The sequence below is a fragment of the Phyllobates terribilis genome, unplaced genomic scaffold (genome assembly GCF_046119375.1).
Source record: "Phyllobates terribilis strain yellow unplaced genomic scaffold, ASM4611937v1 Scaffold_110__1_contigs__length_5578470, whole genome shotgun sequence".
NCBI lineage: Eukaryota > Metazoa > Chordata > Amphibia > Anura > Dendrobatidae > Phyllobates > Phyllobates terribilis.
In genome coordinates, this window is record NW_027362870.1 from 1,923,766 (window position 1) to 1,995,854 (window position 72,089).

General features: G+C 47.4%; 2 protein-coding genes across 2 annotated transcripts; both read left to right on the top strand.

Moving 5' to 3' along the window:
• The first annotated feature begins 690 nt into the window (after positions 1-690).
• LOC141201387 (microtubule-associated serine/threonine-protein kinase 3-like) lies at positions 691-3,369 on the top strand. Its single transcript, XM_073663382.1, has 5 exons — positions 691-784; positions 1,913-1,980; positions 2,173-2,258; positions 3,087-3,295; positions 3,365-3,369. The coding sequence occupies exons 1-5, from the start codon at positions 691-693 to the stop codon at positions 3,367-3,369; spliced, it is 462 nt and encodes a 153-aa protein (XP_073519483.1).
• A 2,734-nt stretch (positions 3,370-6,103) lies between these two features.
• LOC141201388 (uncharacterized) lies at positions 6,104-49,822 on the top strand. The gene is made up of 9 exons (XM_073663383.1): positions 6,104-6,164; positions 7,167-7,265; positions 7,508-7,630; positions 7,775-7,884; positions 7,986-8,077; positions 8,474-8,610; positions 9,099-9,191; positions 49,315-49,508; positions 49,775-49,822. The coding sequence occupies exons 1-9, from the start codon at positions 6,104-6,106 to the stop codon at positions 49,820-49,822; spliced, it is 957 nt and encodes a 318-aa protein (XP_073519484.1).
• The last annotated feature ends 22,267 nt before the right edge of the window (positions 49,823-72,089 follow it).

Here is a 72,089-nt window from a genome sequence, read left to right on the forward strand (position 1 = left end):
CCTCATATAGTCCTCCACGCAGTGTATGGGCCCCCATATAGTCCTCCCTACAGAATACTGGCCCCCATATAGTTATCCATACAGTATACTGCCCCTCATATAGTCCTCCACACAGTGTATGGGCCCCCATATAGTCCTCCATACAGAATACTGGCCCCCATATAGTGCTCCATACAGTGTACGAGCCCTTATATAGTGTATGGGCCCCAGGCCTCCATACATTAAAAAAAAAAAAAATGACATACTCACCTCACCTGCTGCCGCTGCTCTGCTCCGGACTCCTCAGCGTCGCTGTCTTCCCGCTCTGCACTGTGACTGCTCAGCAGAGGGTGTGGTGGAAAGACGTCATCCCACCCTCTAACCTGAGACGTCACAGCACAGGACGCGGAAGACACCGGAGCTGCGGAGGCACGGGGAGAGGTAAGTATTGTGCCGGGGCCCTGAGCGGAGTGGGGCCCCCTGCCTGCTCAGGGACCTGGCACTTGCCCGGGTGCTAACGCCGGGCCTGGGAGCGGAGCCTGTTGCAAGGGCCCCGATGCGGGGCATACATGGTGCAGGCGACTGCTATGGGCCCCCCCCCGGCTCACGGGCCCCATAGCAGTGGCATGGGCTGCTGCCATTGGCGGTACGCCATTGCCTCCATAGCCTCCCCACTTTTAGCAGGAAACCCCCCATAGCCATGATGAAATGATGCATACCTCTATTTCTGGCACCACACTCCCCCTCCATCCCCGTCCTCCTCCCGGTCTGGATGTGTTCTTCTGTCTGCGGCCACATTGTGCAGGTACAGTGCGCTTGCGCAGTCTATAGAGGCTTCGGAAAGAAGGACCCATCCCTGGTTATATTATAGATAATGGTGGGATAGAAGTTTCTTTCCTCCAATATAAAACACGATGAGTCCCCAGAGTTATTGTATCTGCAGAGAGGAGCAAATGTCACATACAATGGCGGCCTCCTCCATTGTGACCTTTCTCATCTCAAAATTTTCCTTTTTGTTTCTTTTCCTCTTTTTAGGCTGAAGAAAGATCTCAATATGGAGATTTGGCTTTTATTAAAGACCTGGCCGAAAAAGTCCTGTGTGTACTGGAGCGTCCGGCTCGCTCATTGGAACGCCTGGTAAGGAGCCGTCATCTCCTCTAGCACACGTCTGATTTGTACAGTTACAATTGGCTGCATCTGTAAATGCAGGTTTAGTCCTTCCTGATTTATCTATGTGATGATTTAGTGTAAGGTTCCACATGTTAATTATATATATTATATCTACCAGGAAACAGCAGAAGGCGACACCAAAGACGAGCAAAATCTAATCCCGGGACTGAACAGCGATCTGACTACAGGTAAGCCGATCACCCGACCTCCTACAAGAAATATCCAGATGTTATACAGAACAGGGAATAATCTTACATTTACTCTGTATATTCTGTATAATGGGAACCTATCAGCACATTTTTGCATATTGTGGTATGACTGTACTGGCCATTTCTCTGTAATAATTTTTTGCAGAAATCCAATGTCTCAGTCAAGGGAAATCTAATGTAGAAGCCGTATACAAATCAGCATGGAAGTGCACTGGGGGCGTGGAAGAAGAAATCCATACTGTGACACGCCCCCAGTGCACTTCCAGGATAATCTGCATATGGCTCCTACGCTTCAGCTCTCTTACCATCACTCACATGTACAGCGAGGGTGGGGGGGTTCCTCATTCATGTGATGATTGGGGGAGTCCTTCATCATTTCCATTACGTTTATTCATGGATGCGCCATACGTTCTCATATTTAGAATCCCTATATAATAAGTATTATTCCCATTTACAGACATCTTGTCATGTCTGAGTTATATTGTTGTAATATATATGTAGGATTAATATCGTCTAATACATTTTATTTCTTCATCATTTTTTCACTCTTTTAGAAACAACTGTGTTGGCAGATGCTGACAGTAGAATCTGTGAGATCCCGGAGATCCAAGAATCTGACGGTGTAAGTATCATGGAGAGAGATGTCGGTGTATCACCAGATTATGGGGTGTGAATGACACCTCCAGTATTGTCCCCCATATAACCATGGGATGTCTCTATTCTAAGAGGAGATGACAGAAGGGAGACGTTTTTGCATCTGGAGCTTTTTTCCAGCAGCTTCTATATCTTTATATAATTTCTTATTCTTTTATAGAGCGTGATCAAATCATTGACCCCGTCAAGACAGCCGCATAAGAGCGACTATGGGACATCCAAACTGATCAGCAGTGGAAGTTTTGGGTGAGTTTTCTGTTGGCATAATCCACATTTCTCAAGGTTCCCAATGACAATGCTCCAGACTCTGTGCTCTGCCCTTCAGTGTTATCATAGGGAAATTATATGATCTGTAGGAAAACAAACTATTAAGGAAAGGGATTAAAATAGAATAATATATTACACCTGCCTGTCCTAGACCCTCATCTGTTCTTACACTGCCACCCCCATCAGAGCTTCCCGATCCTCCGCACCGGTCTGTTCTTTTCGGAATCCATTAGCGAACTGATAAGAGTAATTGGCAACACATGGTCAAGTGAGGGGGTGACACGAAATTTCATCAATGACATCTGCACCCCCCAACCTCCACCATGACCATGTGAGTCTACTCCCTGGTCTCAGCAATAAAGACTGGCACAGAGGACAAGTGGCTATAATGGGTTTCATTTTTTGTAACTCCTTCGCTCCCCTCCATTTATTATGTTGTTATGTCTTGGGGTATGCGGGAGCATAATTAACGTCATGTTATGGCAATTGGAGCACTTTTAATTTGGACCAACTTTTATTTGCACTGAATCGTATCTACTGGTCTAATGTAGTGAATCTGCCCAAGAATAATTTCAGTAGATTCTCTCATCTGTAATGTGACCTGGGTGAGGGCTCCGGCAGACGTGGCATTGTGGACACCTCCCATAGGTGATCTATGTAGTGATCTTTTATCAAATTCTAGACATGGATTTCCAGTGACGGACAGACTTCTAGCATTAAACATTAGTACAAAACATTATATAATGACTTCTATAGATGTTCTTGTAGTAAAGATTCATTCTAACCATTGATTCTCTTTCTCTCCAGTGCCGTCTACTTAGCGCACCATAAAGACTCACACCAGATCTTTGCTTTGAAGAAAATGTTCAAGCGAAACCTGAACACTCCAAAAAGAGTGGCATTGGCCTTTCTGGAGAGGGACATCCTAACATTCGCAGATTGTCCCTTCGTGGTCTCCATGCTCTGCTCCTTTCCAACAAAATCTCACCTGTGTATGGTCATGGAGTATGTAGGAGGTAGGACATGTATATTGTAGTATATTCAGCCCATGTCTGCTTACATCTTATCACTGCTCTTATAATTAGGATAATTAGGACAGTTACATCCTCACAGTGCATTTACTGTAGGTTTTCTATTACCAAGATGCCTGGAAATTCATTGATCTGTGTGCACCGGTGCTATGGTGCCAGTGAGTCAGATCGGGCCTGGCACCGCTCGGCACTGGGCCCCATTCCACCACCTGTCATCACAATTTCAGTGGTATTCACATTGTCAGAATATGAATACCGATGAAAACAATGGTGGATCAGGGAGCCAAAGGTTCCTAAATCCACCATTCAGCCTCCGCAGATGGGTCCGAGACTCCGTGTATTGCAGGTTCTTCGATGTCGCCACAATATTGCATCTGTAGTGTGGAGTCTCAGTACTTACACTGCACAGGTGGTGCTGGTGGGGGCCATAACACTGAGTGATGGGGCAGGTGGAGACCATATGCTGAGTAGTAGGGCTGGTTGGGGCCATAATACTGAGTGGTGAGGCTGGTGAGGGCGATAATTCTAAATGGTGAGGCTGGTGGGGGCCATAACACTAAGTAGTGGTGGGGGCCATAATACTGAGAGGTAGGGCTGGTGGGGGCTATAGTACTGAATGGTGGGGCTGGTGGGTGCCTTACTACTAAGTGGTGGGGCTGGTGGGGGCCATAACACTGAGTGGTGGGGCTAATAAGGGCCATAATTCTGAGTAGTGGGGTTGGTGAGAGCGATAATACTGAGTGTTGATACTGCTGGGGGCCATAATACTGAGAGGTGGGGCTGGTGGAGGTGGTAGTACTGAGTGGTGGGTGCCTTACTACTAAGTGGTGGGGCTGGTAGGGGCCGTAACAATGAGTGGTGGGGCTGGTGAGGGCCATAATACTGAGTGTTGAGGCTGGTGGGGGCCATAATACTGAGTAGTGGGGCTATTGTGTGCCTTACTACTAAGTGGAGGGACTGTTGGGGGCAATAACACTGAGTGGTGGGGCTGCTGAGGGCCATAATACTGAGTGGTGGGGCTGGTGAGAGCAATTATACTTAGTTGTTGGGCTGGTGGGGGCATAATACTGAGTTGTGAGATTGGTGGAAGCCATAATACTGAGAATTGAGGGTTGTGGGTACCATAATACTGAATGGTGTGCCGTGTGAGGGGCTATAGGGGACTGTGAATGCCGCTATATTGAGTTGGTGACTGTACATGCCCCTACACCCCCTGTGGGTCCTCATATTGAATGGTGTGCAGTGGGGGTCCTTATTCTGTGTGGGGATCCTAATTCTGTTTGATTGGCTTTGGGGGCCATCATACTGAGTGGGCAGTGGTGGAGACCATTATATTGTCTGAGGGGCTATGGGGGCCATTATATTAAGTAGGGGGGGCTGTGGGCGTCATTATACTGAGTAGGGGGCTGTGACTGGCCTCATACTGAGTGGGGACATTATAGACAGGTGCTACATTATATCTGTAAGGTGAAACTGGATTAAGATTTCACTGTGGGGATATCTAACTCAGTCTGTGGGTGGGGGCATTTTTGGGAGCATCATATGCTAAAATGGCTATAAAAGGTGTATTGCTGTTGAGAACATCGATTGACTTCAGTAAGGGTTTTTTTTGAAGGGGCGTGCAGTTAGAACTTTTGCTATGGTGCCCTGAGATTTCTCTGTCCGCCACTGTCTGTGTGATCTCCCTGTAAGTCCGCACTGAGCATGTCAGTATCTCCAGCTGTAGACGAGATGTGACATCACTTTATGTTATTAGTTACATGGAGGACATTTCTCCATCGATTCAGACTAATATTATGTGCACTATACATTATATCTGTTTATATTCTCTCCTATCCCAATGTCTCCGCTCACTTCCCATTATACATCATGGTGATCTGCTGTATAAACCACACACTGGTCATATTTCCTTTCTTCTATAGGTGGCGACTGTGAGACCCTCCTAAGCACCAGGGGTCCTCTATCTGTCCCCTTGGCCCGCTTATACTTTGGAGAAGCGGTTCTTGCTGTGGAATACCTCCATAGCTACGGTGTGGTGCACAGAGACCTGAAGCCGGATAAGTAAGTGCCCCTCGTAGTATAATAAAGGGGGGAAGTTATCATTTATTATCATACGGTCTGTGAGGCTAAAACCATCTTCTCTTCCACAGCCTCCTGATTACATCTGCTGGACACATAAAAGTTACCGATTTTGGGATTTCAAAAGTTGGTGTCATGATACCAAAAACCAACACCTACAAGGAATTAGCGGAGGACATCACCAGGGAGTTCCTGGACCGTGAGGTGGGTAACACTTACAGGAATTTAGCTTGTTCTTTACAAATCTCCAAGGACCAAAGCAAAGAAAGACCTTAAATATAACTTTTAATAGATACATTTAAAAGCACCCATATCAATATATAAAGACAAAATCCATAAAATGTGGCGGCACCAGTATTCTCCGATCGGGGTGTATTTATCTCCCGCGTCTGTCCACTGACTCATTGTGGCTATCTCCTAATATGATCCCCTGATGAACCCCAAATTAGGAGGGGGAGAAACGTGTTGGGACAATTTACAGATAAGTCCTCTGGTTACTGCTGACTAAAATGCTTTTTTGGCAACTTTTTTTTGTAATTCGCACACTGGATAATGCTCTGTCCCAACATTTGGACGTGTCCTGTGTAGATCAGTCCTGACTATAGATTAGCCAGGGGGATTTTGAGGTTGTCTATATGTACCGTCTGTCCTAGACTATTATCTTCATGCTCAATGTCATTATATAGGTGACTTGTTACTACTTTGGACATATTTATGTTCCTATATTTACCGTTAATTGAGCACACGTGCTTTTATAATACTGTTCTTGTTGCCCGTAATTGCCAGCACTAATGTACTTTATGTATCTATAATAGGCTTCTGAATGATGGTTTATATATCATACTGAATTGTGTATAGATTGGTGCATTTGATATCCTATCTGTACTAGTGGAACTACGTTATATCAGCTTCCCTGTTTCCATATAATTGATACATTGAATATTGCCTTTTTTTCATTCAGCATGTTAGCAGCGACATGACTGTCTGCCTTTCATCATTATCTGTATATGTGTATGTCTGTCTAGGGGTGGATAGGGTCACGGAGGGAGTGCCGATGTGGAGGGGGGCGCCAAACCGATTAGCTAGGGTGTCAACCTCCACTGGCATGCGGGATCTCAGCCCATTTGGGATCTCTAGGGCAAGCCTGCATGTCAATTATCCTACGTTTATCCCACTACCCATATATTGTACATTTTATGCATTTTGTCTTCATATATTGATATGGGTGCTTTTAAATGTAGCTATTAAAGATTATATTTTAAGGGGTTTTCTTGGTTTTGCTTTGGTATTTGGTTAACTAATATACCCCATCTGTTCACCTTGCCTTTGGCATATGTTTTTTTTTTCTTTACAAATCTCATCACACCATTATGTCTTCTCTACATTCTTCATTTCTAGAGAACGTTTCCATTGATATTTTATCTTTTGTCATTGTGTTTTTATGGCGAGAACGTGTTATAATAACCATTTTATCATTTTCATCTTTATCTTCTGTTGTTTTCCAGTTATGTGGCACCCCATATTACATCGCCCCAGAGGTCATCCTCAAAGAAGGCTATGGAAGACCTGTTGACTGGTCGTCAATGGGGATAATCCTACATAAATTTCTCACGGGATCTGTACCATTTGATGGAGATTCTGTAGCTGAGCTTTATGACAGGATTGTCATTGGTAAGTGGAATGATCCGACCATTGCTTTGATCAGTTACATTGGTTTAGGTGTTTACTTTGCTTTAGCTTACAGTCCAGTAAAGAGATTTTATTTTCTGTATAACAGGCGACATAATTTGGGATTGTAATTCCGCTCCTACTCCCAATGCACAGAACCTGATTACTGAGCTGCTCAGAACAAATCCTGCAGATAGACTTGGGACAGGTAAGAGATATAATACTATTCATATTAGTATTAATATTCACCTATCACACTTATCACTCATGTCCTTGAGGATCAACACTTCTCTATCAGATTGTCCATTTCTAGTTCTCCACACTATGACTTTCAGTCTTCTTCCTTCATGTTGACTCAGTTATGTCATTAATTCAGATTAAGTTAAACTGTTCAGATGTGAAGCAATCTCTGACAATGTCCACATCACTTTTGTTTTGTTCTTTTTCCAGGAGGATCACTTGAGATCAAGAGTCATCCATTCCTGAGTGACTTAGATTTTAACAACCTTCTAAGTCAGAAGCCAGAGTACATTCCTCAGCTTGCCTCAGATGTGGACAACAGCTTATTTATCGGTAAGTAGAAGAAGACATCATCTAGACTAAGCGGCTGTTTGTCTTGTCTTCCATAAAATGTAATAATCAGTACCCACTAATATTGTGATAAATGACGCCTGTTTTATACTAACAACCTCTAATAATACTTCATTACTTTTGTAGATCACTCTGAAATAGACCATTCGGTCTCAGAGGATGAGGAGGGTACAAGTGAGAACAATGAGAACCTTGACTTCCAAAATTTTACATCATCTTCTGAAAGGCTTTCTAAAGTAAGTACCGTATGTGATCAATAAATCCAAAATATGTGAAACAAAAAAGACCTCTAAAAGTAAAAAAAAGTATTTCATATCTTGTTTTTGTCCATGTTTAGCTCTGTACCATCACTACCAGAACGATGAATGATGAGGACCAGAAGTCTCCTCCAGAGTGTACGCCAGCAACCAATACAAATATCTCAGAAATGTGAGTAGATTATGGGGTCATTAATGGGAGTTCCAGGCTGATATATATGCACAACACATAATATAGGACATAAATACCATAATATCAAATTCAGCCTCAATGATTAGCGGTGATTGTGCTTTTGGCTTCAGAAACCGTTGGTGATAATAGCCCATAATTGCAGCCATTCACGCGTATTCGAGCTGCCCATACTGTAGGAGAGATGTAGTATTACATGCCAGCCATTATTGCTAGTTGTTTTTCGCTCTGATCCATAGAAGGTAGATTGGAGCATAAAACCTTCCTCACTATGACAGTCATATGTCCTATTAGGCCCTCTAGTCAGTGTTCTGCTAGTGAGACCACCCCTTTTATTCTGCATTGACTTGTGATTTACATGTTTTTCTTAAATCATAGAATGGGAGAGTTGGAAGTTACCTCCTGGGTCTTCTGGTCCGACCCCCTGATTCTTCCTGACAGGCAGAAAGAATCGCTTTCTGAATCTGATAGCGACAATGCTATAAACAGCTTGCCCTCCTCGTCCCCATCATCAGGTATGTATGTACAGCATCAAAAGGTGAATGTTGACTTCAAGGCTCAAATATTTGGTTTTTCTGTATTAGGTCTCCTATGTTGTCCAGGTTTCATGGATCCCAATTATTTTTTCCATGGGCCCATACTGTATTTCTATTTCCTTAATTTTATCCAGGAATTGTTTTCATGGATTCTGTAAAATACGTTTTAGCATCCAGGAACTCACTTCAATATAAGAAGACATCGTCTCCTATAGTAGAATATCGCTCATTAGTGATGCACCACGTGGCGGCACACAGGGCGCTTACTGCTCCATATCAGTGATACATCTAATGCCCCTCAGATTAGGTCATGAACGGTATATAGGACTTATTCTGCCCTATAATAATGCAATGCCAGATTATCAGGACTATAGGGGACAGGACTAGAACAATTCTTCTATATACAGTACACAAAGCAGATCCTATAAGAATATTTCTTTACTGAGTTTTTTTTACTTTCTGATCAGAATTTACAACTGAAGAGGAAAGAAAATCTGAAATGAATCTGAGTATAGACCAACAAAACTCAGAAAATGGGAAAAAGGGGAAAAAGAGACGAGGTAAGTGTGAGAATCATCTCCATGTTGTGTGATGTTAGTGATGAGAATAAGTCATGGGGAGCAGATGTCATCTGTCAGTGATGGGATTGTCACATGTATGATGGCTGACAATGACCCCGGACATCTGTGTGATTAAGATTCCTCTGCTGTCCGGCCGGCCACACTGACCGCACAGTAGCATCATGTAATATGGAGTCCCATCACTTACATTGTATGTATTTCTCTTCTCTTAGGTTCCATCTTCCGCCGGATCTTATCATCCTGCCGGCGTGGACTATCCAGGGCAGCTCGTGCATTTGCATGCTGTCGCTGTTGCCCAAGTGTCATCTAAAAGACGGAAAAGCTCCGCATCTAGCGGAGTACAGCCGATCCACCATCACTGCTGGACCTGTAAAGAAGGACCTTCACCATCTACCTGTGGCCTTCTAACTGTAACACCTCTACCCGGACTTGTTTCGGTAACGCCTCTGTCACCAGGCTCCGCTCTATCCATACTGCTCGCCTGACTTGGCTTTTTTACTGATCACCTGGTATCTGATCCGGATTTCTTACTGACTATGATTTTGTCTACTGATTCTGTCCCTGATTTTGTTCATCCCTTATCCTTCTACCCTATCCCTAATAAAAAAAAAAAACAACTTCTATATTTATTGAGATTTTCTTATATCTATCAAACTTCACTCTGCATTCTGCTAAGCGATAAAAAATACATATTAACACTTCTGCTTTTAAAAGAATTTTAATTATATATATATATAGAGATCAGGGCTGGAATGGGATGAAAAATGAAAAAGCACGCCTGTCACACAAACCCCACCAGCCCACATACCAAATCACCGCCCCCCTCATCCCATTGAGGCACAATGAAAAGTTCAGCACATTTTGCTTTCTTGTTCATGCCCCTCACCACTCCATTATAGGGGATGTTTATTAAGCCACGTGTGAATGGAGCTGCAATGCGAATGATCGACTACCGCTCCATTCACCCAGAGCTCTTCAGATCCCTGGTTCTCGGAAACAGTGGGGGTCCCGGCTGTTGGACTCCCAGCAATCAGAAAATTATTCCATATCCCAATGATAGAGGACAATTTCCAACCTTCAGATAACCCCTTTAAACAAGATGTTCAGGATTAATTTTTATTTAACCATAGGATTGTAGACATAGAAAATAATAAACCCATCAGTACTGACCCTCCCCAAAGCCAATGCCACCTCTTCTTCAGCAGAACAGGAGAAGTGGTACTGTGCAGAGTATATATACAGAATAATACAGATACTGAGAATGACACCCAGTATACAGGACAGGAGAAGTGGTACTGTGCAGTGTATATATACAGAATAATACAGATACTGAGAATTACACCCAGTATACAGGACAAGAGAAGTGGTACTGTGCAGTGTATATATACAGAATAATACAGATACTGAGAATGACACCCAGTATACAGGACAGGAGAAGTGGTACTGTGCAGAGTATATATACAGAATAATACAGATACTGAGAATGACACCCAGTATACAGGACAAGAGAAGTGGTACTGTGCAGTGTATATATACAGAATAATACAGATACTGAGAATTACACCCAGTATACAGGACAAGAGAAGTGGCACTGTGCAGTGTATATATACAGAATAATACAGATACTGAGAATTACACCCAGTATACAGGACAAGAGAAGTGGTACTGTGCAGTGTATATATACAGAATAATACAGATACTGAGAATTACACCCAGTGTAATATACAGAATAATACAGATACTGAGAACTACACCCAGTATACAGGACAAGAGAACTGGTACTGTGCAGTGTATATATACAGAATAATACAGATACTGAGAATGACACCCAGTATACAGGACAAGAGAAGTGGCACTGTGCAGTGTATATATACAGAATAATACAGATAGTGAGAATTACACCCAGTATACAGGACAAGAGAAGTGGCACTGTGCAGTGTATATATACAGAATAATACAGATACTGAGAATTACACCCAGTATACAGGACAAGAGAAGTGGCACTGTGCAGTGTAAATGTAGCACCCTGAGGATTCGGCTGCTACAGGGGTATTACACCTCAACCCAGAGGTGTGATATTCCACTCCCGGGTAAGGATGGAGTGTGGAACTGAGCTAGTAGGCTGCATGCACTACACACATCCCATTTCTGGGGAACAGACCGATGGTACTCCCACTAGAGAAATGTGCAGGTACGACAGTGTCTGTTCCTGGCTGGAGTGGGAGGGGGGTGGAACATCCCAGTAGTGTAGGGGCAGATAGGGGGAGCAGCCTGGGTAAAGTTAGGAGCTCATTGGGTGCTGGTCACCTGAGCTCACACATAGAGGGAGTATATAAGGTGGGCACCATCTTAGATCAGGGTCAGTCAGTCAGTTGTCAGTCTGTGAGACGTCAGTCTGTCAGAGTGTAACCTGAGAAGCAGAGCAGAGGAGAAGAGAGAGAGACCCAGAGGCGCAGAGGGGACCCCAAGAGCCCATAAGAGAGCTAATAGGGTGAAGGGTCGGCAACAGGGTACCGGATCCCAAGCTGGCAGAGGCTACAGCACACCTTAGCCAGGAACCGGAGGTCGTGGGCAGGATCTGCCACGATCACCCACTAAATCCACCCGGAAGGCAGACCAAGAATAGGGTCAGGGAGCCCAGAGGAGGCTTGACCAACAAGAGGCCCGAGGGAGCCGGACTTAGGTGGATCCCTGGTGGGAACGGCCAGAAGAAGGGAGAGACAGAAAGGAGCTCAGGACCACACTCCGGAGTTGCCTGGGAGTTGACCGAGTCCAGGACCTGGTGGACGCAGCACGGCTTGGGTGGTCACTGCTGTACACAGTGACCCGAGCAACACCAGTAAGTAAAACCCTGGAACTGCATTTTATGTCTCTGAGTCTCCTTGCTGCACCTTCACAACCACCATCCTCCACGGCTGACCCCCTGAGGCTATACCCCTCCCGTTGGGGGTTATACTACCTAAGCTGCACTCACATCATCAGCCTCAGTGGACTCTGCTGCAGCGGCGGCCGTATTGACCGCAAATCAACGGGTGGCGTAGTCGACACAAAGAACATCTAGTAACATCATAAGGACTGCCACACACTGAGTTTGACACCCTGGGCACGGACCGGGTCACAGCCACTCGGAGATTACAACCCCCATCTGATCCGGCTCCGGGTATCCCTAACAGCACTGGCCCAGGGGGCGCGTCAACTTTGGCGTAGTCGGCAGGATAACGTGCCCGCAACAACCGGGTACTGCGTGCCTGAGGAAAAGTTCACCGTTACCTTAAAAAGAAGTCTCCCGCCGGTTCCGGAGGGTCCCCGCCATCGGGCCCCATCACAGGTCGTTTCCCGCCGGTTGTCCGCCATTTGCAGCTTTTTCCCGCCATCCATGGAGTTTCCCGCCACTGGGAGACGATTCCCGCCATTTCCAAAGATTTCCCACCTTGGAAGAGCGGACGCCATTATGGGCGTGCCAGAGGGTGGCAAGAGGCCACCTCCCATCGTGGGCCAGGTCGAAGAATGGCGCCAAAAGCGGAAACCGCGCCCACCAACAGAGACTGTGATGCTGGAAGTGTCCATCAGCGTAAGAGAACTGCCCCTGGAACTGACAATCACCAAGTTGCCCCGGGACCACCCTCAATGTGGGCGGAGACAGAACAAGAGAGCAAAGATGGGTGTCGCCTGGAGCAGTCTGGAGAGAGCGCACCCGGAGACAAGACGTCTGGAAGAGAGTCCAGAGAGAGCCTACCCGGAGATGGAGGGAGAGTCAGGCAGCACCGACCCAGTGGTCAGGAGCCTGTTGCAGGTCGCCACTCCAGAAGGCCTGCTGGAGATCCTAACACAGCTCCCCCGAGACCGGGAGTGTGCACAGACTGCGCTGGAGGGCCTCGCACGGAGGATGGCCCGGGTGCAGCGAGAGACGTTGGCGGAGTGGAGCCGAGAGATGGCCCAGCAGACCGAAACCCGACAGCGGAGCACGCCACCCGAGACGAGGAGACAGACCGCCTCTGAGGATGGTGCAGGAGGAGTGAAGGCCGGAGACGGCGCCAAGAAGGGAGCTGAACGAATGGAGGCAGGTAAAGGGGACGTCTCTACCCCAAGCCGGGAAACCGCGTGCCTGCCCCAGCTCCCCGTCGCAGAGCCCGAAATTCCCCCTGCCGTGCCCGTCGCTGCATCGTCACCGCCGCAGACTAGGCCTCAACCGGAAACCGCGGCCGCGACCCCTGTGACGTCACACGCCTCGACCTCGAGCGTGGCAAAGCAGGAAATACCACCGGCCTGGTCGCAAGGCCTAGTACCTCCGGGCGCCGCAATACCAACAGCGCCCCCTACCTCCGCGGAGCCACCGGCCTGGCCGCAGGGCCGAGTAACCACGGGCGCCGCCGTTCTTACGGTGCCCTTTGCCTTTAGGGTGCCCCAAGCCTGGTCGCAAGGCCTGGTCGACCCGGGCGCCGCTACCATCAACGCGCCCTCAACATCTAGAGTGCCGCACCTGGGTGAAGACCTGTTCGCCCAGCATACGTGCCCGGATGGGCAGCCCTTCATATGGCCCCAGGAGTACATTCAGCTGGAACTCCAGAGAGCAAGGCCCATGTGCGAGCCCCTGATTCCGGCTCCGAAGCCCGTAAAGAGGACCTCGCCCCCGCTGAAGGAGACACAGTTCGAGTGGGACCCCACCGGAGAAGACCTCATGGGGTTCACTCAGGAGACTCGGGCGGCCGCAGCGGAGCGTGCAGAGTGCTGCCGGCAGCAGCTCGAGGTCTTCGAGAGGGAGCGGAGAGAGAGGCGGGTCCGGGAACAGCAAGCGCAGATAAGAAGCGCGGAGCAGAAGAGCCGGACCAGGAGGAATCCCCGTGCAGCTCATGGTCCCCCTTCCACCGGGACTGTGATAAAATTCAACATGCAGCATGGGTGGGGCTTTATTAGAGACCATCATACCCCCGGCGACGTCTTTGTGACCCGCAGAGACGTAGAAAGCCATCTGCCGGAGGGACACAGAGGTCGTGACCTGTACGTAGGGGACGAGGTCACCTTCACCCGGCACAAGTGTGCCAAAGGACCCTACGCCCTCCATGTGCATCGCCTGACGGAGGAGGAGCTGCGGTGTGAGGAGGAGCAAGAGGATCCGGACGGGTCTGAAGAATCTAAAGAAGGAGCAGGAGGACGCCGTCGTTGAAGTACGGTAGAGAGAGACTGTACATAGTTACCCGTCAGGGTATAAGAACTGTTCTAGTTAAAATATAGTCCCCGTTGGGACCAGCCAATTGAACTGAATCCCGTGTGTCCCTATTCCCACTGACCGAGGACTGAGAGCGGTCAATCCTCCCTAATACCTGGCCGAGGACTGAGAGCGGCCATATTTCCCTTGTATATAGTTGCGCTTCCTAAAGCGCCCCCTACCGGTTTTATAGGAAACTGTTGTTTTTACTACAAGAGACTGTCGCACTTTACCCGGTCACAAGTTGCACCGTGACCGGAGGAACCAGAAACAAGAATGTTATATATGAAAAGTTTATTGCTGATGATATCTATATGATGTTTTCTATGTTTATGTTTATGAAAAAAAAAAAATTGTATGTTTTGGATGTTTATATCTTACAGCCCGAGGACGTGCTGTGATTTACCAGGGGGGAATGTAGCACCCTGAGGATTCGGCTGCTACAGGGGTATTGCACCTCAACCCAGAGGTGAGATATTCCACTCCCGGGTAAGGATGGAGTGTGGAACTGAGCTAGTAGGCTGCATGCACTACACACATCCCATTTCCGGGGAACAGACCGATGGTACTCCCACTAGAGAAATGTGCAGGTACGACAGTGTCTGTTCCTGGCTGGAGTGGGAGGGGGGTGGAACATCCCAGTAGTGTAGGGGCAGATAGGGGGAGCAGCCTGGGTAAAGTTAGGAGCTCATTGGGTGCTGGTCACCTGAGCTCACACATAGAGGGAGTATATAAGGTGGGCACCATCTTAGATCAGGGTCAGTCAGTCAGTTGTCAGTCTGTGAGACGTCAGTCTGTCAGAGTGTAACCTGAGAAGCAGAGCAGAGGAGAAGAGAGAGAGACCCAGAGGCGCAGAGGGGACCCCAAGAGCCCATAAGAGAGCTAATAGGGTGAAGGGTCGGCAACAGGGTACCGGATCCCAAGCTGGCAGAGGCTACAGCACACCTTAGCCAGGAACCGGAGGTCGTGGGCAGGATCTGCCACGATCACCCACTAAATCCACCCGGAAGGCAGACCAAGAATAGGGTCAGGGAGCCCAGAGGAGGCTTGACCAACAAGAGGCCCGAGGGAGCCGGACTTAGGTGGATCCCTGGTGGGAACGGCCAGAAGAAGGGAGAGACAGAAAGGAGCTCAGGACCACACTCCGGAGTTGCCTGGGAGTTGACCGAGTCCAGGACCTGGTGGACGCAGCACGGCTTGGGTGGTCACTGCTGTACACAGTGACCCGAGCAACACCAGTAAGTAAAACCCTGGAACTGCATTTTATGTCTCTGAGTCTCCTTGCTGCACCTTCACAACCACCATCCTCCACGGCTGACCCCCTGAGGCTATACCCCTCCCGTTGGGGGTTATACTACCTAAGCTGCACTCACATCATCAGCCTCAGTGGACCCTGCTGCAGCGGCGGCCGTATTGACCGCAAATCAACGGGTGGCGTAGTCGACACAAAGAACATCTAGTAACATCATAAGGACTGCCACACACTGAGTTTGACACCCTGGGCACGGACCGGGTCACAGCCACTCGGAGACTACAACCCCCATCTGATCCGGCTCCGGGTATCCCTAACAGCACTGGCCCAGGGGGCGCGTCATATATATACAGAATAATACAGATACTGAGAATTACACCCAGTGTAATATACAGAATAATACAGATATTGAGAACTACACCCAGTATACAGGACAAGAGAACTGGTACTGTGCAGTGTATATATACAGAATAATACAGATACTGAGAATTACACCCAGTATACAGGACAAGAGAAGTGGTACTGTGCAGTGTATATATACAGAATAATACAGATACTGAGAATTACACCCAGTGTAATATACAGAATAATACAGATACTGAGAATTACACCCAGTATACAGGACAAGAGAAGTGGTACTGTGCAGCGTATATATACAGAATAATACAGATACTGAGAATGACACCCAGTATACAGGACAAGAGAAGTGGTACTGTGCAGTGTATATATACAGAATAATACAGATACTGAGAATTACATCCACTATACAGGACAAGAGAAGTGGTACTGTGCAGTGTATATATACAGAATAATACAGATACTGAGAATGACACCCAGTATAATATACAGAATAATACAGATTGTAAGGCAGCGCTAGTCATCATACTGGGGGTTACTCGCTTCGCTGCGTCAATCAATGCACACGTGCAATGTCTTTACGTTTTTCTCACAATGTTGCAGTTTATTACATCATAAGCCACAGTTCACCAGGTCCAACTCCGTGGCACGCCGACACACATATCTACAACATTCATGAGACAAGTGGCACACAGGCCCACTTGCTCCAGGTTACAGCCTACGGCAAGGTAATAAATTATCAATGACCATAACACAGTCCATGTAACAAAGTGTACTACCTTTGCCGGGTTTAGTTGCTGCAGTCCATTTTAATCCGCCACCACTGTGACTTTGCGGCTTCCCAGGTGGGGGTCTCCAGCCCTCGTTCCCTCAAAGGCCACTGACATCCACACAGGATCCAGGCTCTGCCTTTCAGGACTCTTCCTCAATAATCCGCCACCACTGTGGCTTTGCGGCTTCCCAGGTGGGGGTCTCTAGCCGTCGTTCCCTCAAAGGCCACTGACATCCACACAGGATCCAGGCTCTGCCTTTCAGGACTCTTCCTCAATAATCCGCCACCACTGTGGCTTTGCGGCTTCCCAGGTAGGGGTCTCCAGCCGTCGTTCCCTCAAAGGCCACTGACATCCACACAGGATCCAGGCTCTGCCTTTCAGGACTCTTCCTCAATAATCCGCCACCACTGTGGCTTTGCGGCTTCCCAGGTAGGGGTCTCCAGCCGTCGTTCCCTCAAAGGCCACTGACATCCACACAGGATCCAGGCTCGACCTTTCAGGTACCAGGCTTCACTCCAAAGCCGCTGCCTTCCAAGGCCACTAGCATCCGCACAGGATCCAGTCTTTGCCTTTCAGGCTGCCAGGCTTCACTTGGCCTCACTAGGCCTCTCATAAACGGTGTCCCACACACACGGAGCACAGGCCTCACGCCTCACACCGAACACACCTGTCTCCAATTACCGGGGTTTATATATCCTGTGCACACATACACCCATACTGACAGGACCTTGCTGATGTCACAGTCATGTGATCAGTCAGCTGTGTGTATAGGTCCTGTGTGCTGTCCCAGTCATGTGTACAGACCTTTACTGTGCATACAGGACCTGTGTGATGTCACAGTCATGTGACCAGTCAGTTAAAGGGGAAGGTACATGGTCAGGTAAAACACATCCTGGACCATTTACAGTAATGCTAGCAAGCTGCTGCATTACAAGATACTGAGAATTACACCCAGTATACAGGACAAGAGAAGTGGTACTGTGCAGTGTATATATACAGAATAATACAGATACTGAGAATGACACCCAGTATACAGGACAAGAGAAGTGGCACTGTGCAGTGTATATATACAGAATAATACAGATACTGAGAATTACACCCAGTATACAGGACAAGAGAAGTAGTACTGTGCAGTGTATATATACAGAATAATACAGATACTGAGAATTACACCCAGTATACAGGACAGGAGAAGTGGTACTGTGCAGTGTATATATACAGAATAATACAGATACTGAGAATGACACCCAGTATACAGGACAGGAGAAGTGGTACTGTGCAGTGTATATGACGCGCCCCCTGGGCCATATTCTTTAGGGGAATACCCGGAGCCGGATCAGATGGGGGTTGTAGTCTCCGAGTGGCTGTGACCCGGTCCGTGCCCAGGGTGTCAAGCTCAGTGTGTGGCAGTCCTTACTGATGTTACTAAAGTTCTTTATGTCGACTACGCCACCCGTTGAATTGCGGTCACTACGGCCGCCGCTGCAGCAGGGTCCGCTGAGGCTGATGGTGTTTGTGCAGCTTTGGTAGTATAACCCCCAACGGGAGGGGTATAGCCTCAGGGGGTCAGGTGCAGAGGATGGTGGTTGTGGAAGTGCAGGGATGATGGTAATGAGAGTCAGAGTCGGGTTGTGCAGTTCAGGGTTCTTTACTTACTGCAGATGTTCCGGTCACTCCGGCCTTGAGTGACCACCCGAGCCGTGCTGCGTCCACCAGGTCCTGGACTCGGCCAACCCCCAAGTAGTTCTGGAGCGTGGTTCTGAGCTCCCGTTCTGTCCTGTCCTCGTCTCTGGCCTTCCCCACCAGGGATCCACCTATGTCCGGCTCCCTCGGGCCTCTTGTTGGCGAACCCTTTGCCTCTGGGTTCCCTGACCCTATGCGTGGTCTGCCTTCCGGGTGGATATGGTGGGTGGCCGTGGCAGATGCTGCCCACGGCCTCCGGTCTCTGGCTGAGGTATGCTGTAGCCCCCACCAGTTTGGGATCCGGTACCCTGTTGCCAACTCTTCACCCTGTGATTATATTTGGGGTCTCAGAGTTCCTTCTTTCTCCCCCTCTGGGTCTTTCTTTCTCCTCTCTCACTCTTGGGCTGGGGCTGCTCTGCTCTTCTGCTCTCTTCCTCTCCTCTGGCTTCTCTGCAAAGACTGGCTGACTGACTGACTGACTGACCTTAGATGGTGCCCACCTTAAATACTCCCTCTATGTGTGAGCTCAGGTGACCAGCACCCAATGAGCTCCTAGCTTTACCCAGACTGCTCCCCCTATCTGCCCCTACACTACTGGGATGTACCACCCCCCTCCCACTCCAGCCAGGAACAGACTCGGTCGTACCTGCACATTTCTAAGTGGGAGTACCGTTGGTCTGCTCCTCGGAAATGGGATGTGTGTAGTGCATGCAGCTGACTGAGCTCAGTTCCACGCTCCATCCTTACCCGGGAGTGGAATATCACACCTCTGGGTTGAGGTGCAATACCCCTGTAGCAGCCGAATCCTCAGGGTGCTACATATATATACAGAATAATACAGATACTGAGAATGACACCCAGTATACAGGACAGGAGAAGTGGTACTGTGCAGTGTATATATACAGAATAATACAGATACTGAGAATTACACCCAGTATACAGGACAGGAGAAGTGGTACTGTGCAGTGTATATATACAGAATAATACAGATACTGAGAATTACACCCAGTATACAGGACAAGAGAAGTAGTACTATGCAGAGTATATATACAGAATAATACAGATACTGAGAATTACACCCAGTATAATATACAGAATAATACAGATACTGAGAATTACACCCAGTATACAGGACAAGAGAACTGGTACTATGCAGAGTATATATACAGAATAATACAGATACTGAGAATGACACCCAGTATAATATATAGAATAATACAGATACTGAGAATTACACCCAGTATAATATACAGAATAATACAGATACTGAGAATTACACCCAGTATACAGGACAAGAGAAGTGGTACTGTGCAGTGTATATATACAGAATAATACAAATACTGAGAATTACATCCACGATTCAGGACAGGAGAAGTGGTACTGTGCAGTGTATATATACAGAATAATACAGATACTGAGAATTACATCCACTATACAGGACAAGAGAAGTGGTACTGTGCAGTGTATATATACAGAATAATACAGATACTGAGAATGACACCCAGTATACAGGACAAGAGAAGTGGTACTGTGCAGTGTATATATACAGAATAATACAGATACTGAGAATTACATCCACTATACAGGACAGGAGAAGTGGTACTGTGCAGTGTATATATACAGAATAATACAGATACTGAGAATTACATCCACTATTCAGGACAGGAGAAGTGGTACTGTGCAGTGTATATATACAGAATAATACAGATACTGAGAATTACATCCACTATACAGGACAAGAGAAGTGGTACTGTGCAGTGTATATATACAGAATAATGCAAATACTGAGAATTACATCCACAATTCAGGACAGGAGAAGTGGTACTGTGCAGTGTTTATATACAGAATAATACAGATACTGAGAATTACATCCACTATACAGGACAAGAGAAGTGGTACTGTGCAGTGTATATATACAGAATAATACAGATACTGAGAATTACATCCACTATACAGGACAAGAGAAGTGGTACTGTGCAGTGTATATATACAGAATAATACAGATACTGAGAATGACACCCAGTATAATATACAGAATAATACAGATACTGAGAATTACACCCAGTATAATATACAGAATAATATAGATACTGAGAATTACATCCACTATACAGGACAGGAGAAGTGGTACTGTGCAGTGTATATATACATAATAATACAGATACTGAGAATTACATCCACTATTCAGGACAGGAGAAGTGGTACTGTGCAGTGTATATGTATTTCACCCAAAATTGTACTAATAAAAGCATCATCTAGCCAAGGCAAAAATAAGCCATCACACAGCTCCAGTATATAGAGGAAATGTCCAGTGCGCTGTAGTATATAGAGGATGTGTCCCGTGTGGTGTAGTATATAGAGGATGTGTCCCGTGTGGTGTAGTGTATAGAGGATGTGTCCCGTGTGGTGTAGTGTATAGAGGATGTGTCCCGTGTGGTGTAGTATATAGAGGATCTGTCCCGTGTGGTGTAGTTTATAGAGCATGTGTCCCGTGTGGTGTAGTATATAGAGGATGTGTCCCGTGTGGTGTAGTATATAGAGGATGTGTCCCGTGTGGTGTAGTATATAGAGGATCTGTCCCGTGTGGTGTAGTGTATAGAGGATGTGTCCCGTGTGGTGTAGTATATAGAGGATCTGTCCCGTGTGGTGTAGTGTATAGAGGATGTGTCCCGTGTGGTGTAGTATATAGAGGATGTGTCCCGTGTGGTGTAGTGTATAGAGCATGTGTCCCGTGTGGTGTAGTATATAGAGGATGTGTCCCGTGTGGTGTAGTATATAGAGGATGTGTCCCGTGTGGTGTAGTATATAGAGGATGTGTCCCGTGTGGTGTAGTATATAGAGGATGTGTCCCGTGTGGTGTAGTATATAGAGGATCTGTCCTGTGCGCTGTAGTATATAGAGGATGTGTCCCGTGTGGTGTAGTATATAGAGGATGTGTCCCGTGTTGTGTAGTATGTTATGCACACACCTGGGCTGACTGGCATGTGCGTGATTTAGTGATTCCACTGTGCCATGAACCGGAGAGTGCCTGGAGGGGCGTAACTAAGTATCAACCCGATCCGACCAAGTTCGCACGACGGCTAACGACGCCGTGCACCAGGGAGGAACCGAGCAGTGGGACCAGGTGCTACTCCAGGCCAGATCCCGGACACGGCTGTTGACCCACACCGGGGAATACAGGAACAGGCGGGTTAGGCTTGCACACAGACAGGTGGGTATTGGCATGCACGGCTGGAGTGCAGACAGGAGGATACTGGCAGGCACGGCTGTTATGCAGACAGGAGGGTACTGACCAGTGCGGCTGGCGTGCAGACGGGGAGGTACTAGCAGGTTGGAGCACAGGCTGGATAGCGTCCAGTACAGACTGGGATACAGGAACAGAACCGCAGATGCGGTAGACAAGCAGAGCAGAGAGGTACCGCCGGAGTGGTGGGAAAGGCGGAGCAGAGAGGTACCGCTGGAGCTGTGAGCAAGCAGAGCAGGGAGAAACCGCCGGAGCGGTGAGCAAGGCAGAGCAGGCAGGATCCGCCGGAGCGGTGAGCAAGGTAGAGCAGGCAGGAACCGCCGGAGCAGTGAGCAAGGCAGAGTAGGCAGGAACCGCTGGAGCGGTGAGCAAGGCAGAGCAGGCAGGAACCGCCGGAGTGGTGAGCAAGGCAGAGCAGACAGGAGCCGCCGGAGTGGTGAGCAAGGCAGAGCAGGCAGGACCCGCCGGAGCGGTGAGCAAGGCAGAGCAGGCAGGAACCGCTCGAGTGGTGAGCAAGGCAGAGCAGGCAGGACCCGCCGGAGCGGTGAGCAAGGCAGAGCAGGCAGGAACCACTGGAGCGGTGAGCAAGGCAGAGCAGGCAGGAACCGCCGGAGCGGTGAGCAAGGCAGAGAAGAGGGGACAGGGCTCTGTTCACACGGAACAGACTGGAAGGGAAAGGCAGAACCAGATATACACAAGATACTTGCAATGAAGTAGCGAGTGGACTCTAAACTCACAAACGGAAGTACAGCGACAACGAGTAGGAGTTAGGTGCAGGTTCAGACTCTGCAGAAAAAGGGAAGGTACGGACATAGAGAAAAACAGGTAACAGGCTTGGAGAGTGTTCAGACAGGAACTGAGTGTTCAGACAGGAACTGACACTGCAGCGAGATACAGGAGCGAGTCTGGGTATGCGGCCCCCAGAATGGCGGACAAACAGGCTAGAAGACACAGATAACAGGTCTGGGTATGCGGCCCCCAGAAGGCGGGACGAACAGGCTAGGAGCGTGTTCAGACAGGCCTGGGAATACAGCCTCCAGGAAGGCGGACAGGCAGGAAAAACAGAACAGGACCGAGCACATCAGGCAAGAAGCCCTCGGAGGATAAGAGTTGCTCAGGCACCAGCTTCAAGGTGGAGCTGGTTTAAATATCCAGTGACAGACAGCAATAGGCTGAGGACGCATTAGGGGTGTGCCCACAACAGCTACAAAAAACAGGAAGTAACCGGGCTGCTGCCCTAAGCAGTCAGAACAGAGACAAACAGACAGCATGAATAGAAGCCAGGCTAGCAGACTGGACTGAAGATCAAGTTTGCAATCTTGCATAGTGAGAGATGGTGCACCATGCAAGCCCGCCACCAGGTATGTTACAGTGTATATAGAGGATCTGTCCCGTGTGGTGTAGTATATAGAGGATGTGTCCCGTGTGGTGTAGTATATAGAGGATGTGTCCCATGTGGTGTAGTATATAGAGGATGTGTCACATGATGCGTAGTATATAGAGGATGTGTCCCTTGTGGTGTAGTATATAGAGGATCTGTCAGCTCTCCTGTGTGGTGTAGTATATAGAGGATCTGTCCTGTGCGCTGTAGTATATAGAGGATGTGTCCCGTGTGGTGTAGTGTACAGAGGATCTGTCGGCTCTCCTGTGGGGTGTAGTATATAGAGGATCTGTCCTGTGCGCTGTAGTATATAGAGGATGTGTCCGGTGTGGTGTAGTATATAGAGGATCTGTCCCGTGTGGTGTAGTATATAGAGGATGTGTCCCGTGTGGTGTAGTATATAGAGGATGTGTCCTATGTGGTGTAGTATATAGAGGATGTGTCACATGATGTGTAGTATACAGAGGATGTGTCCCTTGTGGTGTAGTATATAGAGGATCTGTCAGCTCTCCTGTGTGGTGTAGTATATAGAGGATCTGTCCTGTGTGCTGTAGTATATAGAGGATGTGTCCCTTGTGGTGTAGTATATAGAGGATGTGTCACATGATGTGTAGTATACAGAGGATCTGTCCCGTGTGGTGTAGTGTATAGAGGATCTGTCGGCTCTCCTGTGTGGTGTAGTATATAGAGGATCTGTCCCGTGTGGTGTAGTGTATAGAGGATCTGTCGGCTCTCCTGTGTGGTGTAGTATATAGAGGATCTGTCCTGTGTGGTGTAGTATATAGAGGATCTGTCCCATGTGGTGTAGTATATAGAGGATCTGTGCCGTGTGGTGTAGTGTATAGAGGATCTGTCGGCTCTCCTGTGTGGTGTAGTATATAGAGGATGTGTCACTTGTGGTGTAGTATATAGAGGATGTGTCCCGTGTGGTGTAGTATATAGAGGATGTGTCCTGTGTGGTGTAGTATATAGAGGATGTGTCCCGTGTGGTGTAGTGTATAGAGTATCTGTCGGCTCTCCTGTGTGGTGTAGTATATAGAGGATCTGTTCTGTGCGCTGTAATATATAGAGGATGTGTGGCGCCCTGCTGCGCAATAGTGCCACAGATCCTAGAGGGGTGCTTGGACGGATTTCTCCACAAGAGGCCCTCAGAGCATACACACACCTCCACCCTACCTCAGACCACCAGATGGAGCCCGGATAGGGACATATATATACGGAGGGTGGAGTTAGGCAGTCAGAACAGAGCAGGAAGCTCCTGCAAGTACAGCCTGTGAGTCTGCTGCAGCCACAGAGCAGAACAGTCTAGTTGTGTTTTAGTGTAGGCTCAGACACAGAAACAGGTCTGCAGCCAGTTCCTGCAGGAGTCAGTCTGCAGAGGTAGGCCAAGCTAGACTCAAGTAGCTCAGGTTAGTGAGCTTAAGGTGTACCAACGCCATAAGAGCGGTGAAGCGCAGCCTGCCAGCTGCTAGTGTGTATAGCCTAGTGAGGGGCCCGAGTAGGCTGAAGGCTAGTGGAGTGAGTAGCATTGGGGGCAGAGGAGCTGTACAAGCTCACCCCAGAAACATATACCGGACACCGGGTCCGCGTCTACAGGGCCATATATTCCCCTGTAGAGACAACCGGATTCCCTGGAAGACTTCAGGTCCCAGGATCACCCAAGAGCTGATACGTACCAGAGCCAGGAGTCACGGAGGCCCCGCAAGCAGGGAGTGTGAACTCCAAGAGAAGGCCCTATCAGAAGATCAGCAGGTGCAGGACAGTGACAAAGTTAGGCCTAGCTCCAGGCAGGTCAGAAACTTACTACACAAAGGCAAGAAACAGGAGGCCCTATACCTGCTCACTGGGGAGAATCCTGATATGCACCCTTCACCCTATAGTGCTCCGGAATGTGCCTGAATTTCCACCAGTAAAAGGTACTGAAGTGAACTGTATGTGGTTGCCAATCCTTCTTCAGACCCGGCTGGGTCCCCTCTGTCCTGCATCCCTACATTTACACTGCCCTGAGGCCCAGCTCCACCTGTGGGGAGCTATACCACCCAAGCTGCCTTAACACCGGCCTCAGCGAACTGCCGCAGCGCTGGTGATCCTCACCAGACACCACAGGTGGCGTCACGAACTTTCACATAATTATCCACCTTTTTAAAGAGAGGCCCAGGGTACGGGCCCGGGAGCCGACTACCGCGACATCCCCCAAGGCCAGGCATCAAGGCCCAGGCGCCAAGTACATCCCCATCCCCTGGGCTCGTCATCTCTTTCCTGGCGTCACGAACAGGATAGCTTGCCCGCGGCTACGGAAGGAGTTGTGCCCGTTGCCACCGGGTACTGTGCGCCTTTATTCACGAACTGTATATTGTACTGTGGCGAAGATTGACGCCATTGTTACGTCACTGTGCGAGAAGAAGGGCGTAACCACGCGAAAACTAGGAGGCGTACCTGTGTAACCGCGCGAAGTCTCTGACACGCCCCACGCACTGACGCAGCGTCAGGTCCTGGCAGGAAGCCCCAACGCACGCTCTGACGTAAGACGAGAAGCGACGCAAGGTCCTATCCGAAGATCGTCACCTGCAGAGCTGCGGCCTACGGAAAAAGAACGTAGGCCACGGTTCGCTAGGGGGGTGCCAGGATGTCGCAGGAGCAGCCCGATACCGGGGTTCGGGTCGAGAACCCCGATGATCCCACCGGGGATGATGCCGCGCGGGATGGAGCAACCGCCCCATCAACAGGGCCTGTAGCGCCTATCGTACCATTGACTTTACAGTACATGCCTGGAGCAAAGTGGCTCCCCCAGTACAGCGGCAAGCCAGACACCCTGTCTGGATTCAAGCGAAAAATATGCAGCATACTGGACATGTATTCTATGATGGGCAAACAAAGAGCTGCACTTGTTGTGGGACAATTGACTGGTGCTGCGGAGAGAGAAGTAGAGACTTGGTCGGCCGCAGACCAGGAGTCAGTGTCCGTAATCTTCAAAAAGTTACAAACTTCTTTGAGGCAGACCTCCAGATGAGGTTCTACCACTGCTCACAGAAACCGGTGGACAGTGTTCGGGACTATGCCTGCCGTTTGCAAGGGGCCCTGCGGGCTCTGAAACAGGTCAGTCCAACCAGCATAACTGATGAAAGTAAAATGCTAAAAGAACAATTTGTCCGGGGGCTGAGGTCCCAAGAGGAGAGCAGGACTGTGCGTTGGTGGTCCTTGGATCATCCAGATGCTACCTTTAAGGACATGGCTATAAAGGAACTGCAACCCCTGGAAACAGCAGATACTGCTATACAACATTACCAGGGTAGGGCCACTCCAATGCCCGCAGCACCCACCTTTTCCCCACTGGCTAATGAAGCCAAAGTGCAGGCAGCGCCCCCTTGTGAGCTGGACAGTCTGGGCTCAGAAGTGCGCCAGCTGACTAAAAACCTGTTCACTCTGATGAGTGCCCTGCAGCTACGGACGGAGCCAGAGACGGAGGGAAGGATCCTGCTAGCCGACTGCCCTGAGGATGTCCCCTGGATGAGAGGAAGGAGGAGGACGCCGCCGCCCCGGAGGAGGACAATGCCGCCCGGGAGGAGGACAACGCCACCTCGTGGAAGGACCAACAACCAGCGCCACCCTCAACGAGAGTTTGTCAGCCACCGCTGCCAGAAGGCAGGCCACACAGTGCGCAATTGCCCTTTAAAAGAGCAAACCCTCGGTCCGAGGGCCAACACCCGGGAATAGACTCAGCAGGCCCCTCAGACTGGCACAGCAGGTTCGTGGGAGGAAGACCTTTCCTGTCCATAATCCTGGACGGCATTGAGATACCTGCCCTGCTGGACACTGGATCTCAGGTAACCATAATGCCTGATGCCCTTTACAAGAGATTCTGGTCCATGGACAATCTCCAACCCCCAGATACAGATTTCTCCGTTTATGCCTCTAACAACCTCCCTCTTAACCTAGTCGGGGTTAAGGATGTGGCGGTAAAGGTGGGGAGAGTGGAGCTGAAGGACCAGGGGTTCATTGTAGTAGAGACTCTCTCTGATGAGAATGGACTGTATATGGTACCAGGTACTAATATTGTTGATAACTGTTTGGAGGAAGTGGTGTTTTTACTCCAACAGCTCGCTGACGTCGCCAGACCGGGGCAGAGGAGAGCCCTCCAGAAGGAGATTCGAGCCCTGATGTACCAGCAGCAAGTAAAGTTATCCGGTGGTGAGATTGGTAATGTGCGGGTAGCAGACCCGATGCCCATTGTGATTCCCCCAATAAGTGAAATGCTTATATGGTGTAGAGCAGCAATAGGTCTTAAAGGACAGAGTTTCCAGGCGGTAGTAGAACCCCTTAGCTCAGAGCACAGACCTACACTCTTAACTGCCAGAGGGGTAGTGGATGTACGCAATGGGAGGGTGCCCGTCCGTCTTCTCAACTATGGGGAAGACGAGGTCAGATTACCACGATATACCACTGTTGCCAAGTTACATGCTGTAAATAACAACTCCATCCACACGGTGGAGTCCTTAACCTCCCCAGACCAAGTGGAGGATAATGACCCGGCAACCCAGGTGGAGGACTGGTGTCAACAGATCCATGTTGGGACAGACACCACTCCAGCTCACCAGAAACAGGGGGTACACCGGGTGGTTCAGGAATACGCGCAGGTATTCAGCAAGCACCCACTTGACTTTGGGAGGATTTAGGGGGTACAACATCACATCCCCACAGGCAACCATCCCCCCATCAAAGAACGGTACAGGCCTATACCACCAGCACACTACCAGAAAGCCAAGGAGATGTTGCACGACATGAAAAAGGCAGGGTAGTAAGGGATAGTTGTAGTCCCTGGGCAGCTCCCCTAGTGTTAGTCAGGAAGAAGGATGGAAGCATGAGGATGTGTGTAGATTACAGAAAAGTAAATCACATTACACATAAAGATGCATACCCTTTATCACGAATAGAGGAATCCCTGGCTGCCTTAAAGTCTGCAAATCAAATTACTTTTCCACCCTTGACCTCACTAGTGGGTACTGGCAAGTAGCTGTGGCTGAGGAGGATCGGGAGAAGACGGCCTTCACCACCCCGATGGAACTCTGCGAGTTCAACAGTATGCCGTTTGGACTCTGCAATGACCCTGGAACGTTTCAGAGATTGATGGAGTGCTGCCTGAGACACCACAACTTCGAGACTGTGTTAGGGTATGTGCACACGATGCAGAAATGCTCAGGATTTTTTCCTGAGCGTTTCTGCATCTCTCTGGCAGGAAAAAACGCATGCGGATTGTACATGCGGTTTCCTGCCAGGGACATGCGGAAATGAAGCGGTCTTCACTTTCATTTCCGCATGCGGGTTGACAAGCGCTTCCCAAGCGATTTTAGCATCACTTGGAAAGTGCTTGTCAACTTCACACTATATAAATCCATGCAACCGGCATGGATTTATAAAGTGTGTGATGTCAAAAAATAAAAAATAAATCTATACGTTACCATCTGATGGCCCCCGGTGTCCTGCTTCATCGGTCCCGGCTGCCGGCAGTGAAGACTGTAGGACCTTCCGACGTCAGCGTCACGTGACCCGTCACATGACTCTGACGTCAGCGAAGGTCCTTCATTCAACCGCGAAGTGCGCGGGAAGCCGGCAGGACGCAGCGCGGGCCGTCAGAAGGTGAGAATATATATATTTTTTATTTTATTCTTTTTTTTTTTAATGGTACCTGGGTCTGGATGAGAGTCCTCTCATCCACACCCGGGTACCATCCGCACATTAGACCGCATGAAAAGCGCATCAACATATACAGTGATGCGGATTCCATGCGGTCTAATGCAAGTCAATGGCGGCAAAAGAGCAGCGTTTCCGCAAAATTAATTGACATGCTGCGGATTTTTGACCGCAGCGTTTACACTGCGGAAAAATCCGCATCATGGGCACAGCACATGCGGATTTCCATTGGGGAACATTGCTGCCCTTCTACCATGCATTTTTCATGCGTTTCCGCGGCGTTTACGCAACTGCAAAAACGCCGCGGAAATGCATGAAAAACGCATCGTGTGAACTCAGCCTTACTATACCTGGACGACGTGATTGTGTACTCCAAGACGTATGAGGACCACTTGAAGCACCAGGCGGAGGTATTTGAGTCACAGTCCCAGTATGGGATGAAGCTGAAGCCCTCAAAGTGCCACCTGCTCAAGAGAAAGGTACAGTACCTGGGGCACATTGTCAGTCCAGAGATGGCCGGAGCCGAAGAACCTCAAGGAGGTACGTCAGTTCCTGGGACTAGTAGGATACTACCGGAGGTTTGTAAAAGATTACATAAAGAAAGCAGCGCCTCTGCAAGACCTCCTGGTAGGACAGTCCCCCCAAAGGCAGAAATCCCCCATTCCACTGGGGTGAGGAGCAAGCCGAATCATTTCAAGAGATGAAGGAGATACTGACAGGCGACGAGATCCTAGCCTACCCTGACTACAGCCAACCGTTCTTGCTGTATACTGATGCCAGCAATGAAGGATTAGGAGCTGTCCTAAGTCAGAAGCAGAATGGCCTAGAGAAAGTGACAGCCTATGCAAGCAGGAAGCTTCGCCCGACTGAGAGGAACCCAGAGAACTATAGCAGCTTCAAGTTAGAGTTCCTGGCCTTGGTCTGGGCCATCACTGAAAGGTTCAAGCACTACTTAGCCTCCAGCAAGTTCACTGCCTACACTGACAATAACCCCCTGACTCATCTTGAAACAACCAAGCAAGGAGCCATGGAACAGCGATGGATGGCTCGGCTGTCCAATTACCAATTCACAATTAAATACCGGGCGGGCCGCAAGAACGCCAACGCCGATGCCCTGTCCAGGATGCCTCACCAGTCAGACACAGAAGAAGAAGTGGATGACCTGGAGGAGATTGAGCTACCTGCCTTTCACCGGAATGGGATGATCCACGAGTAACGAGCCTCCAGGAGGCAGCGTGGTAAGACGTTAAACCCTTTGCCTCACCACAGCTGGAAGGAGACCAAGGACAGCGACCCGGTTGTCAGCCGTATCAAGGAGCTGATAACCCAAGAAGGTTCCTCCCTGGAGAAGGATGCGTCTTTCCAAGCAAAACAGCTGTGGAATGAGAGAAGCCGGCTGTTCATCTATCGAGAGAAGCTGTGCCGGAGGTACATCAATCCCAAGACCCACGAGATGGTATGGCAGATAGTGGTCCCCAAGATGGACATCCAGATGGTGTTGGAGGCCTACCACGATCAGGCGGGGCACTTTGGCTGGAAAAAGCTAGAAACCCTGCTAAAGTGTCGATTCTACTGGGTGGGAATGCGCAGCTCCATTGAGAAGTGGTGCAGAGACTGTGGATCCTGTAGCCTCAGAAGAAAAGACTACAGCAGCCAGAAGGCGCCCCTGCAACCCATCAAGATGGCTTGACCCCTGGAGATCGTGGCACTGGACCATGTCAAGCTGTCACCCAGCAGGTCAGGGTACTCCTATGCCCTGACCATGGTAGATCACTACTCCAGGTTCCTGGTTGTCGCCCCTGTCAAAGACCTGACGGCAGAAACAGCAGCAAAAACGTTCCAAGCATATTTCTGCAGACCCCATGGATACCCTGAGCAGGTGCTGACAGACCAAGGCCCAGCCTTCGAGGCCGAGTTGTTCAAAGAGTTCTGCCATTTGTATGTGTGTAGGAAGATAAGAACTATACCGTACCACCCCCAAACCAATGGTCTCTGTGAAAAGATGAACAACATTGTCATCGACCTGCTGAAGACCTTACCACTTGAGGAGAGAAATCAGTGGCCAGACCTACTACCTGACCTGGTAGATCTGTACAATCACATACCTATGAGTTCCACCAATTGCACTCCAGCATATCTCATGCGAGCAAGACCAGGAAAGTTTCCCATGGACCTGGAGCTTGGTGTTGCAGAACCAGAAGCAGATATGTCCACTGAGGACTGGGACACGTCCAGACAGGAGCAGTACAGAAGAGTACAAGCCTGTGTCGAAGACAGTCTCGCTAGGGTGAAGGACAAGCAGGAAGACCACTATAATAAGAGTGCGCCAGCAGAACCCTTCACACCAGGATAAGTGGTATTGAAAAGGAAAAGGAGAAACCACAAACTTGATGACCAGTGGGAGACAGAACCCTACCCTGTGTTGAATTTATAGGTTTGATAACAGGAAGACGTGTTTGATTAGCAAAGATGAAGGAAGAACAACTGCAACGGTATCTAGAGACCACCTGAAGTTGTGTCCAGAACTGCTAAAGCCCCAAGAAGAAGTGCCTCTCATCACCCCGGAGGAACCTGAAGAAGCAGTAATCCATACTGACTTAGGAGATTTCCCGGCAGATTGGCCTCAAATAGGAGGAGCAGTCATAATCCCAGTACTCCACTTCTTTCGACAGCCAAAAGACCCTCCACAGCCAGATGAACCTGTAAGTGCTGCAGAAGAGCCTAGTGCTGCAGAAGAGTCAGCTCAAGAAGAATCCCCGGACGAAGCATCCCCGGCAGGAGCAGAGCAAGAAGGCCCAGCCAATGGTGAACTTGCCAGGCCAAAGGGAGGTTAAGGCAGTTTTTCAATACCATCACTAGTAGAACAAATCGGGTAACTGACAACACAGATACCACACATTCTATGAAGAATCCTTTATCGTGAATAGTAATTCTTCTATATAAAGTAAATGACATGTGGGAGTATGGTGATGATTACCGCACCCATCCTTCTAAAATAATTCCAGTGCAGAAGAACAGCATGTAGTCTGACCTGGGTATCAGGGGTGTATTAAGGATAGCCAGGGCCCCGCGTGGCCCCCCCACGTGACGGGTCGGAGGTCACCATATACCTGAAACATTATTATTGAAAAAAATAGCTGCCGAGTGAAACTAACCTAAAAAACATCCATTAATCTAAAATTTACCTTCAGTTAAAAAAAATACTTTACCCATAGTATTGAACAGACCAACTTTAATATGAAATCAAGTCTCTTGCCAATTTTCACAAGGTTTTCATATCAATAGTGCAACAAACACAGAATACAGTAGAAAACATTAACAATATAACACTTCCATTACAATAGAAACATCAGTCATTATATCAATAAAGTGTCAAATGCATAACAATAAATAAATATATATTTTTCAAAAGCTGTCAGAACCATAAACTGTAGAAGCAAAGTATCCTCTCCCTAAGCCTAAGCTCCAGCATACCAGATAGTTTTGGGGTATGTTACTTGCTACATTTAATAGGTTAATTTGAACTTTAGCCAAGGGATGTTAGTAAAGATTTGTCTCTGGAAGTGTTACCCATTTCCCCTGTATGAGGTTGACCAACCAAACTGGAGGCATGAAGGAAAAAAAAAAGAAAAACCAACAGATTAAGGGAAGACCTCACCTTTTCTGAGTAATATAAGACTCATGTTTAAAGCAATACTGCAGTTTTTTTGTATTACGGCACTGGAGTAGAGCCACTAATCTAAGTTCCCTGCCCCTAGTCTCATCCTTACCAACCGGCATCTTCATCTGTATTCCGTGAGTCTCCTGACGTTCTCCAGCAGTTTGTGACCTGCTGGCTTGCTCCAGTGTTTGCTGGCCTATCAGGAAGTCATAACTCAATTTAAGCCCATGAGATCCAGAACAAGGCCAGCAACAAGCCCCCACACTTACACTGAGAGCTTCTGACCATTACTTCAGGTCAGTCCAAAGTTGCAGTCAAAACATGGCTGTGGGACTGAAGCGGCGCTGGGAAGAGCTGAAGACAGTGGCTAGTAAGTATAATAATAGGGTTAAGGAACCACTAGTTTAGTTGCACCACTCCAGCGCTGAAATAAAAGAAAACAAACCCTGGAGTGGGGCTTTAACCAGGTGACAAAACTGTCACTATCTGTGATTACTGTGCAGGCGGAGGAGAGCAGAGGTGTGTGATTCCATATACTGCTCTGCATCTGACGCGCCCCTGGGCCTGTGTCGCGCTGCGCTGCGCATGCGGGAGCTTACCCGGAGCCGGATCTGTGGAGGGTTGTAGTCTCGTGGCGGTGACCCGGTCCGTGCCCAGGGAGTCAAACTAGACGGCAGTCCATTAGTAGTAAATGGTTGATGACTACGCCACCCGTTGAGTGCAGCTAGGGGGCTGCTGCTGCAGGGCAGACCGCTGAGGCCGATGGTGGGATTGTGCAGCGTGATAGTATAACCCCCAACGGGAGGGGTATGGCCTCAGGGCAGCCGACGTGGATGATGGGGGTAGCAGGAACCACTCAGAGACGGTACGGTGTAGTTCAGGGTCTTTACTGGTAACAACAAAAGACCCTCCCGGAGTACTTGCTAGCGGATGGGGCCTGGTCAGTCCTTGAGCAGATGGGATCTCCCCTGGCCAGGCGTAGTTGTAGGCCTCCCAAACTGACTGTACTCTTCTGGCTACCTTGCTAGGAGCTGATGTAAGTAGCCCACGTCCCTGAGTGTACCGTGTGGTGCTCACCCGTATGGCCGGTGACTCGGGGCCTTCTAATGGCTTCCGCTCCACGATGGCGGTGCTGGTCCCACGCGTGTGACCGTGCCTTCGGGCTTCTGGGCCAGAGGACCTGAAATCCCCTGCCTGACGGATTCTGCTGCTGGGCAGGAATTAGTCCCCACAGCCTCGGACTCCGGGTCCGGTAAAAAGTCTTCTTAGTCAGGGCGAACTCTGCAGCTGCCAGCCCCTGACTCCTTGTAACTGCTGTTTCTTCCTATGCTGTCTCTACTTCTTCTCTTCTTCTACTCCCTCACCCTGCCTCAGCCCCAGGTTTATATAGGGGAAGTTCTTCCCCTCCCAAGACTGGGCAGGAGGTGTGGCATGCACAGGATCCCTGACTAAAGGACCTCCCACCTGCTCTCAGACATAACATTACGTTACTGTGGCAACCAGACCCCTGGGGTGTCACATTCCCCCCTAGTAAAATTTAGTACTCCGGGACTAAACACATTTAGAAAACATAACAAGGCAAAACATTAATAATACAATAAGAAAACACATAAAGATGGTTACGGCGTGTCCGCAACCGGGTGCAGTCTCTGAAGAAAGCAAGGTGTCCATTTCACCAACACAGGGAGACGTAACCAGGTAGGGGTCTGTTCTAGCCCGAGTCCTTGACAGTCTTTAGTCCATCCTGGGTTACGCTCCAACTATATACAAGGATTCCCGGTAAATCCACCAAGGATTCCTAAAAACAACTAGAAATACAAAATTACACACAAGCAACTATAGACAGGTAAACATTATAAAATAGCTTAAACATTTAGATCCTCCAACGTGCGGGTAACTGGCCTCTAGTGGCCCTAGTGGACCTACGGAGCTGACTGTCTGGCCCTGAACTACAGGGTGTAGGAGCTGTCAAGGGTAAACTGGGCAGCTGTCTACCGGCTCTTTGTCTCACTAGGGGTACGGCAGGCTCACTATAAGCAGAGGGTTGATTCTCCTGTTCTACTTGTGTGGAGTCTTCTGCCTCCTGGACCGGCTGTTCTTCCAGCTCTACCCGTTGCTCCGTAGGTTCTTGGGATGATGGTTGGAGGAAGGTGAGTACGGGTACCACAACTGCACCATTGACTTGAGTCCAAGACCGAGGGAAGTCCCCGAGCACGGTACTAACCATATCTTCCCTTTCTCCCACGGGTCGATGGTCTTCTTGTTCCTCTTCAGGGTTCCTCAGTTGTTCGGGACACTTCTTCAGGTGGTCCCGGGATACAATGGCTGTGGTTTCCCCTCCGTCTTTACTGATGGTACAGACCTTCGGGTTCTCGTGGCTTGAGGGCAGTACTGTGTACGGGTCCTTCTCCCACTGGTCATCCAACTTGTGGAGCCGTCTTTTCCTCTTCAAGACCTGCTCTCCGGGTACCAGGGGAACAGCGGGAGCATACTGGTTGTAAGTCTTCTCTTGTCTTTCCCTAGCCTGACAGAGACTTCGCTCCACGCTCTCCTGTACTCTCCGGTACTGCTGCTGCCTCTCTGTGTCCCAGTCTGTTTCTGGTGAAGTGTCCTCAGGTGTCAGGACTCCCATTTCCAGGTCAACAGGTAACTTACCAGGTCTCGCCCTCATTAGGTAAGCTGGGGTACAGTTGGTGGAACCTACCGGGATGTGGTTGTATAGGTCCACCAGATCGGGCAACTTCTCAGGCCACAGACTGCGTTCTTCCAGGGGCAATGTTTTTAGAAGATCCATTACCACCTGGTTCATTTTTTCACAAAGTCCATTAGTTTGCGGATGGTAGGGTGTCGTCCTTATCTTCCGGCAGCCATACAGATTGCAGAATTCCTGGAAGACCTCCGCTTCAAAGGCAGGTCCCTGGTCCGTCAGCACTTGGTCCGGGTACCCGTGTGGACGGCAGAAGTGCTGCTGGAAGGCCCTAGCTGCTGTTTGAGCCGTTAAGTCCTTGACGGGGACGACAACCAAGAACCGGGAGTAATGATCCACGATGGTTAACGCGTAGACGTAGCCACTTCTGCTTGGGGTCAGTTTTACATGATCCAAGGCTACCAGTTCCAACGGTTGCCGGGTGACGATGGACTGCAGGGGAGTCTTCTGGCTGGCCCGGTCCTTCCTTCTCAGATTGCACGGGCCACAGTCTCTGCACCACTTCTCGATGGTTCCCCTCATGCCTACCCAGTGGAACCGCTCGCGCAGCAGGAACTCCAGCTTTTTCCACCCGAAGTGTCCAGCTCCGTCGTGGTATGCCTCCATCACCATGGCTGCGTCTCTTCGGGGCACCACTACTTGCCAGAGTAGTTCATGCGTCCGGGAGTTGACCATTCTGCGGCACAACTTCCCCTTGTAAAGGAATAGTCGACTCTTCTCCGCCCATAGTTGTTTGGCTTCCTCCGGAGCGTCTGGTTCAAGGCGAGCCTCCGGCCGAGTCAGCATCTCCTTCACCAGTCGGACGGCAGGGTCGCTGTCTTGCGTTTCCGCCCAGTTGTAGTGGGGTAAGGGGTTCAACGTAGCAGCCTGCTTACCCCTTACCCGGTGGGAATACTGGATAGTCCCATGACGGTGGAACGCAGGGAGTTCAACTTCTTCCAGTCCCTCCGGATCTTCTCCTTCGTCCGGCAGGTTGGGCATCCTGGACAGGGCGTCCGCGTTAGTATTGGAGCGTCCTGCCCGGTATTTGATTGTGAACTCGTAGTTGGACAGACGGGCCATCCACCTCTGCTCCAGGGCACCGAGTCTTGCCGTGTCCAGGTGTGTCAACGGGTTGTTATCCGTGTATACGGTGAACCGGGAAGAAGCGAGGTAATGCCTAAAGCGCTCGGTGACTGCCCATACCACGGCCAGGAACTCTAGCTTAAATGAGCTGTAATTTTCGGGGTTCCTTTCGGTGGGTCGCAGTTTTCGGCTGGCATAGGAGATTACTCGTTCTCTCCCCTGCTGAATCTGGGACAGTACGGCTCCTAGCCCGATGTTACTGGCGTCGGTGTAGAGGATGAAGGGCTGGCTATAGTCCGGGTACGCCAAGATTTCATCCCCCGTGAGGGCCATCTTCAGCTGGCGGAAGGACTCTTCTTCTAGCTTTTCCCATTTGAAGGGCGGCTTCTGGTTCTTGGCCTTCCGGGACTGGCCTATCAGGAGGTCCTGCATAGGTGCTGCCTTTTTGGTGAAACCGGGAATAAACCTTCGGTAGTAGCCTACCAACCCTAGGAACTGCCGCACTTCTTTTACGCTGGAGGGGCTTGGCCATCCCTTAATTGCGGTGATCTTATCGGGGTCGGGAGCCACTCCGTCAGCGCTCACCACGTGTCCCAGGTATTGCACCTTTGGTTTCAGGAGGTGACACTTGGAGGGTTTCACCTTTAGGCCGTAACTCGCCAGAGCTTCGAACACCTCCGCCAGGTGTTTCAGGTGGTCCTCATAAGTTTTGGAGTATACGATGACATCGTCCAGGTACAACAGGACCGTCTCGAAGTTTCTGTGGCCCAGACAGCACTCCATTAATCGTTGGAAGGTTCCTGGGGCGTTGCAGAGTCCGAACGGCATGCAGGTGAACTCGCTAAGTGCCATCGGGGTGGTGAATGCGGTCTTCTCCCGGTCCGCCTCTGCTACAGGAACCTGCCAGTACCCGCTAGTGAGATCCAAGGTAGAGAAGAAGTTAGCAGATCTTAAAGCAGCCAATGACTCCTCTATCCTTGGTAAGGGGTACGCATCCTTGTGTGTGATACGGTTGATTTTCCGGTAATCTACACACATCCTCATGGTGTTGTCTTTCTTTTTGACTAAAACTAGTGGGGCTGCCCAGGGGCTACAGCTATCCCGGATTACCCCAGCCTCCTTCATGTCTCTAAGCATCCCCTTGGCGTGTTGGTAATGTGCAGGGGGTACGGGTCGATACCTCTCTTTTATGGGAGGATGATCTCCCGTGGGGATGCGGTGTTCTACCCCCTTGACTCGCCCGAAGTCTAACGGGTGTTTACTAAACACTCTCTCATACTCTTGAACCACCCGATAGACTCCTTGTTTCTGATGTGAGGGAGTGGAGTCAGTACCCAGATGTAGTTGCTGACACCAGTCCTCCATGTCTTTCTTAGAGCCGTTACCTTCCTCCGGGTGAGATGGAGGCAAGGGTTCCACAGATTGTATAGAATTTTGATTAGTGGTATATAATTTGGCTAGCGTGGCATACCGGGGCAGGTACACTTCCCTCTCCCCGATATTTATTATGCGAACGGGCACCCTCCCATGGCGTACATTGACCACCCCCCGTGCTGTCAAAATGGTGGGCCTACTGTCTGAGTAAACTGGTTCTACCATTGCCTGGTAATCTCTACCTCTCAGACCAATAGCTGCCCGGCACCAAATCATCATTTCACTTTTTGGGGGCATGGCAATAGGAAAAGGGTCACACATTCTTACGCTACCAATCTCACCGCCGGAGAGTTCCACTTGTTGCCGTTGCATCAGTGCCCGGATCTCTTTCTGGAGCACCCGCTGCTCGCCGGAGCTGGCGTTCTTGGCAACCTGCTGTAAAAGGAAAATCACCTCTGCAAGACAATTTTCAATTACGTTAGTTCCTAGAGTTATTTTTGGGTGACTCTCATGTTTATCAATATCTACAATGATCAGTCCCTGTGTGGCCAGTTCGACTCTACCGATTTTGAGGGTCACCTCTTTAAATCCGATCTGTGGCACGGGCTGGCCATTGCTGGCGATGATACTCAAGTCGTCGTCAGGGTAGCGGGTAATATCCGAGTCATTCCAGTACTGCTTGAAGAGCACGTACGGGATGGTGGTGACCTGTGACCCGGTATCCAGTAGGGCACTCATGGGAATGCCATCCAGTACCACAGGCAAGACTGGACGTCCTCCCACATATCTGTCGCGCCAGTTCGATGGGCCTGGTGATCTTTTTCCTGGGGGTTGGCCCTCTACCCCAGGTTGTGCCCGTTTAAAGAACAGTACCTTTCCATATGTCCGGGTTGATTGCAGCGGCGGCAGATGGGTCGTCCGTCCTTGCTGTATCGGTCACTGGGTCTTCCTCTGGCCGGTGGGGTCCTCCTTGGTCGACGCCACGGGATGTCCTCCGGTCCGGATGCCAGCTGGATCTTCCCTGGGGTGGAAACCTGTAAAGACTGCACAGTTCGGGTTAGCGCAGCAACGCTCTTAACTAGCTCTTGGACCTGATGGTGTAGGTCTGGAGCCGGGTCATTGTCCAAAGCCTGCGCATGAGCTCCCACAGGCCCTGTCGACAAGGGCGCCGCCTCCTGGTGGTAAGTGATAGCTGGGCGCCTGTGGGTCACAACGCCACCCGGTGCTGGTTCTCGGAGCACCCGGATAGCTCTATCCTTGAACTGTGCAAAGTCCAGATGGGGATCCTGTAAGGCCATTGCCCGCAACTGGGTTCGGTGGGCATTGCAATATAAACCCTCTATAAATTGTTCAGTCAACAGCCTGTCCTCGTTTCCCACCCCATCAGGGTCGGTCTGCTTTATGGCCCTCAGGGCCTCTTGTAGGTTTAGTGCATAGTCCCTTATACTCTCATGCGCTCGCTGCTTGCACCCGTAGAATCTAAGCTTGATCTCGGCTGAGGTGCGGGTATCGAAGGTGTCCCTCAGCCGGGTTAGTATCTCTGCGACAGTCCTCCTCCCAGGTGGCCAAGATTTTACTTCTCTTTTGGCTGCCCCGGTTAGTTGGGCCACCAGGATGCTCACTTTTTGCTCTTCTGTGAGGGGGTACACCTGGAAGAGGCTATCCAGCTTTTCTCTAAAGTCATGCAGGGTATGTGACTCCCCTGAGTACTGGGGTAGCCAAGCTGCTCCCGGGATATAGGGCATGGTGAAGGGCATAACTGCAGCAGCGGTAGCGCTGGCGGGGGTTGAGGCAGTGAAGCTCTCCTCCGTATCCGACATCTTCCTCCCCCCTAGTGGACCGTGGCCTACCTTGCGATGATCCTCTTCCGTAGGCCGCGGCTCCGCAGTGGATCGTCAGGGTTGAGGACCTTCCGTCGCGCTCCTGTGACGTCGGCGTCTGCTGGGCTCCTTCCAGGACCTTACGCAACGTCCGGACGTGAGGCGGGGCTTCAGTTCTCGCGCGCTTTCGGAGTCCACGCCCCTCTTCTTCCCGCGACGCGTCCTCAAGATGGCGTCCAATGGCGGGAAAACTCCACGGATGGCGGGAAGAAGGTCGAAGATGGCGCCGGATGGCGGGAAAACTTCGCGGATGGCGGGAAGAAGGTAGAAGATGGCGCCGGATGACGGGAAACCTCCACGGATGGCGGGAATCTTCACCACTGGTAAGTTTGAACAGTCTTTGCTTTTCAGGCACGCAGTACCCGGTGGTTGCGGGCACGAAATCCTGCCGACTACGCCAAAGTTGACGCGCCCCTGGGCCTGTGTCGCGCTGCGCTGCGCATGCGGGAGCTTACCCGGAGCCGGATCTGTGGAGGGTTGTAGTCTCGTGGCGGTGACCCGGTCCGTGCCCAGGGAGTCAAACTAGACGGCAGTCCATTAGTAGTAAATGGTTGATGACTACGCCACCCGTTGAGTGCAGCTAGGGGGCTGCTGCTGCAGGGCAGACCGCTGAGGCCGATGGTGGGATTGTGCAGCGTGATAGTATAACCCCCAACGGGAGGGGTATGGCCTCAGGGCAGCCGACGTGGATGATGGGGGTAGCAGGAACCACTCAGAGACGGTACGGTGTAGTTCAGGGTCTTTACTGGTAACAACAAAAGACCCTCCCGGAGTACTTGCTAGCGGATGGGGCCTGGTCAGTCCTTGAGCAGATGGGATCTCCCCTGGCCAGGCGTAGTTGTAGGCCTCCCAAACTGACTGTACTCTTCTGGCTACCTTGCTAGGAGCTGATGTAAGTAGCCCACGTCCCTGAGTGTACCGTGTGGTGCTCACCCGTATGGCCGGTGACTCGGGGCCTTCTAATGGCTTCCGCTCCACGATGGCGGTGCTGGTCCCACGCGTGTGACCGTGCCTTCGGGCTTCTGGGCCAGAGGACCTGAAATCCCCTGCCGGTCGGCTTCTGCTGCTGGGTAAGAGTTAGTCCCCACAGCCTCGGACGCCGGGTCCGGTAAAAAGTCTTCTTAGTCAGGGCGAACTCTGCAGCTGCCAGCCCCTGACTCCTTGTAACTGTTGTTTCTTCCTATGCTGTCTCTACTTCTTCTCTTCTTCTACTCCCTCACCCTGCCTCAGCCCCGGGTTTATATAGGGGAAGTCCTTCCCCTCCCAAGACTGGGCAGGAGGTGTGGCATGCACAGGATCCCTGACTAAAGGACCTCCCACCTGCTCTCAGACATAACATTACGTTACTGTGGCAACCAGACCCCTGGGGTGTCACACATCTATCTCAGGCTGTGTGGAATAATGCCCTGGTACCTGAGGTAGATGCTGAGCGCTGTATGCGACACCTTCTGATCGGACACTGCAGCTCTCATCTCAGTAGTGTCCTGCTGCTGTGAGACTAGAGCTGTAGTGTGCGATCAGCACTTGTAACAAACAGCACTCAGCATTTAGCCCAGGTGCCTGAAAGTTAGAAGGCAGATTTTTTTTTTTAACTAGTTAGACATGAGTATTATATACAGAGAAAGCCAGCTCTCATATCCTCTGCGATTGTGCGCTTTATCCTCTGCCTGACACCTCCTGCACATTATTGGGTAACATCATACAGGGAAAAAAGTAAATGCCCCCTTACTTGAAGGGGAAATTGGCATAAAGTTTACAAGTAATTATAAAAACTGAAAATGGCTGCTGTGTCAGTCTGTGTGTTTTGTGAGTAACTTACAGTTTGGCTGGTACTTTGAAGAGGAAACACACGATGGTATGTGCTGTACTTGAATTTTCAATACCTAAAAGAAATGAGGCAAAAAATAATTTTTCTTAACATCTGTTTACACATATACATAGTAACAATCATCCTTCAACCTTAAAAAATAAGTCCATCTAGTTCAACCCATAGCCTAACATGCTGATCCAGAGGAAGGGAAAAAAAAACATGTGGCAAACACTAAGCTCCACATTGGGGAAAAAATTCCTTCCTGACTCCATACGACAATCAGACTAGTTCCCTGGATCAACGCCCTATCAAGGAATCTAGTATACAGTACTGTGCAAATTAATTGGGACAAAGCCAAAAAAAAACATATTTTTGAATATGTAAGAATAAAATGTTATAATGCACTGTTACATACTAATTTTAGTAAGAAATATGTCCTCCTTTAGCAGATATGAGATTTTCAATGCGTTTTGGCATGGATTCTACCAAGTTTTTGCATAAATTCTTCCATTCTTCATCATGGAACCACACTTGTATGGCACTGTTTATCATGCGTTCTTTGGTTGTACAGTAACATAGTAACATAGTTTGTAAAGCCGAATAAAGACTTGCGTCCATCAAGTTCGACCTGTTAGTTCTGTAATTGCTAAAGTTGATCCAGAGGAGGGCAAAAACCCCAAATGATTTGGCCAATCTTCACCTGAGGAAAAATTCCCTCCCGACTCTGAAACCAGCAGTCAGAATAAATCCCTGTATCAACCTACTATTTTATTTTATTTTTAAGTATATGCTGAAATCTGCCTGGTATCTAGAAAAGCATCCAGTCCCCGCTTGAACTGGTGTAGTGAATCCGACATTACCGTCTCCTCACTCAGTGAATTCCATATTCTCACTGCTCTTACCGTAAAGAACCCCTTCCTATGCTGGTGCTGAAACCTTTTCTCTTCCAGTCTTAGTGAATGCCCTCTTGTTACCGTAATATTCCTCCTTTTGAACAAATCCCGGGCAAGGTCTCTATACTGTCCCCTAACATATTTGTACACATTTATTATGTCCCCCCTCAACCTTCTCTTTTCCAGGCTGAATAGTTCTAGTTTTGCCAACCTCTCTGGGTATTGCAGTCCCTCCATTCCCTTTATTAATTTTGTTGCCCTCCTTTGTACCTTTTCAAGCTCATTTATATCCTTTCTATATATTGGGGCCCATAACAGAGCACAGTATTCCAAGTGTGGTCTGACCAGTGCTTTGTACAGTGGAAGAACAATGCTCTCATCCTTTGCAGCTATACCTCTTCTGATACATCCCATTACCCTGTTTGCCCTTACAGCAGCGGCCTGACTTTGGGCACTCCAATTTAGTTTGCTATCAATCAAGATGCCCAAGTCCTTCTCCATCTCTGAATTCCCCAATGATTTCCCATTCAGTGAGTACTGGTGACTTCCATTTTTCCTTCCCATATGTATGACCTTACATTTCTCCTCGTTAAACCTCATTTGCCATTTAATGCTCCACCTACCCAGCTTATCCAAATCCCTCTGTAGGTCTGCACTGTCCTCTTTTGTATTAATTGTTTTACATAACTTTGTGTCATCTGCAAATATTGATATTTTACTATTTATCCCGTTGACTATGTCATTAATAAAGATATTAAATAACATTGGGCCTAGTACAGACCCCTGTGGTACCCCACTAGTGAGTATATTCCATTTATAACCACCCTCTGCCTTCTATCCTTTAGCCAGTTAGCTACCCACTTGCAGACATTTTCCCCCAGCCCCATCATTCTCATTTTGTATACCAACCTATTATGTGGCACGCTATCGAACGCTTTTGAGAAGTGGAGATACACGACATCCACTGGTTCCCCCTGATCTACTCGAGAGCTAACCTCCTCGTAGAAGTCAATCAGGTTTGTTTGGCAGGAGCGATTCCTCATGAATCCATGTTGGCTCGGGATTAAAAGATTATTAGCATCAAGATGCTCCGTAATTGCCTCTTTAATGAAGCTTTCAAAAATTTTGCCCACAACGGACGTCAGACTCACCGGCCGATAGTTTCCGGCGTCACTTTTCGCTCCCTTTTTGAATATTGGCACTACATTCGCCTGTCGCCAATCAAGTGGTACAGACCCAGTCTCAACAGAGTCCTTAAATATAAGATATAACGGTCTGTCTATCACATTACTTAGTTCCCTTAGTACCCGTGGGTGTATGCCATCAGGTCCTGGTGATTTGTTTATTTTAATGTTACTGAGGCGTTTCTGTACCCCAGCTTGGGTTAGATTTGTCATACTTAGTGGAGGATTAAGTTTGTCACTTCTCATTTCTCCTGTTATTTCGATTTCCTTTGTGAAAGTTGTCGAAAAAAAATTATTTAATAGATTAGCTTTATCCTCATCTTTCTCTATGATTTTGCCTTCCTCACTTTTTATCGGTCCAATATTATCCGATTTAATCCTTTTACTATTTATATACGTAAAGAACAGTTTGGGATTTGATCTACTTTCCCTAGCAATACGTCTCTCTGTTTCCTCCTTTGCTATTTTTATTTGTTTTTTGCAGGTTCTCGTTTTTTCCTTGTAACACATTAGTGCCTCCTTACTGTTTTCCTGTTTTAATCTCTTGAATGCCTCTTTTTTGCTATTTAACGCCCCTTTTACGTTCTTGTTCAACCATATTGGTTTCCTCTTATTTCTGGCCCTTTTATTCCCATACGGTATATACCTCTTGCACTGAGTATTCAGAATTCTTTTGAAGGTTTCCCATTTACTATTCGTATTCCTTTGATTAAGAACTTTGTCCCAGTCAATAAGTTGAAGGCTTTCTTTCAGCTGATCAAACTTCGCCCTCCTAAAGTTTAATGTTTTTGTTGTTCCCTTATTGATAACCCTACTGAAGGGCATTTTGAAGTCGATAATATTATGGTCGCTATTACCTAGGTGCCCCCCTATCTGTACCTCAGTTATTCTATCAGGCCTATTAGTCAATATTAAGTCCAACACGGCCTTCCCTCTCGTTGGTTCCTGCACTAGTTGGGAGAGATAATTATCCTTAATATTTGTCAAGAACCTTTTTCCTTTCTGAGATCTACAGGTTTCTGTTTCCCAGTCAATATCCGGGTAGTTGAAATCCCCCATTACAATCACTTCATTATGTTTTGCTACTTTGTCTATTTGTCCTAATAGCAGATTCTCATTCTCCTCTGTTATATTTGGTGGCTTATAGCAGACCCCCAGTAATATTTTATTATTATTTTTTGCCCCCTCTATCTCTACCCACATGGACTCGACCCCCTCTTCTCCCTCTCCTATATCTTCCCTTAGTCTGGGTTTTAGACATGACTTTACATATAAGCAGACTCCTCCGCCTTTCCCCTGTTTCCGGTCCCTTCTAAATAAACTATAATCTAATAAATTTACCGCCCAGTCGTAGCTATCGTCTAGCCAAGTCTCTGTTATACCTACGATGTCATACCTCTCCTCCGATATAAGCGCCTGCAGCTCATCCGCCTTATTGGTCAGGCTTCTTGCGTTGGTCAGCATGCAAGATAAAACTTTGGGGTTATTTAGCATCCTATTCTTCTCTAACGATCTAACTGTACTATCCCCACCCCCCTCTCCACCCTCATTATATTCACTTCTCCCCTTCCCCCTTGCTTGCCTCACATCTCACCTATTTCCTTGGTTTCCATTTTGCCAAGACGTCTCTTCACAATGCTCCACAAATTTTCTATAGGATTTAAGTCTGGTGAATTGCCAGGCCAGTCCAGCACTTTTACTTTATTTTCTTCCAGGAATTTCTTCACACACTTGGAATTGTGGCATGGAGAAAAAGTACACTAAACCACTCCTCACAGAAACAAGCTCTCAACTGAAGCTGAGGGGGCAGCTAGCTCTTATTTTCTGACTAAAACCAGTCAAACCACATTTTGTTACTCACGGTTGTACACTCACACCTGTTCAAAAAAGTTAAAACTGGTTTGAATCACTGACTGGTAACCAACTTATGATTTTACTTAAAAAATGCTTTGTCCCAATTAATTTGCACAGCACTGTATATAATCTGTAATATTATACTTATCAAGAAAGGCATCCATGCCCTTCTTAAATGTTAGTAGTGAATCCCTCATTACAACATCATGCGGCAGAGAGTTCCATAGTCTCACTGCTCTTACAGTAAAGAATCCACCTCTGTGATTATCATTAAACCTTCTTTCCTCCAGACGTAGAAGATGCCCCCTTGTCCCCGTCTCAGGCCTCAGAGTAAAAAGATCAGTAGAAAGGTCTTTGTACTGTCCCCTCATATACTTGTACATAGTAATAAGATCACCCCTAAGCCTTCGTTTTTCCAAACTAAATAACCCCGAGTGAAATTGATAAGAATGTGTGAGTGATATGCGAATGTACTTGAGAAACACTTACTAGAAAGTCACTGGATCTCTGTTTTGTCTTTCTCCAAGAGCTTCTTGGTCCTGACACATGTTCCATTGATCAAAGCATGAGAGAAGTTCCTGCAGACAAACCCTGAAAAACATAATGCGAGTCAGTTCTGACCAGATTGTCATCTACTTTTCTCAGAACGTCTACTTCTACTTCTCTTAACGTGAGAAAATGGCTGTGGATTTTTAACATTTCTTTTACTTTGTTAGTCCCCTTAGGCAACTTGAAACTGAACGTTAGATCACTTGTCTATATTCAAAAGTACTTTTGCATTGCTACATATAGGAAAAATCACTATTGCCTGTGAAGCCCAACCACAGAATGACAGTGTCATGTAAAGAGAACCTATTATGTCCATGTCCTCAAACACTATTGACGCGCCCACTGGGCAGCGGGGTACTTGCCAACCGGGCCTTGATGGATTTGGGGGATGTCACAGTGGCTGGCCCATTCCGTGACCCAGGGTGGTCAGTCCAAAAATAAAAGGGGGGATAAAAATGTAAACTAAAAAGGGGAAGTAGGGTAGGTTTGTAAATGTTCGTGACGCCACCCGTGGTACCCGGTAATGACTACTGGCGCTGCGACAGTCCTCTGAGGCCGGTGTTCCGGGCAGCTTAGTTGGTGCTACTCTCCACGGATAGAGTAGGCCTCAGGGCAGTGTAGATGTGATGTAGAGTGGTGGTTGGTGCTGTGCCGCGGTAGAAAGAACAGGCAGAGATAGCGGTTGAAGTCATCCGAGTCTTTATTCACTTTTTATCAGCTCAGAGCTTCTCTCTGCTGTCACACGGCGAGCTGCGGCCGTCAGGGTGGGGCTCAGCACTTTCCAGGTAGTTCAGGAGCACCTGCCAGGACCCCGCTCTAGTGTGTTCCTCTGTTGCTCAACTTCTCCCGCCGTGTGTTCCCCACTGAGTCCCGTACGGGTGCTGCGATGTCCCTATGGGCAGCGTGTAGTTCCCGGACCGACTGGGCGCCCTTTTTGGTGACTTGTGGTGAGGCTGAGGCGTAAGGCCGGGTCCCTCTGGGTAAACTCAGATTAGGGCATACAGGTGGCGACTCCGCTCCGTCCGTATCCCCCTGGGATCCACATAAGCCTCCGGATTCTTCCGACAGAGACGTGAAGTACAAAGTCAGATCGGGGACCGGTTACCCCTCTTCCGGCCGGGTCCCTCTGGCTAGGCCAGAATAAGGTATACAGGTGGTGGCTCCGCTCTGTCCATATCCCCTGGGATCCTTTCGCCTGTGGAGCTTGACTCCTCTGCTCCCCTCCTGGGCCTCCTACTCTCAGGACCCTGACCGAGACAGAGCCTACAGCAACTCTGCCCCGCTCCTCGTCTCGAGGCCTGAGACCGAGGACCGTGGACCCTCAGCTGGCTGCAGCGTTGTGCTGTCTACCGACCAACGACCCACAACCAAAGACAATGATACCAAGATGGCCTCCATATATATATGATCCAGCTAAGTGCTCAAAATAAACGCTTCCTCCACCCTCACTCACTACATGGTTCCCCCTAACTTTGGTTCCCCCCAACTCCTCCAATCCGGCCCGGGGCGGCACTATGGTGCATATAGGCCCCCTTCAGAACTGGAGTGGTGTAGTGTTGAGTGTGTGTTTGGGGTCCTGTGTGGTACTCCATCCTTACCTGGAAGAGGAGATATCACACCCTTAAGTGGGGTGCAATAACTCTGTGGCGACTGAGCCCTCAGGGGCGCCACATTATTGACCTGCAGTGCAGGTTAATAGTATAGAAAGGTGCCCAACTGCTGTACTGAAAGTGCAGCTCATGGGAAAAAAATGGAATTTAAATCATTCCAAGAACCTTTACCGGCCTTCAGTCATACAGGTGTGTACAAAGCGTCTACAATTGCAGCTCATAGCACTGCGAGTGGCTCTTGCAGGCACGTGTGACGCTCACAGTCCTCCCTGGGAAGATGGGGGGGTACTCGGAGCCGGGTCAGATGTTGGGGGATGTAGCCGTGGCCAGGACCCGTTCCGTGCCCAGGGCCGTCACATTAAAAGATTTAATGGGCTTTCAGGGTTGGTGTTAATCGAGTGGTTGTATTGACTACACCACCTGTGGTGCCTGGTGATTCTTCACCAGCTCTGCGTTCAATCCTCTGAAGCGGGATGTAGCGGCAGCAGAAGATGGTACTACTCCCCACAAGCGGAGCAGGGCCTCAGGGCAGAGAGGACAAGAGGATGGGAACTGTTGTGGAAGATGTTGTGGGGTGTAGTGCGGTGCCGCGTTGCAATAAGAAACCGGAGGCCATAGGGGTAGTCTTCCAAGCTTTACTCACGGTAGAATGCACAGCTGCAAGGCTTCTCCCTGCTCCTCACGGCGCGCTGCGGCCACCAGGACCGGGGGTCCGACAACCTCCAGGTAGTTCAGGTGCTTTGGTCAGGACCCCGCACCAGAGTTTTCCTAGACTTTCCCACTAGGTCCTCTCCTGTCCGTTTGTGGTGCGTGTACTAAGGCCGGGTCTCCCTCTGGACTATGCACAGAACAAGGGTACGGGTGGCGACTCCGCTCCGTTACCCGGTGGGATCCACTGAGCGTCCGGGCTTCTCTGACTAAGACTTGTAGTGACAGAGTCAGATATCGGGGGCCGGTACCCCTTTTGCAGCAGGAATCCCCCAGACTAGGCCAGAATAGTGAGGACAGGTGGCGTATACCGCTCAGTCTGCATCCCCCTGGGATCCTTTTGCCTGCGGAGCTTTACTCCTCCGCTCCCCTCCAGGCCTTCTTAAGTAAGGACCTTGACCGGGTAGAGACAGCCGTTAACTCTTGCCCGTTCCTCGACACAAGGCCAGAGTTCGAGGACCGTGTCCCCATCAACTGCAGGTTCACACAGAAAGCCACGTTCAGCGATGAAGATCACAATCAAAGACCTTGAACTTAAGATGGATGGCTATTAAATATGAATTTAGTACGTGTAACCTCTAAGTGTATCCTCCACCCTCACCCACTACTAGGTTCCCCCTTACTTTGGTTCCCCCATCTCCACTTATCCTGGCTGGGGCAGCACCCTGGTGCCTTAAAGGCCCCCTACAGGTGGGAGAGATGTAGTGTTGAATGCAGAGGTGGGGTCCTGACAGCTGCACCATCCTTACCTCGAAGGAGAGATACCACACCATCATAAAGAGATGCAGTACCCCTGTGGCGACCGAACCCTCAGGGGCGCCACACACGCCCTGGCACTTTGACTGACAGCTGGCTCTACAGTTGATGCACTGCATCGCGAGAGGTCAAATTGCTAGGGTGTGCTTACAGCAGCCACTCACATACTCACATGTATGACTGAAAACCGGCGGTTCTTGTGATGAAGTCTATTTCTCTCTTCTCTTCTCTCAAACAATCCTGCTATTACATATAGACGCTCAAAAAAATTAAAATATCTTCTGGTAACAGCCACCTGGGGGGGGGGCCAGCAGCTAAGGGTTTATTTGGATCCAAGGGCCCAAGCTGGGGCTGCCACCCATGTGGCTCTTGTGTGGCGTGCCCCAATATGGAGTCTACGAAAATCTTTACAAATTCAAATGGTACGAAGCAATATAAGATTACTCATACCATCACATGTACCACAGTTGGGGTGATCTACTGTGCAAAATGCCCTTGCAACAGAATATATGTAGGCCTTACATCAAGAGAACTCCGAAGAAGAACTAGAGAACGCGTCTTGCATATCAAGGCAGCAAAAGAAACTGACAATGTGGATGAGCTCAAGACATTACCGCGTCACTTTAAGAAGTTTCATAACAGTGACCCTTCTGGTCTCCAGGTGAGTGGTTTTGATAAGGTCTACCCAGGCACTAGAGGAGGTAACTGGAAAAAAATCCTGGCACAGAAGGAGGCAAGGTGGATCACTGTGTTGAACACCTTAACCCCCCATGGTCTCAATGAGACAAATAGTTTTGTTTCATTTCTTTAATATTGTTGGGTGGTTCCTAGTGGAGTGCATTGTATTATGGTCATTTTACTTTTACTTTTATATTAATTGTTTTTATTCGTTTATACTTACGTTTTCTTCTTTCCTTCTCTTCTTAGTTCTTTCGCCTGACGTTTGCTATTTTTCAGAGTTGGTCATCTTCTTGAGCGTCATCATCACCAGTGCATTTGAACCTCTTTTTATATTTTAAAGAATTTAAATATCTTCTAGTAATATATGTATAATGTCATGCATTTATGTGCCCCATGCCTTTTTGTTATATAAATATATTTTTCATCTCATCATATTTTTCACTACATATTCACTAGCACAATTGCACTGTATGGGTCATATTATATGATAGGTGTCACACTATCTAACATATATCATAGATATATAATTTTTTCATATGATATATATTCTCCTATAACATTTTCACGTTATTATCTCATATACTTTCCCTGCTATCCTGTTATTAATTTCCAGGGCAGTTCTCTTGTTAGCTAGCACTCACACACCTTTTATCTTTGCCCATGGTTTTCTTCATGCGTTCCACAGTGGAACACACACTGACTTCTCCTTTCCTAGACACAATCCTTTTTTCCTTCGTGTTCCACAGTGGAACGCACACTGATCTCTCTTTCCCCGGACATGCCTATTACATCACTTCTGCTATATGCAGTCCACCGTGAGACGCACGCCGACGCCGCCTTCCACGGAGGTGCTGCGCTCCATGGAGACGCGGCTCGCCCGAGGAGGTCACGATCGGCTCACTGCAGCATGGCGCCATGCAAATATATACATTCATAGATGTTCGAAATTGACTGCCCAGTATGGACATTTTTGATTGGCCAAATTCCCTTTAAATACTTTACATTCACATTTCAACATTACATCCTCGTCAAAGCCAGTGGCAAAACGCGCGTTGGATCCGGGAAGTTCTCAGGGGGTCAGTAATAGTTATCATCATTTCATATTGTGTGCTACCTTTTTACCTGTTGTCATGTATGTCACACATCATTTGCCATGTAATTATTTATTCTGACTATTTTCTGGTTGATAGAGACATTACTGCTAATGTCCACAGCACTGTAAACCAGATTTTTATTTACATCTAGAGTAGTATGGAGCAGTTTACTTTGCACTGAGCACTTTATATTCTCCCTCTACATACCTTACTATTTATTTATAGATTTTTTATACTGCTAATCCAGTGTAGATTATTCACTATGTGACAGCATTTTTGTGGCACACTTGTAATTTATAATAAGTCTACTTTTGTACCCCCTAGCCTGACCGCTCTCTTTTTGTGTTACTTCTTCTCCCTCGTTTTGCACATACGATTCCACATGCGGGTTGTCAAGCGTTTTTCAAGCGATTTTAGCATCACTTGGAAAAGTGCTTGACAACTTGGTCACACTATATAAATCCATGCAACCGGCATGGATTTTATATAGTGTGATCAAGTTAGTTAAAAAAAAGAATAAAAATGGTAAAAAATAAAAAAACACATTATACTCACCTTCCAATGGCCCCCGGTCTCCTTATCCGATGCGACCCGTCGCATGACTAAATGACGTCATGAAAGGTCCTTTTAGACCATCGCGAGCCGCCGGGGAGCCAGGACGCATCACTAAGGAGACCGGGGGCCATCAGAAGGTGAGTATAAGGTTTATTTTTCATTTTAAATTCTTTGTTTTTTAACAGGTACTATGGTACCCGGGTCTGGAGGAGAGTCATCTTCTCCAGACCCGGGTACCATCCGCACATTGAACTGCATAATATCTGCATGTGTACATGTAGCGATTCAATGCAAGTCAATGGCGGCAAAAACGCCGTGCTTGCGCAAAATAATTGGTAGTGCTGCAGATTTTTCCGCAATGATAATAAGCAGCGGAAACCTCCGCAGCATCTGCACAGCACATGCGGATTATCATTGGGGAACATTGCAGACCTTCTACCAAGCGTTTAAGCATTCCTGCGGCGAAATTGCCGCTGTGGAAATGCTTAAAAAACGCATAGTGGGCACACAGCCTTACGCGGTGAAATGAGCTGCATCTGGATCTCGTTCACCTAAAGGGACTGTCAGCACAGAATGACTGTTCAAACTAAGTCCCAACTCTCGGTGCTTCATGACGGGGCCAATCATTTATATACACCTTCCCACCTGCTTGTTTGCCCTCTATCCACACCCTCCTCTTCTTTGATTGACAGCTCTGGCTTCATAGAACCAGAGAAGGAAGGAGACCGAGGTGAAACAAGCAGGTGGGAAGGAGTATATAAAGGATTGGCCCACGCCGTGATCCACGGAGCGCTTGTACCTGGTTTCAATAGTCATTCTGTGCTGACAGTCCCTTTAAAATCAGTGTTTCCCAAACTCCAGTCCTCACGGCCCCCCACAGGTCATGTCTTCAGGATTTCCATAGTATTGCACAGGTGAGAGAATTCCTGATTCCTTGATGATACTTTCATCACATGTGTAATGTAGCACCCTGAGGATTCGGCTGCTACAGGGGTATTGCACCTCAAGCCAGAGGTGTGGTATTCCACTCCCGGGTAAGGATGGAGTGTGGAACTGAGCTCAGTAGGCTGCATGCACTACATACATCCCATTTCCGGGGGACAGATCAATGGTACTCCCACTAGGTATATGTGCAGGTACGACAGTGTCTGTCCCTGGCTGGAGTGGGAGGGGGGTGGAACATCCCAGTAGTGTAGGGGCAGATAGGGGGAGCAGTCTGGGTAATGCTAGGAGCTCATTGGGTGCTGGTCACCTGAGCTCACACATAGAGGGAGTATATAAGGTGGGAACCATCTTAGATCAGGGTCAGACAGGCAGACAGTTACCAGTCAGTCTTTTGTAGAGGGTCAAGCAGTCCTGAAAGAAGAGAGAGAGGAGAAGAGAAGGACCCAGAGGGGAAGAAGAGGGAACCCCAAGAGCCCAAATACAACCAGAAGGGTGAAGGGTTGGCACAAGGGTACCGGATCCCAAGCTGGTGGAGGGCACTAATCCTCAGCCAGAGACCGGAGGTTGTGGGCAGGATCTGCCACGACCCCCCCACTAAATCCACTGCGAAGGCACACCGAGTATAGGGTCAGGGAACCCAGAGACAAGGGTTTTACCAACAAGAGGCCCGAGGGAGCCGGACATAAGTGGATCCCTGGTGGGGAAGGCCAGAGAAAAGGAACGTCAGAAAGGGAGCTCAGGATCACGCTCCAGAATTACCTGGGGGTTGGCCGAGTCCAGGACCTGGTGGACGCAGCACGGCTCGGGCGGTCAATCAAGGCCGGAGTGACCAGCACAACAGCAGTAAGTAAAAACCCTGAACTGCACAGCCCGACTCTGAGTCTTATTACCATCCTCACTGCACCACCACAACCACCACCCTCTACAACTGACCCCCTGAGGCTATACCCCTCCCGTTGGGGGTTATACTACCAGAAGCTGCACACACACCACCAGCCTCAGCGGACCCTGCTGCAGCGGCGGCCGTATTGACCGCAAATCAACGGGTGGCGTAGTCGACACTAAAGAACATCCAGCAACATCTGTAGGACTGCCACACACTGAGCTTGACACCCTGGGCACGGACCGGGTCACCGCCACTCGGAGACTACAACCCCCATCTGATCCGGCTCCGGGTATCCCCCAAACAACACTGGCCCAGGGGGCGCGTCATGTAATACTGAGGAAATCCTGAAAACCTGACCTGTTGGGGGCCATGAGGACTGGAGTTTGGGAAACACTGCTTTAAATGGAGCGGTGCTGCAGTTTTATTATTCAGCAATTAACAATTTCTTAAGCAATGAGAAAATGCAGTCCCTAATGATGTCCTCTGACAATAAGCGGATCACGGACAGCAGATGCATTGGGTTCTGCATTTCTTGGAGAATGGGATGGGGCAGCTTCTGTCTTCTCAGTGATACAATCAGGAAGGAGATGCAGCGTGAGACAATCCCTGTCTAGATCTTTGATCTGATCATCAATACAGAGGGCTGATTGGTGAAGACAGAGGGAAAGGCTAATAAAATTATTAAAAAAAAACGTCGTTTTTCGGCTGCCACTTCCTCTGGGGTCAGTATGCCAACCTCATTGACTTCATAGCACTTGCCAGAGTGGGCAGACACGATTTTATTGCCTTTACACACGTCACCTCCACACAGGGCGATGCTGCTACGATGCCTCTGTAGTGATCAAACGTTGAGTCAAACAGCAGGGCTTTAAGAGGGCTGCCCTTTTCAATCTTGGGACTAAAACACAAGAATAAGACATCCTGTTAAGGGGAATAAAGGTAAGTAAACCGCGTTCAGTCCGGGGTGATGAATTCCAAAAGACAAAGTTTATTCCTCCATCACATAATGTTTCGACCTGTTATAGGTCTTTATCAAGTATATACAAAGACATACAGGGATACTGATCCCCTCTAAGGAAAATCAGTGGCCAGAACCCTTTAAATTCCCCTTAAATGGTCCAAAACTGAAACTGTGGGAACAATATAATCCACTTAGGGTTCAGCAAACTTACAGTCAAGGGTTTGATAAAATTATCTACACCCTTGTGTCTCCAGAAAGCATAGCGTACGTTCACGTGCTGAAAATGCCGACCAGTGCTGGAGTGAGCGGAGGTCCGCAGCTTGTGACACTCCTGCTGTAGTGAAACTACAGGTCCCAGCAGACTGACGGTCTCTCATCAAGTTATGCTGGGAGCCGCAGGTTCACAAATAGTGCTAGAGGATCCATGTCAGAATTATGAGGCTGCCACTAGGGTTTCTCCCACAAATATGTAATCGGACGTAGAGCGGATCTGCACGTGGATGAGCCATATTCTCTATCTGTGAACATACTACTCCTTCACTCAGATTCTAAGTGGTTCTGCAGCGCATCTGTGCAGAGCAAGCTGTCAATCAAAATCCAGGCCGGGTTTACAGCTGTCGCCCCTGATATAGCGAGCGGTGCTGTGATCCAAGACTGTAGCCGCTCCATGCACAACGATGAGTGAAGGCCGGCGGCTGCAGGGAGGAAAGAAGTTAATTTTCTCCCGGTACCTACACTATCAATAAGGCGGCAGGGCAGCATTGTAACAATATTTATCTGCAGATTAACCCTATACCTGCAGGTACATAGCATTTTCCAAGGTGACAGGTTCCCTTTAATAAAGAGAAGATGGATAGAGCCGCATTAGTCCGTACTCACGGTGGAAGCCTCCTGACAACTTCTTGAAGAACACTTTCCACATTTGTTCCAAGCTTCCCCGACATCTAATAGAAATAAACAGAGAAATGAATTTCTTAATACAGTTTAGAACTCGGCTACAACGAATCAGAAGAAATGAAACCTGTTTGAAGCTGACAAGCAATCAAGCCCCTCCGTAAGCCACACAGAACATGGCTACTTATGTCATCTGCAGGTGATTAAAGGAACCTGTCATGCTGAAATGGTATAAGATCTGTAGGGGGTGTTGTAGAGCAGAGAAGTTGATCAGACTGATAGACATATCTGTGGGAAGAGAGCAAAACTGGCATTTTATGCAGTGAAAAGTCCTGCCGTATGTACACTAGTCCAGTGGGCGGTCCTACTAAGTGATTGACAGTTCCCTGTATGACCATGCAGGCAAAGATAGCTGTCAATCACTAGTAGGACCGCCCACTGGACTCATCTGTACAAACAGCAGAATTCCACTGAATAAATTGATACAGGAAAAACATCTATCTTTGTACCGTATTAGCCAGTAGATAGAAGAGTATTTAGATTTGAGAGTCCTCAGTGGTTGATACCATCTTTTCCGTTAGCCATTAAAAGGTAACAAATTGCAGGCTTTCCAGACTACTCAGGTCTCAGGTCTGCCTGATGAAGAAGCCGGAGTAGTCTGGAAAGCTTGCAATTTGTTACCTTTTAATGGCTAACGGAAAAGATGGTATCAACCACTGAGGACTCTCAAATCTAATGAATAAATTACAATTTATACTGAATCTTCTCCCACAAACCTATATATCGTTCTGCTCAGTTTCTCATGGATAAAACCTGCACATCTGAATGGAGCTTTAATGTTGTTATTACAATCAGGTAAACGCAGATCACAAAATCTTTCATATGATCATTTTTTTAACACCTAAAACCCCAATGGGTCGTTCTTAGACCTGTGTAGCTTACCAAGCCCAATTTCTAAAAGTTGCAGGAGTGCTGTAAAATAGGAAGCTGCACATTTTTGCGCAAAAATGATGCATCACAAAAGTTGTTTTTTTTTGGGGGGGGTTTTTAACACCAAAAATTGATGTCAATTCCTCGCTACATTGCCCCTTTTCCAGCCACATTTTGTAGAAAAAAATAAAAAGACAAGGTACAGACAGCGGAGTTAAATTTGCCTACAGGAATGATTTTGATCTGGAGCGCATCGTACCCGGATACAGTCACTAGCGGGAACGTCAAACATCTTCTCAATTTGTTTCTCCACCCTTTCCGGATCTGCATTCTTCAAGTCTATCTAAAAGCAAAAGTATAAATACTAATTATTTATCAAAGCTGGACAACATCTAGAAACCATAGAATAAAACTGGCTTAAAATATAGTGTGAACAAGAGTTTAGGGAGAGATGTACAACTGGCACTGGCCTATAAAAGGGATTGTGTAATCGTACAAAACTAGCAAAAATGTAAAGTGCCCGGAAAACAAGGAACGTGCAATTTACCTCTTAGTAAAATCCTATGCTTTCTCAAGAACAGAGGAATTTTAATTTCATATTTTTTTTAATCAAATCATTTTTATTGAAAAACTCCAACTACAAATATTCCATCTTTCAAGTAACATACATGACATAGTAATTCCATAGTAAAAATATGAACAAAGTATCTGAACTTCAATTCCCATAACCCACCCTAAACCCAAATCCCAACACTCCAGAGAGAACCATTTTCAGAGCAGTTCTAGAATAACGGACTATAGCATTCGTAGAAGGGGAAGAAGATAAAAAAGTGACTAACAAAGGGGTAGCAGCGTTTTAATGTTATCATTTACTGCTTGATGCCTGAGCCGGGGAGTGCACGCTGAAAACTGTTGCAGGCTGCTGTAATCACAGGACACAAGCAAACAGCATGGCATTTCCTATCAGCAGGGAGGAAGTAAAGGGAACAGTAATGAAAGTCTCCTCCTACTCCGCTCCATATTGAAATGAATAGTGTGCATCCTACAAATGAGATGCATACAGCAAACAATTGATTTTCCATACATAGGTTTTGAGTTGACCACTGGATATACACATGTGTATCACTAATTACCAGAACTGGAAATCGAAAAAAAAGACGAGTAAGTTTGGGGTGAATCCAGCCTTCATTACTGCACAGCCGCTCAGAGGGATCGGTACTAGGAACAGCAGGAGTGCCGGCAATGTTCACAGATTTACCTGCTGCGGGACTGAAGGAGTCTGATCGCGCTCGGCTCGAAGCTTTTTACCTGGTTTACGATAGGAATAATTGAAAGCTGTGCTTCAAAGGCCAGGAAGAAGTTTGCCACCATCTATTAGAAAATAGACAAACTTAGGATAGAAACAATATGAACATATACCCTGCTATAAGTAAGTAAAAAGCAATAGGAAATATATATAATATAGGGTACTTAGTAAACATGGTTTTTGATTAAAAAAAAAAAAGCCATCCCACCAGCACCAAGGTGTACCCAGTCAGTTATGTGAAGTATATAATAAAATACACTTTAGTACAATATTAGTATCTTGTCCCTTTAAATCGGCAGCTACTTCTGTCACCATGGTATCTGCATTCATACTCAGCCAATAGGATTGCTCGGTTTGAATTTGAAGAAAAAAAAAAAAAAGTTCTATATGGTCAGTTTGTTCCATCTCATCTGAGTGTGAAGACAGACACCTGCGATCAGCGAGATTATAGGTATAAGACGTGATATAATATAACGGACGGAGCCACATCCCATCACACGCACTCAGCGACCACAACTGACAGGAATCAGCACATTTATCAGAGGAGAAGTCATTATTCCCCAACACATGATAAGTGACAACTTCTAGATCTGCTGGGAACCCAACTAATCCCTGCTAGTACCTCCCCGGACCACCGCTCCATTCATTCTCTATGCAGGAGAAAGCTGAGTACAGCGCCCCCTATAGAGAATGAACGGACCGGCGGTTGAACATTTGCACTTCGCTCACTTCTATCTATAAGTGCTGTTCTGCTGATTGGGTCATAGCGGCCAAACCCACCGATCTAAGAGTCATCACCTATCCAGAGATCAGTGAGAACTTGTTCCAACTAGACATCCCCTTTAATTGAAGAGATCACATATCTAACAGCCAATCCTATTCATTCCCAATCTTCCCTGTGCCCAGTAATGCCCCCTGGGTGTATCGCCAATATGAGCCAATCACCAAACCCTCTGCTGACTGTTCCCCATGTTTTATAGATTTTGGATCCGTTTCTACAAGAGAAGATCTCAGCGGCCTCCATGGGGATGGGTTACTCTGCCAGCGATGGAGCAGGTAGTATCCACCAGCCTGTGATATCTCACCTTCCTCCATATTCTGCTGTTACATGCGTTTCTTCAGCTTTACCCCTTCCCAACAGAACCAATTGATGGTTTTTTTCTGTTTTTTCCTTGGCTTTTTCCAAGGGTTATAACTTTTTCATGTCTGTCCACATAGTGTGAGGTCTTGTTATTTTGCAGGACGAGCGGTACTTATAAATCGCACCATTCATTTACCACATAGTACTAGAAAACGGGGAAAACATTCCAAGTGCAGTAAAAGTGCGAGAAAAAAAAAGCCTGACACTGTTTATCTGGGAAGGGTTTTAACGGCGTACATAGTGTGGTGAAAATGACCTGGTAATAGGATCCTACTCCTCAGTGTGATCACAGCAAGACCAAACTTCTCCAATAGTTTTGGCAAAAGAAAAAAACTTTTTTTTATGGTGTCACCATTTTTTCTGAGACCCGTAACATTTTCGTTTTTCGGGTTGATGGAGCTGTGTGGGGACTTATTTTTTGAAGGGCAAGAGGACTTTATTGATAACATTTTGGGACACATATGACACGGTCATCGCTTCTTACAGGGTTTTCTGCAGTATTGTGGCGAACGAAAAAAATGCAATTTTGGCTTTTTGAATTTTTTTCTGTGTTCACTGATCGTTTGTTTTTTATATTTGGATAGATTGTATTTCTCTGAAAGAGACCATACCACAAATGTGTATATTTTTATTATCTTTATTTTTAGTGGGAGGTGAGTTGAACGTGTGGGGTTTTAATATTTTAAACTTTTTTTTTTTTTTTTTTTCACTGCATTTGTATACATTATCTGATTGCTTGTGCTATATACAGCGATACCACAGTAATGCTCCATATAGCAAAATCACGGTCTTCTTTACAGCCCAAATGAAGCTTTATGATGACAGGCACGGAGGCTTCAGCAGACCCCCGGATGTCATAGCAGTCCATCTGCGCCCTGTGATCACGTCACAGGAGCGCCGGTGGGCGCATGGAACGATGCGTCCCAATGCCGGCGCGCTGTTAATGCTGCTGTTAGTGATTGACAGCAGCACTGAACAGGTTAACAGTGGTGGGCAGATCTTCGCTCCACTCACAGCTCTTAGAGGCAGGTCCTGGTTGTTTGTCACAGCCATTATCTGCCATGTACGGGGCGAGCTGACTCTGCTCCATACACCCGCTACTGACTTATACCATACATGTACGGCAGATGTTGGTAAGGAGTTAAAGCGGTTGTCCTGCTTTGGGGCCATTTGTTTTTTTTACTTTAATGCAAGTATTTGGGGCTAAAATTGATTTCTGTCATTGAGTTTCATTAAAAATGTTGCCTTCTGTAGCATCTGTGCTGCACTGTCTATTCCTGGCTGCAAAATTAGCTAACTGAGAATCTATCAGTGAGCTCCTTCTGACAGTCTTAAGGAGGATCATTTGTGGCCTGCTGGAGGTCATTTTGCAGGGCTCTGGCAGTGCTCCTCCTGTTCCTCCTTGCACAAAAGCGGAGGTAGCGGTCCTGCTGCTGGGTTGTTGCCCTCCTACAGCCCACTCCATGTCTCCTGGTGTACTGGCCTGTCTCCTGGTAGAGCCTCCAGCCTCTGGACACTACGCTGACAGACACAGCAAACCTCGTTGCCACAGCTCTCACTGATGAGCCATCCTGGATGAGCTGCACTACCTGAGCAACTTCTGTGGGTTGTAGAGTCCGTCTCATGCTACCACGAGTGTGAAAACACAACCACCATTCAAAAGTGACCAAAACATCAGCCAGAAAGCACTGGTACTGAGATGTGGTCTGTGATCCCCACCTGCAGAACCACTCCTTTATTGAGGGTGTCTTGATAATTGCCAATAATTTCCATCTATTGTCTATTCCATTTGCACAACAGCATGTGAAATTGATTGTCAATCAGTGTTGTTTCCTAAGTGGACCGTTTGATTTCACAGAAGTTTGATTTACTTGGAGTTATATTCTGTTGTTTAAGTGTTCCCTTTATATTTTTGAGCAGTATACATAAAAAAATTACTGCAGCTTTAATGCTATTTATTACGTCTCAGGTAACTTTGTGACTAACTATACAGCATCAAAAATACCAAAAAGCTTAAATCTCCAATGGAAGCCAATAGCACCAGTGAGAACATGGCATAAGCGTAATCCAAAGGTAGAGGGGGACATTATTCACTCCAGTTTCCTGCGGCCCCTCGGGAGTATAGGTTGCTGCATGGTAGTCCGCATTCTGTGTAAAGCAGGAAAAACACTTTTACTTAGCGGGATGAGGTCAGTAGTGGCGCTCTGTCAGTTGAGGATTGCTCCTAATATCTGGTTGCGTTTCCTGAGAAGAGGACAGAAGAGGACAGAAGAGGACAGAAGAGGACAGAAGATCCCTAGGGGGTAAATGGATGGCCAAAGGCCAGAAAAGACAACAATCAGTCCTACAACAAAAAGGAAGAAACCAAGCAATGTGAACTGAGGTCTAAGATGGCAGACATGCAAGAAATAGGGGCATGTTCACACTAGCAAAAAGAAGCAAAACCTACAAAAGACAAAAATATATCTCATACCCTACCATCATTATATATAAATGTAAAGCAAAGTTGCATAATAAATATAGGGTACTTAGTGAACTATTTTTGATCAAAAAAAAGTATACAAGCCGTCCCACCAGCGGCAAGGTGACCTTAAATTGGGACGGTACCTATACTGCCTATATTAAAAACCTTACTGTATATCAAAGTTGAAGTAATGCATATAAAAGGGTAGCCAAATAGGACCGGGTCCCAACTCCAGACCACCTAGGCCCGTGGTAAGCTACATATATACTAATCAGCTCAACAAAGGGTATGCCACACCCTTAAATTGCACAGAATGCAAACAAGACAAAAAACCAAGCAATGTGAACTGAGGTCTAAGATGGCAGACATGCAAGAAATAGGGGCATGTTCACACTAGCAAAAAGAAGCAAAACCTACAAAAGACAAAAATATATCTCATACCCTACCATCATTATATATAAATGTAAAGCAAAGTTGCATAATAAATATAGGGTACTTAGTGAACTATTTTTGATCAAAAAAAAGTATACAAGCCGTCCCACCAGCGGCAAGGTGACCCTAAATTGGGACGGTACCTATACTGCCTATATTAAAAACCTTACTGTATATCAAAGTTGAAGTAATGCATATAAAAGGGTAGACAAATAGGACCGGGTCCCAACTCCAGACCACCTAGGCCCGTGGTAAGCTACATATATACTAATCAGCTCAACAAAGGGTATGCCACACCCTTAAATTGCACAGAATGCAAACAAGACAAAAAACCAAGCAATGTGAACTGAGGTCTAAGATGGCAGACATGCAAGAAATAGGGGCATGTTCACACTAGCAAAAAGAAGCAAAACCTACAAAAGACAAAAATATATCTCATACCCTACCATCATTATATATAAATGTAAAGCAAAGTTGCATAATAAATATAGGGTACTTAGTGAACTATTTTTGATCAAAAAAAAGTATACAAGCCGTCCCACCAGCGGCAAGGTGACCCTAAATTGGGACGGTACCTATACTGCCTATATTAAAAACCTTACTGTATATCAAAGTTGAAGTAATGCATATAAAAGGGTAGACAAATAGGACCGGGTCCCAACTCCAGACCACCTAGGCCCGTGGTAAGCTACATATATACTAATCAGCTCAACAAAGGGTATGCCACACCCTTAAATTGCACAGAATGCAAACAAGACAAAAAACCAAGCAATGTGAACTGAGGTCTAAGATGGCAGACATGCAAGAAATAGGGGCATGTTCACACTAGCAAAAAGAAGCAAAACCTACAAAAGACAAAAATATATCTCATACCCTACCATCATTATATATAAATGTAAAGCAAAGTTGCATAATAAATATAGGGTACTTAGTGAACTATTTTTGATCAAAAAAAAGTATACAAGCCGTCCCACCAGCGGCAAGGTGACCCTAAATTGGGACGGTACCTATACTGCCTATATTAAAAACCTTACTGTATATCAAAGTTGAAGTAATGCATATAAAAGGGTAGACAAATAGGACCGGGTCCCAACTCCAGACCACCTAGGCCCGTGGTAAGCTACATATATACTAATCAGCTCAACAAAGGGTATGCCACACCCTTAAATTGCACAGAATGCAAACAAGACAAAAAACCAAGCAATGTGAACTGAGGTCTAAGATGGCAGACATGCAAGAAATAGGGGCATGTTCACACTAGCAAAAAGAAGCAAAACCTACAAAAGACAAAAATATATCTCATACCCTACCATCATTATATATAAATGTAAAGCAAAGTTGCATAATAAATATAGGGTACTTAGTGAACTATTTTTGATCAAAAAAAAGTACACAAGCCGTCCCACCAGCGGCAAGGTGACCCTAAATTGGGACGGTACCTATACTGCCTATATTAAAAACCTTACTGTATATCAAAGTTAAAGTAATGCATATAAAAGGGTAGACAAATAGGACCGGGTCCCAACTCCAGACCACCTAGGCCCGTGGTAAGCTACATATATACTAATCAGCTCAACAAAGGGTATACCACACCCTTAAATTGCACAGAATGCAAACAAGACAAAAAACCAAGCAATGTGAACTGAGGTCTAAGATGGCAGACATGCAAGAAATAGGGGCATGTTCACACTAGCAAAAAGAAGCAAAACCTACAAAAGACAAAAATATATCTCATACCCTACCATCATTATATATAAATGTAAAGCAAAGTTGCATAATAAATATAGGGTACTTAGTGAACTATTTTTGATCAAAAAAAAGTATACAAGCCGTCCCACCAGCGGCAAGGTGACCTTAAATTGGGACGGTACCTATACTGCCTATATTAAAAACCTTACTGTATATCAAAGTTGAAGTAATGCATATAAAAGGGTAGACAAATAGGACCGGGTCCCAACTCCAGACCACCTAGGCCCGTGGTAAGCTACATATATACTAATCAGCTCAACAAAGGGTATGCCACACCCTTAAATTGCACAGAATGCAAACAAGACAAAAAACCAAGCAATGTGAACTGAGGTCTAAGATGGCAGACATGCAAGAAATAGGGGCATGTTCACACTAGCAAAAAGAAGCAAAACCTACAAAAGACAAAAATATATCTCATACCCTACCATCATTATATATAAATGTAAAGCAAAGTTGCATAATAAATATAGGGTACTTAGTGAACTATTTTTGATCAAAAAAAAGTATACAAGCTGTCCCACCAGCGGCAAGGTGACCCTAAATTGGGACGGTACCTATACTGCCTATATTAAAAACCTTACTGTATATCAAAGTTGAAGTAATGCATATAAAAGGGTAGACAAATAGGACCGGGTCCCAACTCCAGACCACCTAGGCCCGTGGTAAGCTACATATATACTAATCAGCTCAACAAAGGGTATGCCACACCCTTAAATTGCACAGAATGCAAACAAGACAAAAAACCAAGCAATGTGAACTGAGGTCTAAGATGGCAGACATGCAAGAAATAGGGGCATGTTCACACTAGCAAAAAGAAGCAAAACCTACAAAAGACAAAAATATATCTCATACCCTACCATCATTATATATAAATGTAAAGCAAAGTTGCATAATAAATATAGGGTACTTAGTGAACTATTTTTGATCAAAAAAAAGTATACAAGCCGTCCCACCAGCGGCAAGGTGACCCTAAATTGGGACGGTACCTATACTGCCTATATTAAAAACCTTACTGTATATCAAAGTTGAAGTAATGCATATAAAAGGGTAGACAAATAGGACCGGGTCCCAACTCCAGACCACCTAGGCCCGTGGTAAGCTACATATATACTAATCAGCTCAACAAAGGGTATGCCACACCCTTAAATTGCACAGAATGCAAACAAGACAAAAAACCAAGCAATGTGAACTGAGGTCTAAGATGGCAGACATGCAAGAAATAGGAGCATGTTCACACTAGCAAAAAAGAAACAAAACCTACAAAAGACAAAGGACAAAAATATATCTCATACCCTACCATCATTATATATAAATGTAAAGCAAAGTTGCATAATAAATATAGGGTACTTAGTGAACTATTTTTGATCAAAAAAAAGTATACAAGCCGTCCCACCAGCGGCAAGGTGACCCTAAATTGGGACGGTACCTATACTGCCTATATTAAAAACCTTACTGTATATCAAAGTTGAAGTAATGCATATAAAAGGGTAGACAAATAGGACCGGGTCCCAACTCCAGACCACCTAGGCCCGTGGTAAGCTACATATATACTAATCAGCTCAACAAAGGGTATGCCACACCCTTAAATTGCACAGAATGCAAACAAGACAAAAAACCAAGCAATGTGAACTGAGGTCTAAGATGGCAGACATGCAAGAAATAGGGGCATGTTCACACTAGCAAAAAGAAGCAAAACCTACAAAAGACAAAAATATATCTCATACCCTACCATCATTATATATAAATGTAAAGCAAAGTTGCATAATAAATATAGGGTACTTAGTGAACTATTTTTGATAAAAAAAAAGTATACAAGCCGTCCCACCAGCGGCAAGGTGACCCTAAATTGGGACGGTACCTATACTGCCTATAAAGGAAGAAGCATAACCAGAACAACTTCCGCCATTACATCAACCGGTATTTGAGAGGAAAGAGGAACACCATGTGGACCATCCAGCTGGGACCTCTCTGCCGATATCATCATACGGCAATACCGGCTGGTAAGTAGAAATCCACCAAAGTAATAATCGCAGGATAGTAGTAATCTAGTGGTAGTATATCAGTATTAGTGTAATTTGAGTAATAATACTAGTGATAATAGTAAGAAAGTAATAAAATAACAGTAGTAATAGTAGTAGGTAGAATAACAGTGTGATCCAGGGTTCTAGGACTGATCGCCTTTTCTCGGGGTCAAGAAGGAATTTTTCCGCTGTGACACAAATTGACTGAAGGTGTCCTGAGGTTTTTGCCTTCTTTTGGATCAACACTGTAGGTATAGGGCAGTATTAGTAGTAATAGGAAAGAAGAAGAATACTGTAATAAGATAGCAGGATAATAATAATATAAACTAGTTATATCTATAGAAAGAACACAGAGTAAATAAAAATAATTATAGACGTAGTTTAATCAATACAGTAATATTAAATAGTTATAGAAAAGTTAGAGTAGTACTTTAATAAGAAAGCAGGACATAAGACAAAATATATAAAAAAAAACTATATTAAAAACAACTGTAGTAGTACATTTAGTACAGTAATAGTAATTACATAACTAGTAACATAATTAGGTTTGATCCAGGGTTCTAGGACTGATCGCCTTTTCTCGGGGTCAAGAAGGAATTTTTTCCCTGTGACACAAATTGGCTGAAGGTGTCCTGGGGTTTTTGCCTTCTTCTGGATCAACACTGTAGGTATAGGGCAGTATTAGTAGTGATAGGAAAGAAGAGTAATACTGTAATAAGATAGCACAATGTTAATAATAACCATATCAAATAGTTAGATTTATAAAAACAAATTAAAATAACTCCAGTAGTACAATAATTAGTGTAATATTTAACTTGTAATAACATTATTAGGTTTGATCCAGGGTCCTAGGACTGATCGCCTTTTCCCGGGGTCAAGAAGGAATTTTTCCCGTGACACAAATTGGCATTAGGTGTCCTGGGGTTTTTGCCTTCTTCTGGATCAACAGCTTTAGGCATAGGGATTTTAGTAATACCATTATTAGAATCACAAGATTAATAAAAAAATTAGAATTTAATTTTTTTAATTAGTTTTATAACAGTTACAATTAATTGGATTAATGCAATAATAATAAATAGTAAAAATGGTGGTAATAATAATACAAAAAACTAGTCCCAGTTACTAAGTTAGTGTAGTGTTAGTGTAGGGACCCATCTGAAGAGGTCGCCTTGACGTTGGCAGATGGGCTCGCACAATTTGCTCAAAATGTGCGCTAAGAACCTCATATTTCTATGTACAGGAGATCTAGCAGTAATTCCATTCAGGAGATAGATATCTGTGTACACACACACTTTGTTATATACTTTTGTGCAGCACACAGGGCAGGTATACAGGTACAGGGTGAGAGTGTTACAGTGATATTATAACTTGGCCTTAAGGATAAAATGCTGACAACTACAGATCCTGGAAACACATCTGAAACTAGACCTTGTTAGTAACTGGTTCCCAGCTAGTGGTGAATATGTACAGGGCAGTCCGGTACCAGGACCCGCTCTATAGGACACATTATCATCAGGCAGGTCCTGTCAGGGCTCTTACAAGATCTGCGGCAGAAGTGTGGCTGTATAACACATTCCTGCTCCTGCCTCAGCCACCGACAGTGGAGCCAACCCTGACCCTGGCAGTTTAATCCACTGTATGACACAGTAGGGGGCTTCCACAGCATTTAGGCACTTTAGACAGGAGAGGGAGGCGCGATCATGGTGCCGATGAGTTTCTATGGCAGCCGAGATCTAACAATGGACCCCATGACGGCCATCTTACTGCTCCTATTAGACCCCGGCTGAGCAAAGGTCTATGAGGACGCCGGTGAGACTTATGTCGCCTGCTCTGCACATATTAGAAATGCCTAGAGCTGATTAGTTTGCCATTTGTAAATCTGATCCAGCAGTGCTGGGCTACCACTGACGTGATCAGGGCTATTGAGCTCCTAGATTGGGCAGAGGAGCTCAGTCTTCAGCAGGAGCTGGCCGAGGAGAGCGGAGCAACTTGCATGGGGCTGCTGCACAAGAAGTAACTCAAAAGGTGGAGATTTACCCGGAGACGCGGTGCCCGGGCTGTGATCTGCTGTGCAGGCTGCATAGTCGATGCCTCCTAGGACCCGAACTTCACCCCTAACAGGCACAGCAGAGCTCGGACGGCTGCAAGTGAACGGAGAGCGGCTGATTAGTAACTGCTGCGTCTCCTGCAGCTCAGGTAAGAGCCGTACAGAGCGGGGGCTCAGTAATGATGAATATGGGAAGTGTCCGCCCCTCACATGTCCTATATGCTTCCTCCAGAGGTAAAGTCTCCCCTGTAACCAGCGCCTTCTCCCACTTTCTCTGCTGGCATGCTCCATTGCTTAAAGGGGATGTCTGAAGAAAACAAGTTATCACTTATCCACAGGCTCGGTAATCACTTACTGATTGTGGGGTCTGACCGCTGCGAACCATCGTCTGATCGGGAAGGAGTGGAAAGTCAGGGATCAACTGCAGCTCCATTCATTCTCTATGGGGCTCCAGAAAAGTCGAGCTCAGGGCTTGAATGCCACATAGGGAAGGAATGGAGCGGATCCTGGAGTAATAACATGTCCTCCTCTCCTCAGCTTTCTGTCTGTGTAAGTGGCTCAGCCCTTGTCTCCCCTTCTCACCGGCTTCTGTACTGGTCCCTGTAGACTTTCTCCTATGAGGAAGAGGAAACCCCTCTGCCCTTCTGCTCTCAGTCCTCTGCGGCTTTTCCCCATCGCTCAGTGCAGCCATTATATGTAATAAGGATCATTCTTGTCCGGCTTTCATTCCGCCCAGCTGACAAGATAATAAACATGTGAGGTGGAAGGTTCACAATTATTAGATGTGTTGTGAAAAGTCTCCACAGCAAATTCAGAGAAAACTGCAGGGTGACCGCTTGTGAAACCAGCACAAAATCGAGCGGACAGCGCCTCCCTGCCCCCCGCCGGTCTCTGTATCCTGGCATTCAGCTATTCCATTTGGTGCTTATTCAGGGAGGAAAACAAAAATGTGAAGTTCTTACACAGACGCCTGAAGACTCGACGTTCGCTGCTGTGACGCCCAGCTGCGCTTGGTATCACAGATCCTAGAAGTGTGCATTGATGGATTCCTCCACAAGACACCCTCATAAGCATTCACACACCTCCACCTTCCACCTCAGACCACCAGAGGGAGCCCCTTAGGGATATATAAAGGGAAGGTGGAGCCAGGCAGCCCAGAAAGTGATTCAGCAGTTTCCTGCTCAGACACAGAAGGACTCAGTGCAGTCGAGCCAGAGCCTAGCAGTTCCTGCAGAAAGAGTTCAGTACAGTCTGTAGAGTGATTCCAGACTAGAACTCAGCTCAGGATAGAGAGCTAGGAGTGTGCCGACGCTCTGAGAGCGGCGAAGAAGAGCAGTGTCCCGGCTGCAGTGCGTGTTGCCTAGTGAGGGCCCCGAGCGGGACCAAAGGTGAGTGGAGAGTGAGTACATAGGAGGCAGAGGAGCTTAATTAGCTCAACCCGAAGAATTTACCGGACACCAGGTCCGAAGCTTACCGGGATCTCTACGACCCAGTAAGGCATAACCGGAATCCCTGGAGAACTACCGGTCCCAGGATCGCTAGAGTGCTGATACGTAACAGAGCTGGGAGACACATAGGCCCCGCAAGCTGAGGAGCGTGTACTCCAAGAAAAGGCCCTACCACAAGGTCAGCCAGCGCAGGACAGAGACAAAGTTAGGCCTAGCTCCAGGCAGGTCAGAAACTTACTACGCAGAGGCAAGAAACAGGAGGCCCTACACCCGCTCATTGGGGAGGATCCCGATATGCACCCTTCACCCTACAGTGCTCCGGGATGTGCCTGACTTTCCATCAGTAAAAGGTACTGAAGTGACTACCGTGTCCGTCCCCGTTCTTGCTCTGACCCGGCTGGGTCTCGCCTGTCCTGCATTCCCCTTGCATACACTGCCCTGAGGCCTAGCTCCGCCTGTGGGGAGCTATACCATCGAGCAACCTTATCACCGGCCTCAGTGGACTGTCGCAGCGCTGGTGATTATCATCAGAAACCACAGGTGGTGTCACGAACGTTCATAAAATTAACAAACAACCACCCTTTTAAAGAGTGACCCCAGGGTACGGGCCCGGGAGCCGACCACCGCGACATCCCCAAGGCCAGGCAAAGGCCCGGGTACAGAGTCATCACCATCCCCTGGGCTGGTCACTGCTTTTCATCATCCATGTTGGGCTGTTGTACGACGTGTGGACTACTCTGCTTGTTGGATTCTTGCATTACCACAAACACTGCCTTTATTTTGTGATTTCTGTGCCGCTTCCCATTTCTATTGGCAGCGTGATATACCAGCACGTGAATGCTGCCACAATCATGTGTCAATAGGTTATTGATGGAGGCCGTGATACAGAGACCGTCCTGGACCAGGGAGGAGTTGGTACAGAAGCACCTAGAGAGGGGGGTACAGGGGCTTCATTTCAATTTTAAAACTTAGCTGGATTGTGTTTAGCTACAAGAATGGAAAGAAAAATAGAAAAAAAAAATTAAGATTTTATTATTTGGCAAAATCGTTCATCAGAGGTTTGGCCACTACCAAAAAGTTTTTGATGAACTTACAGTAGCAGCTGGCAAAACCCAAAAAACTTTGTAACGCCTTTAAGTCCTGAATATAATACCAATCCAGTACCGTCCGGACTTTTGCCAGATCCATGCAAAAACAGTGAATGATAAGAAATAACCCAAAAAAGGGACCTCCTGATGGAGAACATAAATTATTTGTCAAACCAGAGAAATGTATTATCTTTGAGTATCTGTAAGACCTGCCTGACATGTACCTGATGTGATACGAGGTGAATAAATTAGACTGTGGGGACCCCCAACGAAACCCTGACGCTCAGCCCCCCTACCGCCACCCCTTCCTTAACAATACAATAATGTAACTCTTACAACTGGATGGGTGAGGATCGGTCACAGCTTTATTAACTCTTTAACTCATTCCATTAGAAAGGCATTTTATTTCCAAAAATAATTCCGCTTGTTGCAGCATGCCCTGTGTCTCCACACTGGCAAAGTTGGCCAACAAGAGTAACTTTCCAACATGTCCTTTCTATTTCAGGCCACGGAGGATCCTGCGTACTCGTATGCAGGACTCCGACTCCCACCCATCATCATTAACGCTTGCTCCACTCCGTCCTGGAGTCCTGACAGGAATATGTCCAGTCCAATATCCGTTAAATGAACACCGTCGGGCCATATGAGGCCAGCTTTATCTCCTTCCAGTTCTCGGTGTCTTATCACTACACCACCTCTTTCCTTTAAAAATCTTGCCATCCGAATATTTATTAGCCGCCTTGTCCGTTCGATGGCTGCACTGTCTCGCGCACCTCGCCATACCGCCCTCGGCACAATCTCTGACCAAACTATAGTTCGTTTACTAAAAAATGCTCTGAAGCGCTCAGTGTATAGCTTCATTATTGCCATTAGTTCTGCGCTCTTGTAATGACCAAAGTCGTTCCCCCCGGCGTGTATAACTAAGATAACCGGACCTGTTGCTTCTCTCTCTATGTTGATTACCTCCATTAGTACCTGTGGCCATCGCAGGCCTCTAATACCTCTCCAGTTGAAATATGTGTCATGAAACCCCATATTCCTCCCGCCTGGGCGGACTGTCGCCCTTTTTTCTGCCCAGTATATGTACGAGTGGCCTATCACCCACACTGTTGGCTTATCGTCACCTGTAAAAGAAACAAACCACGTTAGGATAACAAGCCCGGTCTTATGTATCTCGCAAAACACGCGGATCGCCATCTGCCTATCCTCTGCACTTCCATTTCTGACAGTCCTGCTCTAGCTGCTTCCGTGGCCGAGCCTATGCGGAATGAGTGTGTCCCGTAATCTTTGGGGTGGTTCCCTGCTGATGTTAGGCATTTATTAAATATAAATTGGAACTGGTATCTTGATAATGGCGTTCCATCAATGTGTGATAGGAAGAAATTACTTTGTGGCCTGATGGCTGTATATGTTTTTACTATTGTTACCGGGCACAGTGTACTGTTTGTGGGTTTTAGAAGCACCCAAGTGCCCTTGCCGCTGGGTCTGTTTTGGATTTGCGTATGCGTAGGCGTATTGCATTATTGGCTATGACTACGTCCTGGTGTAATAAGCCTTCACTGGTGGTGATTTTGGATCGAGGGACTAATTCGCTTATGCGTAGCGCCCTGAAAAAGGCGATCACAAATGCAGTAGACAGTAGTGTTGCTTCAAATTGTGAGTGGCATGTTAATGGTGTTAGGGATATGATTTTTGAGAGCAGATTTAGTGACACGGGACGACTGCACTCCTGACATGTCTGACCTCTTTTCCACCCTTTTAAGGCTTGACTGATGATGAATCTTTTTGTCACATCTCCCCAATTCAGTAGTTGGAAATGAAATGCTACTCCGGTCCGCCACCGCTGCGCTGATGCCCCTGATATTCCCCTCATCATTAGCTGGTGGAGAAATTCTATGGTTACATCTAGTCTGGCTTGTTCACATTGGTCAACCAGTCTGCCTGCTACTAGTCGTGTCCAGTCTTCCCATGCCTTACCGTATGCTTTCCACATTGACGGGGCGACTGACGCTCTGATTAATGGCATCAGCTGTTCGCCACTAGATCCCATAGGGAGTGTGGGCAACTGGTGCCCGACGGGTGGGCGTTGGGGAGGAGCTCTCTGAAAACCTGCCAATTGAATTGTGATAAAGCCTTAGCAGCAGCGTTAGATCCCCCCTCCACATTGTGGCTAGCGCGGACCCATACATTGTGTTTTAGGCACAGGAATGCTAGCCGGCGTAGTAGGCCTAGCACTGGGAGAAACGATGATGCCATCTTATTAATGCAGTGCGCTAGGCTGGTGTTATTTGTTATGATGCGTATATTTTTGTTCGCTAGGTACGTGCCCCATATTTCTATGGCTACCACTATTGGGAAGAGTTCCAGGAGTGTCTGTTTTTTTGTTAACCCTTGTTCAGACCAATACGGAGGCCATAAGCCTGTGCACCACTGGTTATCTAGTATCGCTGCATATCCGCCCGCCTCTGCTGCCCCGGTGAATAATGTTAGTTCAATGTTGGACTGTTCTGCTGACATAAATAACGTGTGACCATTGAATGATTGTAAGAAGGTTTTCCACACCTCTAAGTCCGTCCGAAGCTGCCTGCTGATTCTGATTC

What these genes read in the sequence shown, in the direction of transcription:
- LOC141201387 (XM_073663382.1), top strand. Translation starts at nt 691, where the DNA reads ATGCATACCTCTATTTCTGGCACCACACTCCCCCTCCATCCCCGTCCT. An exon ending in AGATCCAAGAATCTGACGGT is followed by an intron (nt 1,981 to 2,172) that starts GTAAGTATCATG and finishes ATTCTTTTATAG; the next exon opens with AGCGTGATCAAATCATTGAC. An exon ending in ATCAGCAGTGGAAGTTTTGG is followed by an intron (nt 2,259 to 3,086) that starts GTGAGTTTTCTG and finishes CTTTCTCTCCAG; the next exon opens with TGCCGTCTACTTAGCGCACC.
- LOC141201388 (XM_073663383.1), top strand. Translation starts at nt 6,104, where the DNA reads ATGTTCCTATATTTACCGTTAATTGAGCACACGTGCTTTTATAATACT. An exon ending in GGACAACAGCTTATTTATCG is followed by an intron (nt 7,631 to 7,774) that starts GTAAGTAGAAGA and finishes TTACTTTTGTAG; the next exon opens with ATCACTCTGAAATAGACCAT. An exon ending in GTGACCCTTCTGGTCTCCAG is followed by an intron (nt 49,509 to 49,774) that starts GTGAGTGGTTTT and finishes TTCTCTTCTTAG; the next exon opens with TTCTTTCGCCTGACGTTTGC.